The sequence below is a fragment of the Lithobates pipiens genome, unplaced genomic scaffold (genome assembly GCF_037356315.1).
Source record: "Lithobates pipiens isolate NorthernLeopardFrog02 unplaced genomic scaffold, aLitPip1_a1.2 Scaffold_13, whole genome shotgun sequence".
In the NCBI taxonomy this organism is placed as follows: Eukaryota; Metazoa; Chordata; class Amphibia; order Anura; family Ranidae; genus Lithobates; species Lithobates pipiens.
This window is the reverse complement of record NW_027507718.1, coordinates 154,261,454-154,333,542: the sequence shown is the minus strand read 5'-3', so window position 1 is coordinate 154,333,542 and position 72,089 is coordinate 154,261,454. Positions and strand designations below refer to the sequence as shown.

At 46.9% G+C, this 72,089-nt stretch overlaps 24 pseudogenes; 13 read left to right on the top strand and 11 right to left on the bottom strand.

The window, feature by feature from the left end:
* Positions 1-34,260: 34,260 nt before the first annotated feature.
* On the bottom strand, positions 34,261-34,379 carry LOC143978867 (5S ribosomal RNA; annotated as a pseudogene).
* Positions 34,380-41,200: 6,821 nt separating this feature from the next.
* LOC143979774 (5S ribosomal RNA) lies at positions 41,201-41,318 on the bottom strand (annotated as a pseudogene).
* A 109-nt stretch (positions 41,319-41,427) lies between these two features.
* On the bottom strand, positions 41,428-41,546 carry LOC143979646 (5S ribosomal RNA; annotated as a pseudogene).
* A 106-nt stretch (positions 41,547-41,652) lies between these two features.
* LOC143979518 (5S ribosomal RNA) lies at positions 41,653-41,771 on the bottom strand (annotated as a pseudogene).
* Positions 41,772-41,881: 110 nt separating this feature from the next.
* LOC143978401 (5S ribosomal RNA) lies at positions 41,882-42,000 on the bottom strand (annotated as a pseudogene).
* Positions 42,001-42,106: 106 nt separating this feature from the next.
* Positions 42,107-42,225, bottom strand: LOC143979719 (5S ribosomal RNA; annotated as a pseudogene).
* Positions 42,226-42,333: 108 nt separating this feature from the next.
* Positions 42,334-42,452, bottom strand: LOC143979781 (5S ribosomal RNA; annotated as a pseudogene).
* A 328-nt stretch (positions 42,453-42,780) lies between these two features.
* Positions 42,781-42,889, bottom strand: LOC143979621 (5S ribosomal RNA; annotated as a pseudogene).
* A 6,381-nt stretch (positions 42,890-49,270) lies between these two features.
* On the top strand, positions 49,271-49,389 carry LOC143979591 (5S ribosomal RNA; annotated as a pseudogene).
* Positions 49,390-49,723: 334 nt separating this feature from the next.
* Positions 49,724-49,842, top strand: LOC143979836 (5S ribosomal RNA; annotated as a pseudogene).
* Positions 49,843-49,949: 107 nt separating this feature from the next.
* LOC143979187 (5S ribosomal RNA) lies at positions 49,950-50,068 on the top strand (annotated as a pseudogene).
* A 97-nt stretch (positions 50,069-50,165) lies between these two features.
* LOC143979404 (5S ribosomal RNA) lies at positions 50,166-50,284 on the top strand (annotated as a pseudogene).
* Positions 50,285-50,386: 102 nt separating this feature from the next.
* On the top strand, positions 50,387-50,505 carry LOC143978375 (5S ribosomal RNA; annotated as a pseudogene).
* A 108-nt stretch (positions 50,506-50,613) lies between these two features.
* LOC143979500 (5S ribosomal RNA) lies at positions 50,614-50,732 on the top strand (annotated as a pseudogene).
* Positions 50,733-51,066: 334 nt separating this feature from the next.
* Positions 51,067-51,185, top strand: LOC143979313 (5S ribosomal RNA; annotated as a pseudogene).
* Positions 51,186-51,519: 334 nt separating this feature from the next.
* On the top strand, positions 51,520-51,638 carry LOC143979312 (5S ribosomal RNA; annotated as a pseudogene).
* Positions 51,639-51,972: 334 nt separating this feature from the next.
* Positions 51,973-52,096, top strand: LOC143979782 (5S ribosomal RNA; annotated as a pseudogene).
* A 325-nt stretch (positions 52,097-52,421) lies between these two features.
* On the top strand, positions 52,422-52,540 carry LOC143979493 (5S ribosomal RNA; annotated as a pseudogene).
* Positions 52,541-52,649: 109 nt separating this feature from the next.
* Positions 52,650-52,768, top strand: LOC143979864 (5S ribosomal RNA; annotated as a pseudogene).
* A 108-nt stretch (positions 52,769-52,876) lies between these two features.
* Positions 52,877-52,994, top strand: LOC143979851 (5S ribosomal RNA; annotated as a pseudogene).
* Positions 52,995-53,104: 110 nt separating this feature from the next.
* Positions 53,105-53,223, top strand: LOC143979508 (5S ribosomal RNA; annotated as a pseudogene).
* Positions 53,224-53,496: 273 nt separating this feature from the next.
* Positions 53,497-53,615, bottom strand: LOC143979755 (5S ribosomal RNA; annotated as a pseudogene).
* A 4,025-nt stretch (positions 53,616-57,640) lies between these two features.
* On the bottom strand, positions 57,641-57,759 carry LOC143978741 (5S ribosomal RNA; annotated as a pseudogene).
* A 7,650-nt stretch (positions 57,760-65,409) lies between these two features.
* Positions 65,410-65,528, bottom strand: LOC143979496 (5S ribosomal RNA; annotated as a pseudogene).
* Positions 65,529-72,089: the final 6,561 nt, after the last annotated feature.

The following is a 72,089-nucleotide window of genomic DNA, read 5'->3' as shown; positions in this document are numbered from 1 at the left end:
ATAGGTACCACAGATAGATGGGACTGATGGGCACTGATAGGTGGCACTGATAGGTGGCTCTGATAGGTGGCACTGCTGGGCACTGATGGGCGGCACTGATGGGCGGCACTGCTGGGCACTGATGGGCGGCACTGGGGTGCAGCACCTTTGAGGCAGATTTTGGGTGGCACTGTGGGTGGCACTGCTGGGTGGCACTGTGGGCACTGCTGGGTGGCACTGTGGGCACTGCTGGGTGGCACTGTGGGCACTGCTGGGTGGCACTGACAGGGGGCACTTACTTTATTTCAGGATGGCACTGCGGGTGGCAGGTGGGCACTGGCAGGGGGCAGGTGTCCGTTTAAATTGCTGGCCGTGATCGGGACTGATGTCCCGAACACGGCCGCCGGCGATCGGCTTTTTTTTTTTCTCCTCGCGCTGTCAGCGCGAGGAGGAATACTAGCCGATTACCGGCTCCGTTTTATCACATGATCAGCTGTCATTGGCTGACAGCTGATCACGTGATAAGGGGTCGGGATCGACCCCTTACACGGATCGGTGATCAGGCGAGTCTCACGGACTCGCCGATCACAGAGCGCGCCGCGCGCGCCCCTCAGGGGGCGCGCAGGCCGCTCGTAACCGGGACCACGTCAATAGACGTAGTCCCGGAAATGTGGGTCCGCGCTGTTGCCGTCATTTTGCAATAGCGCGGATCCCAAGTGGTTAAGGAGTGATGAATATAAACTAGCTTGTTTTTGATTGGATTACAGAGCTCAAGGTCTGGCAGAGGTAGTCAATTTTTTTTCCTATATTTTGTAGCCTGCCTATTTGGGTGGCATCCCGTTTGCTGGGACCTCAGTAAATTTCAATCTGTCTACGAGTCCGGATATTATAAAATAAAAAGATGGCAAAAATGTCAATATCCAAAAAGGAGGACTCCACTCAAATCCAATTGAGGTTTCGTCCAAAAAATACAGCACTGGACTCCATGGAGTGAGGGATTTCTTAAGTGTCAGTAGCTACTGTACATGTAGCCAATTTGATTTTAATTTTCAAACCTTGAGTGAAGGTATATTTATAAGGCTGACCATACATTATAAAAAAAAAATTCTGTCAATCAAACCGGAATCTACCTAATTGCTAAAATGTTTTCTCCCCAGAACCACAAGGATCCCCTTGGTCTGCAAGGTGTGCTTGAAGATTCAAACCACGCTTTCAACACACCTGAGAAGAGTTTGTATGAAGAATGCGGATGAGGCTGAGATCAAGCAACTTGTCGAGGAGGCCCGGTCGAAGATGCGACACGTGACCAGACGCCTTAGTATCGTCGCATACGAAGACCTGGAGCATCCAAGTGTTGTCAGGCCTTGTCGGTTTTGCGTAGGTTTTCTCAAGGCCAGGGGAAGCATCTTCCTTACGGAGTCAGGAAGACAGCGGTACGTATTAAACCAAGCTTTATTTAAAGAACGTTTAAAACTACATAGACTCATTCATGGCTCTATTAGCAGACCTGAAGAAGCACAGGAAATGGAGATAGTAGAGGAGCAGCCAAGGTAAAAAAAATATATATATATATACAGTAATGCATCTTCTCATTTCATATGCCTGATGTACAAACCTTTATTGTAGGTCCTCTTTCCCATCCCCTAGCACATCCACTCATCGGAGCTTAGAAGAGGCAGGACTCTACAAGCAACATTCCGTGGATTCTCCCTTGATCCGAGGATTTCAGAAGTATTTTGAGACATCGGGATCAAAGGAATTCATCAGACGGCAGGTAAAAATGTCAAACGTTACACACTGCAAGGTTAGTTAAAGCGGAGCTCCACCCTAAAGTGGAGCTTCCGCTCATTGGAACCCCCCCCCCCGGCGCCACAATTGGAACCTTTCAGGGGGGAGGGGGGTGCAGGTACCTGTACAGTACAGGTATCTGCACCCACTTCCGGCATAGATATCCACAGAATCTACGGATATTTGCGCCCCTTTCCGCAGGTCCCCTGCTGTCTGCTGGGAAACACATGGATCCCAGAGACAGCGGGACCATCCTTATTGCACAGCACGACTCGCACATGTGCAGTAGGGAACCGGGAAATGAAGCCGCAAGGCACCACTTCCTGATTCCTATACCCAAGATGGCAGCGGCAGCACCCGAGAGATGATCGAGAGATCGGCTTCGGGTGCCGACATCGCGGGCGCGCTGGGCGGGTAAGTGTCCTTATTTTAAAAGTCAGCAGCTGCAGTATTTGTAGCTGCTGGCTTTAAAAAAAACTAACAGCGGAACTGCCGCTTTGATCTAGATACTTTATTAAGACTACCAATTTTAGGTTTCTGATCTTAATCAATTTTAACCCCCATTTGTAATAACAAACATGTCATACTTACCTGCTCTGTGCAATGGTTTTGCACAGAGCAGTCTTGATGCACTTCTCAGGTTCCCCTGACGCTTGTGGCTCCCTCCTTCACCGACTGCCCATCATGGCAAGCTGCTTGCTGTGTGGACGCTCCTGCAGACTCCAAGCCAGCTGTGTGTGTCTATAGCTACAGCACATGGCTGGGCACCATCCCACTCCTCAGTGGCTGTGATTGACCGTAGCCTTACACATGTTGTTTACTTCAATGCAGAGAAAGCATTATGGTAAAAACAAAATTCAGCCTTTGGAAGCACTTTAAGATGTTTTTATTATCCATTTTTAGGTGAACTTTGTGACCAGGTACCTGTACTTTGTGGACAGCCAGGAGGTTTCGTTGAAGTGTCTTGACCAGCCAGAAAGGACCGTGGATTTCTTCAATTAGAAGCCTCCGGAGTCAGCCAATCCACTGCGATCAACCATCTGGATTTTGCTAAATATGCATGCAATCATTTTTTTTTCTCTTCCCCACAGAGATTGGGCTCAGGATCCAGAGGTAAGCCGAAGGATTCTGTCTCTTGCAAAACTTAATTTTCTTACCTTGATAGGTAGGCCAAATGATGGACTGGAGCTGGAAGACCAAGACCGGATGACCGTCCTGTATTACCTTGAAGCTCTACTCACACTGGAGCATCTTCAGCGACCAACCGTCATTCAAAACATGACTGTGAGTGTTTACATGAGTCAATAGTGTTTTACACCGAATGTAAGGAGTGACACTTGCAACAACATCTGTTTTGTTATCCTTCAACAGGTAAATGAATGGCTGCTGAAGACCCACAAGACCATCCACGTCGACGCAGAGGCTATGGATGCAACGATCATTGAGGTGGATGTCGGAAGTGCGGAAGCTCCTTCACAGATGGCTAAGGTGCTCTTGGAAGGATCTGAGGAAATGTGGTTCACCACCTATTTCCGAAAGATAAGACCTTCAACAAAGGGGATGCCTTCTTTGTCACCAGCGAGGGAGGGAAACGCTTGATATCTGATGACCTCACTCAGTTCCATAAGAGGCAAGTAAAATATAAAATTGGTCATACAGCTATGCCACAAATGTAAAATTACTCATCAGTGCTAACCAAAAACTTTTTTTCAGTTGTACAACCATAACAGACCAAAAACTAACAAAAATCTCTCCAGGCAAGAAAGGTTTTCGAGCAGTGTGGTTTATCCCACTGCAATGACGAAGTGAAGGATCTTGTGAAGGAATACTTCAGAAGATCAATGGAAGGTGAAGACGTCGAGCAAGATTGTGAAGGGTGCCGTGATGGTGAAGAGGATTCAGAGAGACTGGATGCCTTCTACTTCAGGGTAGGTTGTATATTGCTGATTGGAATCTAGAAAGTCGCCAAGTAAAAAATATTGATCGTGTTACTGTTGCCAACAAAAATGTCTACAGAGTAGATGAGCACTCATTCAATCCAGTGCTGTGCACATCTACAGCTCTTCTCCCCCCTCACTCACTCGGCTCATAGGCTTTGCCAAGGCACCAGAAGCCATTGGCTCCCACTGCTGTCCATCAAATCCAGAGATGGAGTGAGGGGCAGGGCAGAGTCCTGCTTTCTATAGACATCAGTGCTCAGGTGCAAGCCTGCATAAGTGCCCCCTTAGGAATCTGCTTCCCATGTGGGCACTGGACATATAAGGAGCCAGTAATGCCAGTGGGGTACCCAAGAAAAGGAGGTTCAGTTAGTAAAGTGGGAACTTTTTTTTTCTTATTTTTTGGTGTGTGTGTTTGTTTTTTGTGTGGGTTTTTTTTTGTTTTGTTTTTTGTTTTTTCTTCAATGTTACATTGATAAGCAAGTTAATGGCTAAACACCCATTTTGATTTCTAGAGACCCGAGGACGAGACAGGAAGCGGTGCCAGTTGAAGACAAGGAGATGGCCTTCAGAAGAGTACAAGATGCCTTTGCGGTGGGAACCGACGCAAATCCACCAGGTTTGAAGACATGCCGAATCTTTACAACGGCACACGAGGCGTACTGCTACAAGAGGTGGAGGCAACAGCAGTACGTGATGCGTGTCAATGAGGTCGTCGGTGAGTATTTTATAGTTTTCCTAGCATCTGTGAATTAAAGAGGAGTCCCACCCACTGTTGGGAGGTGGTCTTAAACTAAAGACTGGCCTTTTTTTTTTCGAGAGAGATAGATATCTATCTATCTATTTATAATCAAAAATAATGTTGGAAGTACATAATGTACTACCGTTCCGTTTGGGCTGTGGTGCATGACGTCAAGTCCTCTTGTGCAGTGAGCCCTTCTGCTGTCTTCTGGGACCTGCATGGCCTGCTAGTAGGCCCCACTGCCGGTTTCTTAGTTATAATGGTGGCATCTGCACCCAATTCCCATGGACTGATCGGCCTTGGGGGGGGGGGGCAAAATTGCAGGCTTTCTGGATAGGCACGTGCTCTTATTAAAAGTCAGCAGCTACAGTGTTTGTAGACGCTGAATAAAAAAAATGTCTGGAACTCTGCTTTTAAGCATATTCTATTCTTGCATTATATTGTAATACATGGTCTTCTGCTTTCAGGACGTTTCAAGAGGAATACCCCCACAGAAGAGCAGGTAACCTCTTTTTGTCAAACGCAGGGATGGACAACAAACCAACCACAGATGGAAGAGATCCTTGAAAGCTGGAAACCCAACATGAACAGGGGGAAGGCTAAAGAAGAAATGGACCTAGAAAGTCACATCGCCTTGCAAGACTGGAAGGGGCTTGCCATTATAGAAGACCGTGTTGGAAACACTGGGGAGACGGTCTTCACGACCTTACCATTCAAGAAAGGTGAGATGGTCTGTGACTACCATGGACCATTAATTCCGTGTGAAAGAGGAGAGGAGCTTATGAGTGCCATGGCAGAAGGTAAGATGGTGAGGTTGGCAAAACATGACTATCAGGCGATCACACGTGTTAATCTGATACCATTGATTCTGCACACTACACTTCTCCCCCTGCTGTCAATCACAGCCAGTAATAGAGCAGGGGTTTGGAGGATGTGCCTCCATAGCAAGCGGCCACAAAAGGAGGATTGGGTCTGCTCTGTGCAAAAACTTTACACAGAGCAGATAAGTATAATCTGTTGTGTTTTTGTCTTTTCTAAAAAAGTGCTCTATTGCAATCACTTTCAGGGGGTCAAATAAAACCAGTCAGTGTACCACTTGAGGGGGTTCAAGTTATTTCATTTATTTAACAGCATGTTTTATGGGTATAAAGATATTTTGATATACATGTGTCCATTTCTAGTTACTTATTTTGCTGATTGAGACATACCTTTATTTATTTTTGTCTTTTTATTAGCAGCATGGCACTTATTATTTCATTTATTTGGCAGGTGAGATGGGCTACCTCTTCTTTTTTGAGGACAAGAGGAACAATCGGAAGCTGTGCGTTGATGGCAAGAACATCCCGTGCCCCTGTCATCCCTCCCTACCAACAACATTTGGGAGGAAGATCAATCATTCCAAAAAGCACCCGAACCTGAAGCCAAGGCTGAATTACCGGAGCGATGGCACCACCCCCGTTCTTCTGTTTGTGGCCATAGAAGATCTTCCAGTTGGCACGGAGCTGAAATACGACTATGGGGCCACGAATCGCTCCTTCAGGGGGGAAGGGGCAGATGTTGCTTGGTTTAATACATAAGAACCCAGCTGATGCCTGCCTCTATGGTACCGGTAGCCGGATGACCTCTAGGGTAAGTCATTTTTCCCCTGCTCCTAAACTGCTCTTCATCTATTCTCCAAACATTCAATTTTTTTTTCTCCTCCATCAATCTTGCTCATTTCTGTCCTACCAAGTCTTTTCTTTACATCTTACCCTGCCTACTCATCATTTTTACTCTTCCTCTCTTTCTGTCTCCCTCATTTGTCTTTTTGCTTTGTGAATTAACCTGCATTTATAAAAAGCTCTCATTGTATCCCCCTTACTGCATCACTGGGAGCTGTGTCTAGGTGTCACAAGAAAAGGAACCTTAACAAGTTAACAATTAACAGTGGATATCTGCGTTAGTTCTATACAGCCATTGATGTGACTTGAGCTTACTGATCATCAGGTAAAGGTGCTTATTTTTGTTTCAGGAGCAACCTTTTTCACAAGCCATAATATGACCCAAGCAACAACATGGATGAGACAGACTTGTGGGTTTGGCTTTTTAAATGTTTAAAGCCTTGATTCTCATTGTTCTTTAAAAAACAAAACAAAGGGGTAAAATAAATGGGCGCAACTAGAACTCAATTTCTCTTGCTGGGACTTAGGCCAACCATACACCAAGTGAATTTATTTCCTGCAACCATGGGTTTGCCGGAAAGATGCTTGATTCTACCATCAGCAGCACAGACAGTGTTGATTCAGGAATCCCTCCTTCCATGGCCATAGTCTTCTCCCAGCGGGGGAAGCTGTTCCAATGGGAGAAAACGGTGATTATTGGAGGAGCAGAGAAGAAATGCTGAATGACTGTCAGCAGCTTTCCTCTCAGATCTGTGAGAGCATAGCCAGTGGCTCAGTTATCAGTGCAGAGATGGCGGGGGACAGCTGCAGCATTGGTTTGATGCTGCATCCACCTGGGTAAGTATGAAACTAAGGGAAAAAAAATCTCTTGATTATTGCAAAGTCTTAACGTGTATTAAATTGTATACTTACCTGCTCTATGAGATGAAATTGCATAGAGTGGCCCTTACCCTCCTCTTTTGTCAGTGCTCCTCTCTGCTCCTTTTTTCTCTTCACACCCCTAATCGCAAACTGATGCTGCACTGCCTACATCCACAGACACAGCGTGGCTTGGCCCTGCCTCATGCTTGCTCCACATAGGTTTAGACTGATGGCAGAAGCCATTGGCTTTTGCTTTAGCAAATCCTGCGAGAGGGGAGGGGGAGCTGCTACCAACTGGCACAGAGCTGGTCGAGTGGGGACTCTGGTAATTATAGAGTGAGGGGGCAACTGCTACCAAAACATGTGTACCTTAGTGCAGGGAATTTATTAAGGTAAACCATGGTTTTTAGGCTTTAGAACCAAAAACTGTTAGAAGTATTAAAATTGCCCCTTCTCTAGGAAGAGGGGTTATTCCATCTATGCATGACCAAGATGGCTTCAGTCCTCCCTTTTGCAGACAATGATTATAGATTTAAACTGACAGCTGTAAACATCTTATCATGTCCATAGCTGCAAACTCAATCAGTTATTGATTGGATAATTGCCTGTTATGTGCAGACTTTTTGCCCTGGGGTTAAAGGATACAGCCAACCCTGCTGTATGTAGCAAAAAAACAAGTGTTTCCTGTATACTATGTAAATATAACAGTACAAAAAGGAAATGTGATGGACAGGAGTCACAAAATGTTTTCCACCCTCTACAGAGGAAGGCACCAGAAGAAGACACAGGCACCAGAAGCAGACCCCCAAAGACCGCAACAGAAGCAGACCCCCCCAAAGGCACCAGAAGACCGCACCAGAAGCAGACCCCCCAAAGGCACCAGAAGACCACACCAGAAGCAGGCCCCCCAAAGGCACTAGAAGACCGCACCAGAAGCAGACCCCCCCAAAGGTACCAGAAGACCGCACCAGAAGCAGACCCCCAAAGACCGCACCAGAAGAAGACCCCCGAAGGCACCAGAAGACCGCACCAGAAGCAGACCCCCAAAGGCACCAGAAGACCGCACCAGAAGCAGACCCCCAAAGTCACCAGAAGACCGCACCAGAAGCAGACCCCCCAAAGGCACCAGAAGACCACACCAGAAGCAGACCCCCCAAAGGCACTAGAAGACCGCACCAGAAGCAGAACCCCCAAAGGTACCAGAAGACTGCACCAGAAGCAGACCCCCGCAAAGGCACCAGAAGACCGCACCAGAAGCTGACCCCCCCCAAAAGGCAACAGAAGACCGCACCAGAAGCAGACCCCCAAAGACCGCACCAGAAGAAGACCCCCAAAGGCACCAGAAGACGGCACCAGAAGCAGACCCCCCAAAGGCACCAGAAGCAGACCCCCCAAAGGCACCAGAAGACCGCACCAGAAGCAGACCCCCCTTAGGCACCAGAAGACCGCACAAGAAGCAGACCCCCCAAAGGCACCAGAAGACCGTACCAGAAGCAAACCCCCCTTAGGCACCAGAAGACCGCACCAGAAGCAGACCCCCAAAGGCACCAGAAGGCCGCAACAGAAGCAGACCCCCCTTAGGCACCAGAAGACCACACAAGAAGCAGACCCCCCAAAGGCACCAGAAGACCACACCAGAAGCAGACCCCCCCAAAGAAGGCACCAGAAGACCGCTCCAGAAGCAGACCCCCCAAAGGCACCAGAAGACCGCACCAGAAGCAGACCCCCCAAAGGCACCAGAAGACCGCACCAGAAGCAGACCCCCCAAAGAAGGCACCAGAAGACCGCTCCAGAAGCAGACCCCCAAAGGCACCAGAAGACCACACCAGAAGCAGACCCCCCAAAGGCACCAGAAGCAGAGCCCCCAAAGGCACTAGAAGACCGCACCAGAAGCAGACCCCCCCAAAGCTACCAGAAGACCGCACCAGAAGCAGACCCCCCCAAAGGCACCAGAAGCAGACCCCCAAAGGCACCAGAAGCAGACCCCCAAAGGCACCAGAAGAAGACCCCCCAAAGGCATTAGAAGACCGCACCAGAAGCATACCCCCCCAAAGGTACCAAAAGACCGCACCAGAAGCAGACCCCCCCAAAGGCACCAGAAGACCGCACCAGAAGCAGACCGCCAAAAGGCACCAGAAGCAGACCCCCAAAGACCGCACCAGAAGAAGACCCCCAAAGGCACCAGAAGACCGCACCAGAAGCAGACCCCCAAAGGCCCCAAAAGACTGTACCAGAAGAAGACACCCAAAGACCGCACCAGAAGCAGACCCCCAAAGGCACCAGAAGACCACACCAGAAGCAGACCCCCAAAGGCACCAGAAGCAGACCCCCGAAAGGCACCAGAAGACCGCAAAAGAAGCAGACCCCCCAAAGGCACCAGAAGAACGCACCAGAAGCAGACCCCCCAAAAGGCACCAGAAGACCGCACAAGAAGCAGACCCCCCAAAGGCACCAGAAGACCGCAAAAGAAGCAGACCCCCAAAGGCACTAGAAGACCGCACCAGAAGCAGACCCCCCCAAAGGTACCAGAAGACCGCACCAGAAGCAGACCCCCAAAGACCGCACCAGAAGAAGACCCCTAAATGCACCAGAAGACCACACCAGAAGCAAGCCCCCCAAAGGCACTAGAAGACTGCACCAGAAGCAGACCCCCCCAAAGGTACCAGAAGACCGCACCAGAAGCAGACCCCCAAAGACCGCACCAGAAGAAGACCCCCAAAGGCACCAGAAGACCACACCAGAAGCAGACTCCCAAAGGCACAAGAAGACCGCACCAGAAGCAGACCCCCCCAAAAGGCAACAGAAGACCGCACCAGAAGCAGACCCCCAAAGGCACCAGAAGACCACACCAGAAGCAGACCCCCCAAAGGCACCAGAAGCAGACCCCCCAAAGGCACCAGAAGCAGACCCCCAAAGGCACCAGAAGACCGCACCAGAAGCAGACCCCCAAAGGCCGCAACAGAAGCAGACCCCCCTTAGGCACCAGAAGACCGCACAAGAAGCAGACCCCCCAAAGGCACCAGAAGACCGCACCAGAAGCAGACCCCCCAAAGAAGGCACCAGAAGACCACTCCAGAAGCAGACCCCCAAAGGCACCAGAAGACCACACCAGAAGCAGACCCCCCAAAGGCACCAGAAGACCGCACCAGAAGCAGACCCCCCCCAAAGGCACCAGAAGACCGCACCAGAAGCAGACCCCCCCAAAGGCACCAGAAGCAGACCCCCAAAGGCACCAGAAGAAGACCCCCAAAGGCATTAGAAGACCGCACCAGAAGCAGACCCCCCAAAGGTACCAAAAGACCTCACCAGAAGCAGACCCCCCCAAAGGCACCAGAAGACCGCACCAGAAGCAGACCCCCAAAAGGCACCAGAAGCAGACCCCCAAAGACCACACCAGAAGAAGACCCCCAAAGGCACCAGAAGACCGCACCAGAAGCAGACCCCCAAAGGCCCCAAAAGACTGTACCAGAAGCAGACACCCAAAGACCGCACCAGAAGCAGACCCCCAAAGGCACCAGAAGACCATACCAGAAGCAGACCCCCAAAGGCACCAGAAGCAGACCCCCCCAAAGGCACCAGAAGACCGCAAAATAAGCAGACCCCCCAAAGGCACCAGAAGAACGCACCAGAAGCAGACCCCCCAAAAGGCACCAGAAGACCGCAAAAGAAGCAGACCCCCCAAAGGCACCAGAAGACCGCAAAAGAAGCAGACCCCCCAAAGGCACCAGAAGACCGCACCAGAAGCAGACCCCCAAAAGGCACCAGAAGACCACACCAGAAGCAGACCCCCAAAGGCACCAGAAGACCGCCCCAGAAGCAGACCCCCAAAGACTGCAACAGAAGCAGACCCCCCAAAGGCACCAGAAGACCACACCAGAAGCAGGCCCCCCCAAAGGCACTAGAAGACCACACCAGAAGCAGACTCCTCAAAAGGTACCAGAAGGCCGCACCAGAAGCAGACCCCCAAAGGCACCAGAAGACCGCACCAGAAGCAGACCCCCAAAGGCACCAGAAGACCGCACCAGAAGCAGACCCCCCAAAGGCACCAGAAGACCACACCAGAAGCAGACCCCCCAAAGGCACCAGAAGCAGACCCCCCAAAGGCACCAGAAGCAGACCCCCAAAGGCACCAGAAGACCACACCAGAAGCAGACCCCCAAAGGCCGCACCAGAAGCAGACCCCCCTTAGGCACCAGAAGACCGCACAAGAAGCAGACCCCCCAAAGGCACCAGAAGACCGCACCAGAAGCAGACCCCCCAAAGAAGGCACCAGAAGACCGCTCCAGAAGCAGACCCCCAAAGGCACCAGAAGACCGCACCAGAAGCAGACCCCCCAAAGGCACCAGAAGACCGCACCAGAAGCAGACCCCCCAAAGAAGGCACCAGAAGACCGCTCCAGAAGCAGACCCCCAAAGGCACCAGAAGACCGCACCAGAAGCAGACCCCCCAAAGGCACCAGAAGACCGCACCAGAAGCAGAGCCCCCAAAGGCAATAGAAGACCGCACCAGAAGCAGACCCCCCAAAGGCACCAGAAGACCGCACCAGAAGCAGACCCCCCCAAAGGCACCAGAAGACCGCACCAGAAGCAGACCCCCCCAAAGGCACCAGAAGCAGATCCCCAAAGGCACCAGAAGCAGACCCCCAAAGGCACCAGAAGAAGACCCCCCAAAGGCATTAGAAGACCGCACCAGAAGTAGACCCCCCCAAAAGGTACCAAAAGACCGCACCAGAAGCAGACCCCCCCAAAGGCACCAGAAGACCGCACCAGAAGCAGACCCCCGAAAGCCACCAGAAGCAGACCCCCAAATACCGCACCAGATGAAGACCCCCAAAGGCACCCGAAGACCGCACCAGAAGCAGACCCCCAAAGGCCCCAAAAGACTGTACCAGAAGCAAACACCCAAAGACCGCACCAGAAGCAGACCCCCAAAGGCACCAGAAGACCACACCAGAAGCAGACCCCCAAAGGCACCAAAAGCAGACCCCCCCAAAGGCACCAGAAGACCGCAAAAGAAGCAGACCCCCCAAAGGCACCAGAAGAACGCACCAGAAGCAGACCCCCCAAAAGGCTCCAGAAGACCGCAAAAGAAGCAGACCCCCCAAAGGCACCAGAAGACCGCAAAAGAAGCAGACCCCCCAAAGGCACCAGAAGAACGCACCAGAAGCAGACCCCCCAAAAGGCTCCAGAAGACCGCAAAAGAAGCAGACCCCCCAAAGGCACCAGAAGACCACAAAAGAAGCAGACCCCCCAAAGGCACCAGAAGACCGCACCAGAAGCAGACCCCCAAAAGGCACCAGAAGACCACACCAGAAACAGACCCCCAAAGGCACCAGAAGACCGCACCAGAAGCAGACCCCCAAAGACTGCAACAGAAGCAGACCCCCCAAAGGCACCAGAAGACCACACCAGAAGCAGGCCCCCCAAAGGCACTAGAAGACCACACCAGAAGCAGACTCCCCAAAAGGTACCAGAAGGCCGCACCAGAAGCAGACCGCACCAGAAGCAGACCCCCAAAGGCACCAGAAGACCGCACCAGAAACAGACCCCCAAAGGCACCAGAAGACTGCACCAGAAGCAGACCCCCCAAAGGCACCAGAAGACCACACCAGAAGCAGACCCCCCAAAGGCACTAGAAGACCGCACCAGAAGCAGACCCCCCCAAAGGTACCAGAAGACCGCACCAGAAGCAGACCCCCCAAAGGCACCAGAAGACCGCACCAGAAGCAGACCCCCAAAGACCGCACTAGAAGCAGACCCCAAAGGCACCAGAAGAACACACCAGAAGCAGACCCCCCAAAGGCACCAGAAGCAGACCCCCAAAGGCCGCACCAGAAGAAGACCCCCAAAGGCACCAGAAGACCACACCAGAAGCAGACTCCCAAAGACACCAGAAGACCGCACCAGAAGCAGATCCCCCAAAGGCACTAGAAGACCGCACCAGAAGCCGATCCCCCCAAAGGTACCAGAAGACCGCACCAGAAGCAGACCCCCCAAAGGCACCAGAAGATCGCACCAGAAGCAGACCCCCAAAGACAGCACTAGAAGCAGACCCCCAAAGGCACCAGAAGACCACACCAGAAGCAGACCCCCAAAGGCACCAGAAGCAGACCCCCAAAGGCCGCACCAGAAGAAGACCCCCAAAGGCACCAGAAGACCACACCAGAAGCAGACCCCCAAAGACACCAGAAGACCGCACCAGAAGCAGACCCCCAAAGACCGCATTAGAAGCAGACCCCCAAAGTCACCAGAAGACCATACCAGAAGCAGACCCCCCAAAGGCACCAGAAGCAGACCCCCCAAAGGCACCAGAAACAGACCCCCAAAGGCACCAGAAGACTGCACCAGAAGCAGACCCCCAAAGACTGCAACAGAAGCAGACCCCCCAAAGGCACCAGAAGATCGCACCAGAAGCAGACCCCCAAAGGCACCAGAAGACCGCACCAGAAGCAGACCCCCAAAGGCACCAGAAGACCCCACCAGAAGCAGACCCCCAAAGGCACCAGAAGACCGCACAAGAAGCAGACCCCCCAAAGGCACCAGAAGACCACACCAGAAGCAGACCCCCAAAGGCACCAGAAGCAGACCCCCCCCAAAAGCACCAGAAGACCGAAACAGAAGCAGACCCCAAAGAAGGCACCAGAAGACCGAAACAGAAACAGACCCCCAAAGGCACCAGAAGAGCACTCCAGAAGCAGACCCCCAAAGGCACCAGAAGACCACACCAGAAGCAGACCCCCAAAGGCACTAGAAGACCGCATCAGAAGCAGACCCCCCCAAAGGTACCAGAAGACCGCACCAGAAGCAGACCCCCCCAAAGGTACCAGAAGACCGCACCAGAAGCAGACCCCCCCCAAAGGCACCAGAAGACCGCACCAGAAGAAGACCCCCAAAGGCACCAGAAGACCGCACCAGAAGCAGACCCCCAAAGGCACCAGAAGCAGACCCGCAAAGACCGCACCAGAAGAAGACCCCCAAAGGCACCAGAAGACCGCACCAGAAGCAGACCCCCAAAGGCACCAGAAGACCACACCAGAAGCAGACCCCCAAAGGCACCAGAAGCAGACCCCCAAAGAACGCACCAGAAGAAGATCCCCAAAGGCACCAGAAGCAGACCCCCAAAGGCACCAGAAGACCGTACCAGAAGCAGACCCCCCAAAGGCACCAGAAGCAGACTCCCCAAAGGCACCAGAAGCAGACCCCCAAAGGCACCAGAAGAGCGCACCAGAAGCAGACCCCCAAAGACCGCAACAGAAGCAGACCCCCCAAAGGCACCAGAAGACCGCACCAGAAGCAGACCCCCCAAAGGCACCAGAAGACCGCACCAGAAGCAGACCCCCCAAAGGCACCAGAAGACCGCACCAGAAGCAGACCCCCCAAAAGGCACCAGAAGACAGCACCAGAAGCAGACCTCCCAAAAGGCACCAGAAGACCGCACCAGAAGCAGACCCCCCAAAAGGCACAAGAAGACCGCACCAGAAGCAGACCCCCAAAGGCACCAGAAAACCGCACCAGAAGCAGACCCCCAAAGACTGCAACAGAAGCAGAACCCCCTAAGGCACCAGAAGACCACACCAGAAGCAGACCCCCCCAAAGGCACCAGAAGACCACAACAGAAGCAGACCCCCCAAAGGCACCAGAAGACCACACCATAAGCAGACCACCAAAGGCACCAGAAGCAGACCCCCAAAGAATGCACCAGAAGAAGACCCCCAAAGGCACCAGAAGCAGACCCCCAAAGGCACCAGAAGACCGTACCAGAAGCAGACCCCCAAAGACCGCACCAGAAGCAGACCCCCAAAGGCACCAGAAGACCACACCAGAAGCAGACCCCCCAAAGGCACCAGAAGCAGACCCCCCAAAGGCACCAGAAGCAGACCCCAAAGGCACCAGAAGAGCGCACCAGAAGCAGACCCCCAAAGACCGCAACAGAAGCAGAGCCCCCAAAGGCACCAGAAGACGGCACCAGAAGCAGACCCCCCAAAAGGCACCAGAAGACCGCACCAGAAGCAGACCCCCCAAAAGGCACCAGAAGACCGCACCAGAAGCAGACCTCCCAAAAGGCACCAGAAGACCGCACCAGAAGCAGACCTCCCAAAGGGCACCAGAAGACCGCACCAGAAGCAGACCCCCCAAAAGGCACCAGAAGACCGCACCAGAAGCAGACCCCCAAAGGCACCAGAAGATCGCACCAGAAGCAGACCCCCAAAGACTGCAACAGAAGCAGACCCCCCAAAGGCACCAGAAGACCACACCAGAAGCAGACCCCCCCAAAGGCACCAGAAGACCACAACAGAAGCAGAGCCCCCAAAGGCACCAGAAGACCACACCAGAAGCAGACCACCAAAGGCACCAGAAGCAGACCCCCAAAGAACGCACCAGAAGAAGACCCCCAAAGGCACCAGAAGCAGACCCCCAAAGGCACCAGAAGACCGTACCAGAATCAGACCCCCAAAGACCGCACCAGAAGCAGACCCCCCAAAGGCACCAGAAGACCACACCAGAAGCAGACCCCCCAAAGGCACCAGAAGCAGACCCCCCAAAGGCACCAGAAGCAGACCCCAAAGGCACCAGAAGAGCGCACCAGAAGCAGACCCCCAAAGACCGCACCAGAAGCAGACCCCCCAAAGGCACCAGAAGACCGCACCAGAAGCAGACCCCCCAAAAGGCACCAGAAGACCGCACCAGAAGCAGACCCCCCCAAAAGGCACCAGAAGCAGACCTCCCAAAAGGCACCAGAAGACCGCACCAGAAGCAGACCCCCCAAAAGACACCAGAATACCGCACCAGAAGCAGACCCCCAAAGGCACCAGAAGACTGCAACAGAAGCAGACCCCCCAAAGGCACCAGAAGACCACACCAGAAGCAGACCCCCCAAAGGCACCAGAAGACCACAACAGAAGCAGACCCCCCAAAGGCACCAGAAAATCGCACCAGAAGCAGACCACCAAAGGCACCAGAAGACCGTACCAGAAGCAGACCCCCCCAAAGGCACTAGAAGACCGCACCAGAAGCAGACCCCCCCCAAAGGCACCAGAAGCAGACCCCCAAAGGCACCAGAAGCAGACCCCCAAAGACTGCACCAGAAGAAGACCCCCAAAGGCACCAGAAGACTGCACTAGAAGCAGACCCCCAAAGGCACCAGAAGACCACACCAGAAGCGGACCCCCCAAATGCACCAGAAGCAGACCCCCTAAGGCACCAGAAGCAGACCCCTAAAGGCACCAGAAGCAGACCCCCAAAGACCGCAACAGAAGCAGGACCCCCCAAAGGCACCAGAAGACCGCACAAGAAGCAGACCCCCCAAAAGCACCAGAAGACCGCACAAGAAGCAGACCCCCCAAAGCACCAGAAGACCGCACCAGAAGCAGACCCCCCAAAAGGCACCAAAAATTTGGTCTTACTGGACCTAGAGTTGCCACCTCATCCCTTTAATCCCAAACACACATGAATTACACAGGTTCTGAAACCAATTTAATGCAGATAAGGCACCAAGTGAGTTTAATTACCACCTGAATCAGCCACAGAACCCATGAAATTCACATGTGTTTGGCTTTAAAGGGATGAGAGGGCAACTCTAAGCCCTTGTACACACGGTCGGAGATTCCGACAACGAAATCCGTCAGATTTTGTCCGACGGATTTTGTCCGAAACTGTTGTATACACACAGTTCACACAGGTTCTTTACCACGTGATCAGCTGTGTCCAATCACAACAAATGTTAGATGACATGCTAGTAAATTTTTGGCAGACAACGGTCTGTTGTCAGATTTTTGCATCGTATGTACACAAGCTTGTTGCACAAAAGTCCAAAGTACAAACACGCATGAGCGGAATCAATGCTCACCAAACACGACATTGGCAGAAGGTGCCCAAAGGGTGGCGCTCAAGAGCTGAAATTCCACATAGTACATCACTGCATTCGTGTTTGTTGGCCGACAATTGTGTACAATCTTGTATGCAGGACAAGTTTACGGCACGCGCCTTTCGGACAAAAGTCTGACGTTTTGTTGGCCAACAGTCCGATCATGTGTACGAGGCTTAAGGCTTGGTAGACAGATGTGGCTCGCAGCAGGGGTCCAGTTATAGTCCATTCACACAGGGGCAACATGACTTTGAGCGAGACTTTGGGAGGCAACTTGGACACAACGTGAGTATGAATCACAGCACGACTTGAGGCAACTTATAAGGCAACTTGAAGTTGCTTCCAGGACAGGGGACTTTACCAGTGGTCAATCACATTATAATCAGCTCTGTGGGAGGGAGGGGTTTGCCTATTTTTACTTCCTGGAAAGTTGCTTCAGTTAAGACAGGGGATCAGACTTGGAGGCAACTTCTAAAATGAAATCAATGGGTACAAGTTGCCTAGAAGTCAGATTGAAGTAGAGTTGCCACCTGTCCGAGATTCACCCGGACAGTACGGGTTTTGAAACATGTGCCTGGGTCTCTGACCACCTCAGACCCGGGCACATTTTTCCTTTTAGACCCGTCAGTGGCTCCCTTCCTGCGTGGCCCTGTCTCCTCAATTTCGGGGTCCGCAGCAGCGTAGCGCTTATTAATTTCTGCTCCTGTTTAGCTGTCTGAGACTCTGAGTACAGAACGCGAGTCGGGAGGCAGAGGCAGAGCCTCCATGGTGCTCTCCTCCAATCCCCTGGCTGGCTGCAGAAGGGACAAGGAGGTGGGCGGAGCCTCCATGGTGCTCTCCTCCAATCCTCTGGCTGGCTGTAGAAGGGACAAGGGGGTGGGCGGAGCCTCCCCATTCCCTGCTGCTCTGGAATGTGTGCAGAGATCGCGCTGGACTGCAGCCAAGCTTGTAAGGTACGTTTTTTCATTGTCAGGTTTTCAAAGTACTCTCACCTCTCCTCCCCCTTTCCCCCACCATACACTATACATACACCCCTCCCCCCACCATACACCCCCCTCCCCCACCATACATTATACATACACCCCCCTCCCCCACCATACATTATACATACAACCCCTCCCCCCACCGTACACTATACATACACCCCTCCCCCACCATACACCCCCCTCCCCCCACCATACACTATATGAAAGACATTTTGTGCTCTACAAACTATTATTACCTTGTCTCTTCCCATAGTTATCTAGTTTATAAAACCCTACTAGGCACACTGATATAAAGTTACTTATGAAAACACACACATTGCTGCTAGTAAAACACCATCTTATTTATTTCCCAAGAAATTAGGAAAGCTAACATAAAGTATTAAAAAGACATTACAATATCACAAAGCTTACAATCAGAACATATAATACAAGAATATGAAAGATACTTATCACACGGTGCTCTGTGAGGCTTTGCTGCATCGGCTAGTCTCAGACCAGGAGAGGGTCTTCACCATGAGGCTTAGGTCGGAGCCATCACCCAGGGTAGGCCGAAATCACCACAAGGCAGTGAGCCTTGTGGTGAGCCTTTTCATTCAAACATACACACCCACTCGTAGCCACCCCCATTTGCCTTCCATCCAATAGATTTCGCCAAGAGGTATTCCTTCACATGTATGCCCATTCTTCAGGAAGCATGCTGTATTGTCCACTATTGATCAGTGTCTCTAACGATGAGCCATCCAGCTCGCTCTTACTCCCTTTGAAGCCTGCAATCACACACATCACAGCAGGTGGGTCTGAGTCCAGCTATTGTTCTTCTGATTACAAAGCTTTCATGTGCTTCATTCAACTGAGGCTAAGTGGCTACCTCAACCATGAACAAATACCATAAGTATTATATGAATTCAATCCAACATAAGCCGCTTTGCGCCTGAAAGGCGCATACCACCATTCTTCAAACACGGCTCCTATTGAACAGACCATACCCGTCTTAACGCGTGTCGCTCCCCAACCTGTGTCCGAACCAGTACCTGTGGCACAGTCCTTAGCTTGTGTAACGTGGTTGTTTTCAACGAGCGCTCCAGAGACATCTCCCATGGAACAGTACACAATTGTCTTCTTTCAACATGTGCAGAAACAGGTCCTATGGAGCAGTCCATAATTGTTTTACCATGTGATGCTTCCCAACACGTGCCGCTTTGCCACTGAGTGACACATCACCACCATTCTTCAGCGACAGCTTCCATGTCACCATTCTGTAACTTCAGGACGGCAGTACAGGCAAGGGGTGTCCCTTCATTCACCATTCACCAGCATCCGTTCAGAGCAATATTTCATCCAGCTCCCAACTACCGAGTTCCGATGAGGGCCTTACTAGCCTACACTACACATAGGTCACACTCTACCACAGAAATAAATCAACTTATTACCCTAATATATACATACATATGTGTCCCCTCCAATTGTGCACCCTGCTCCCAACCTCCTATAATCTCTTACTGGGAATATGGGTCGAGATTCGGCACACTTGCTCGCAGCGTTGTTGCAGGGCTTTGACTTGGCAGCAAAGTCTCCAACTTGTGCACAGAGAGCCTACCGTCAAGTCGTCCCTCAACTTGCATAGACAAATGGGAGACCCTTCTAGATAAATATCGCTTAACTACACATATAAATTGACAACAATGACCAAACCCACACAATTCCACCCCTGTGCCTGGATTTGAGAGATCATGCCCATGGTATACCATGCACCTCTACCTATGGTTAGGCTCAAGGAACCCTCTAGTTCCATGACTAACACTACACCGGTATTCTTTAGGACAAAGAAACAAACTCACCTATGTCCTAAAAAATACCCGGGTGCCTCCTTCCCAGCAATGATCTCTCCATCCAGAACACAGAGAGAAATAACTTCCCAACATTATTCGTTCATCCCCGCGTATTGACCTGGCATACAAAGGACATCATGGTCATGCTTCCGACAAAGGGAAATATCCACCTGCCTCCAGCTTTCATCTTCTCTGATCACATGTGTGATATAGCCTCAAATGCAACAAGATAGAATCCCCAGTCAGTGAGCCCATTGATGCCACCAAATATACAGACCAAGTCTGCACTTCTGTATATGGGAAGATACAGCATAACACCTTTCACAATCCAACTTAGTACAGCCCATACAGGCATTCGACCACTACTTTGGATTAGTGTAAGCAACGTGTTTTGGCAAAATCTTACTGAGCGGTGATGCTAACTCATCAGGCCACTGCCCCTCATACAGAGACGGTACAATCAGCTTGATGTTGGCTGATATTTCCACCTGCCACAGAGTGCGCGCCAGAGCCAATGACAGGTTTCTGTCCTCTCTACCAACCTCTCAACATGGTTGACAAAATCCGGAGCCATTCTAACCTGGGTGTTTCTGTGACTCCATCGAATGTTATCAAGGATGCCACCAATCTCCCGGGGTAACAAAGTCACGCTCCTTCTCTGAAGCTATGTCTGTGAGTTTGTTCCTCAGGAGGCCGATGTCCACTCCATTCACAACACCCATCCCAGCTATTATTCCCCTCAAATATAGTGCTGAATACATCCCTCCTCTTTCGGGTTACTCCTCAGAAATAAGCATCCTGCATGGACTTCATCGCATCTCTGGGAGTAAGTCACTGGTACCATGACCGCACTTGATTCAGTGTATACTCAGCACATATAGGGTGATAGGTTTTTATCAACCACATTGAGATGTTGCAGCGCCATGTGGTGAAGTCATACGGTACCCTGGTAGCCAGCGTTTGTTCCCTTTATTTTGACGGAGCATGCTTCGGTGTGTATTCACTGGCATTACCTGTGCAGGTTTCAATCTCTCAGGTGAGACACCGATCAGGCTTATCTTCCTCATGTCTAGTTCTGGTGTCCCGCATGTCCAGTAACCGAAAGCTTCTCTCTAGGACCTCTAGGATTGAGACACCACCCCTACGAAGAAGTTTTCACCCCATTGTTGTGTCACCTGGCACCCTTTAGTCTGGCCAACAGCTACCTTATTATGCATAAGTGCCAGCCTGCCTCCTGGGTACCTGCACCATATTAACTCCGTTACATCAATACATGTCATGTGTTAAAACCTTCCTTTTTTCAATTCCTCCTTCCAACAAAAAAAAAACACATATTTTACATTTTCATGTTCTGATGAATTGGATGTGTCATATTCCTTCCCCAACCTCCAACCCATTGCACATGTATAATAACATGTTTGCATTCATCAGGAGAAACTTCAGCAAAAATATTTCACAAGCTCTGTTGTTTCAGATTCAGCACTCGCACCACATTGTCCATAAGAAAAAAAACAAGTATTAATCTGAATCTTTCAAGTTTTTTCTTTTTCCCTCTCCTGATGTTTATCAGAACAAATTTGCGGTGATCATCTGTCATCCATGTTCCAGAAGCCTCTCCAATTCTCGCTCCACCAGGATTCTGGAAGTGAAAAACAAGAGCAGTATCAAATTCTTATCCACAATATCTGCTCGCTTACCATGTTTACTTATAGTTCCCTTCTTGGAACCCAGGGCCTTGGCTTGGCTTCAGCAACTTGACCAAACTATCCCAACAACCATGACCTCTTTAGGCTGAACCCACTGTAAAATGGATCCCCATGGTATGATCAAAAATGTTTAAAACTGAACATCAGTGTTGCTTCTCAAAAACTTCAAATTTTACAAGCTACAAAGACAATGCATCTATCTGTATCTTTACGATGTATGCACTACCCCCTTTCAGGTGACTGGTTCTAACTGAGGGCATTGTCAATTACCCCCCTTTCAGGTGGATTAAACCTACTATTTTTTCCACCTGATCAAAAATAAAATAGACGACTAAACCAATATCAAACAAAAAATTTTGAGGAAAAAAAGAAATAATAATAAAAAAAAATAAAAAATCTGGCCATGATCACACAAACAACATGACAAGACAACCACCATAAAACAATGACAAATACTAAACTTTTTTTAGTTGACAACATCCATGGACTTTTCTCCTGAGAAGAGTGCTCATTCCAATCTGAAATACAATTAGTTAATGGGGAAAACAAAACAAAGCATATGTATCTCATCACAACATTTTAGCTTCATTTGTAACTCTTTAGTACTATTAATTTTTCATTGTTTGCAAACAATTACTAACTAATGAGCTCATGGTACCATGTGATAATCGATTATGCATTTACAATAACCTAACCCCTGTTCTGCTATATTTTCCCACTGTTGTTCTCACTTTGACAGACCTGCAAACAAACACAAATGTTAGTATCTAAAGCCGTTTAACTTCTTCCATGGTCTCTGGAAAAGGAACACAAAGACAGTGATTACACACAATTATCATGACAATTGACTTTTTAAGTCCCCAAAGCCTTTCCCATTAATGCAATATAGTTGCCATATTACTCAGAAAAAATGGCAATGCAATTTGCGTCCAACTACATACAAGCCAGAATGGTAGATTAACCCAGGGGGCAAATATTGGAATGTTCATCCAGTCTTGTTGCTGGCTGTGCTTAGGGTGTGAACTGTCCTTTCTTCTCTCTCCTTCAGAACTGTGTAATCTGTCCTGGCTGCTATCTTTCATATCAGGCCTTTGAGTTACGCTGTCCCTGTCCTGGGTGGGGGTTTTTTCATTGTAGGTACCTGTACTTCTGGGGTTTCCTGTTCCATGCTAGCAATTTTAAGGGCCTTATGAAATTTATGTCTATGCCTATTCCATTTACAATGTCTGAACTTTCTCTGCCTTCCTGTACCTCTGCTTATTACGGATACATCTGCCTTTGACCCATACTCCCTTTTCCTGGACTCTTGACAGAAGTCTCGGAGGATATTGGCAAAATTTTGGTAGGATCTAGCATTCCTCAGAGCCATTCTAGTGGGATAGCATACATAACACTTATTGGCCATTGAGTATATGAAACTTGCATCGTCCACCAATAAGTCAGGACAGTTGAACACTTTCATATACAATGCAAGATACTCACTGCAGAACAAAATTAGGTCATCTCCTCTCCTAAATTTCATTCGTTGCAAATCACTCATACCATTATCACGGCTGTCCACAATACGCTGCAACTCTTTCCTCAGCACCTCTGCATCTGCTACGTTATCATTAACTTTTGCCGATAACTGACCTACCAAAGGTCCTGGTAGCCATGCTTTCAGAAGAGAGCATGCATCCTCATTACTCAAATGGAATTTAACTACTAGAGCTTCAAATTTATTGGACAGACTCATTGGTGATTCCAGGGCATTAAATTCACCCAAAATCTGGCACAAAGTAAGTCTCTCTTGGATTGTAATCAAACTCTCATTCTGCCTTGAAGCTATAGGTGCCATAGCAGACCGTGTTTCATCACGGCCCTTCTCCTCATTGATTGTGCAGATATCGGACAATTGGCATGTTCCTTTGTGCTCATTGAGCGATACCATAACTTTCTCTGTAGTAAGAAGCTTGGAGCGTACATTTGCTAATTCTCTTTCTAAAGACATAACCAACTCTTCCATCTCTGACAACTTCATTCGCAATGACTCTAAAAGTTTGCTCTTCATATCACAGTCCATGCTGTAGCTGTGGAGCTGTTCTTGTAGCTCGCTGTTTCTCTCTGACAAATCTCCTGCTTTTGCCCGCAATTCATCCATCTCATCACTGGAGGCTGTTGTAATCTTTAGGTTTTCACTGACTTTCGCTATGTCCTCACCCAGATGCCTCCTCTCTACTTCCCACTTCCCCCCCATTTGCTCAGATATAACTTTAATTCTGAGCAAAACTGCAATTTCATTAGCCAACTTTTCTTTCCTAATGTTTGCCCGATAATCTGCTATTATGCTGCTGACACTGAGATAATAGAACCTTATACTGGCTTTCAAGAGTTTCATCTGCACATGAATGATAACTGGCAGAGGCATACTTTTTAACATATGTATACACAAGTTCCATTTCACAACCATACAATCCACACAATACACACTTCTATTTGTACTAACGTACCAACATTGCATTGAGTACTAAACCAAACTCAATTATCATTAGCTCTTACAACTCACAAAAAACAAATCACTCTTCTAGCATTCAATATTCTTAATTCGTTACCACTTTTACCTGATATCATTCAAAACGATTCAATTTTTGCCTATCCATAGTAAAGACTCACCACATTTACTGTGGCATTATCAGCTGCCTTATACCTGAGCACTTCTGTCCTGTAAGTTCTATGCAGCTTTTAGGATTGCCACATGTTATCTGAGGTGCCATATGAAAGACATTTTGTGCTCTACAAACTATTATTACCTTGTCTCTTCCCATAGTTATCTAGTTTATAAAACCCTACTAGGCACACTGATATAAAGTTACCTATGAAAACACACACATTGCTGCTAGTAAAACACCATCTTATTTATTTCCCAAGAAATTAGGAAAGCTAACATAAAGTATTAAAAAGACATTACAATATCACAAAGCTTACAATCAGAACATATAATACAAGAATATGAAAGATACTTATCACACGGTCCTCCGTGAGGCTTACCTGCATCGGCTAGTCTCAGACCAAGAGAGGGCCTTCACCATGAGGTTTAGGCCGGAGCCATCACCCAGGGTAGGCCGAAATCATCACAAGGCAGGGTCTTGCAGCAAACAGAGAGCATTGTCTGTGTGTGAGCCTTTTCATTCAAACATACACACCCACTCGTAGCCACCCCCATTTGCCTTCCATCCAATAGATTTCGCCAAGAGGTATTCCTTCACATGTATGCCCATTCTTCAGGAAGCATGCTGTATTGTCCACTATTGATCAGTGTCTCTAACGATGAGCCATCCAGCTCGCTCTTACTCCCTTTGAAGCCTGCAATCACACACATCACAGCAGGTGGGTCTGAGTCCAGCTATTGTTCTTCTGATTACAAAGCTTTCATGTGCTTCATTCAACTGAGGCTAAGTGGCTACCTCAACCATGAACAAATACCAAAAGTATTATATGAATTCAATCCAACACTATACATACACCTCCCTCCCCACCATACACCCCCTCCCCCCACCATACACTATACATACACCCCTCCCCCCACCATACACCCCCTCCCCCCACCATACACTATACATACACCCCTCCCCCACCATACACCCCCCTCCCCCCACCATACATTATACATACACCCCCCTCCCCCACCATGCACCCCCCTCCCCCACCATACATTATACATACACCCCCCTCCCACACCATACACCCCCCTCCCCCCACCATACACTATACATACACCCCCCTCCCCCACCATACACCCCCCTCCATACATTATACATACACCCCCCCTCCCCCCACCATACATTATACATACCCCCCTCCCCCCACCATACACTATACATACACCCCTCCCCCCACCATACACTATACATACACCCCTCCCCCCACCATACACTATACATACACCCCTCCCCCACCATACACCCCCCTCCCACCACCATACATTATACATACTCCCCCCACCATACACCCCCCTCCCCCCATACATTATATATACACCCCCTCCCCCACCATACACCCCCCTCCCCCCCACCATACACTATACATACACCCCACCATACACTATACATACACCCCCCTCCCCCCACCATACATTATACATACACCCCCCTCCCCCACCATACACCCCCCTCCCCCACCATACATTATACATACACCCCTCCCCCACCATACACCCCCTCCCCCCACCATACATTATACATACACCCCCCTCCCCCACCATACACCCCCCTCCCCCCACCATACACTATACATACACCTCTCCCCCACCATACACTATACATACACCCCTCCCCCACCATACACCCCCCTTTCCCCACCATACATTATTATTATTATACAGGTTTTATATAGCGCCAACAGTTTGCTCAGCGCTTTACAACATGAGGGCACATTTACATTACAATTTGGTACAAGAGGAATCAGAGGGCCCTGCTCGCTAGAGTTTACAATATAAAAATATACATACACCACCTCCCCCACCATACACCCCCCCACCATACATTATACATACACCCCCCTCCCCACACTATACACACACCCCTCTTTCCTACTGACACCGTCCTCCTGCCCTACTGACACCGTCCTGCTCTACTGACACTGTCCTCCTGCTCTACTGACACCGTCCTCCTGCTCTACTGACACCGTCCTCTGGTCTACTGACACCATATTCTGCCCTACTGACACCGTTTACTGCTCTACTGACACCGTCCTCTGCCCTACTGACACCGTCCTCTGCTCTACTGACACTGTCCTCTGCCCTACTGACACCGTCCTCTGCCCTACTGACACCGTCCTCTGCCCTACTGACACCGTCCTCTGCCCTACTGACACCGTCCTCTGCTCTACTGACACTGTCCTCTGCTCTACTGACACCGTCCTCTGCCCTACTGACACCGTCTTCTGCCCTACTGACACCGTCCACTGCCCTACTGACACCGTCCTCTGCCCTACTGACACCGTCCACTGCCCTACTGACACCGTTTACTGCCCTACTGACACCGTTTACTGCCCTACTGACACCGTTTACTGCTCTACTGACACCGTCCACTGCTCTACTGACACCGTCCTCTGCTCTACTGACACCATTTACTGCTCTACTGACACCATTTACTGCTCTACTGACACTATTTACTTCTCTACTGACACCATCCACTGCTCTACTGACACCGTTCTTTGCTCTACTGACACCATTTACTGCTCCACTGACACCATTTACTGCTCTACTGACACCGTCCACTGCTCTACTGACACCATTTACTGCCCTACTGACACCGTCCACTGCTCTACTGACACCATTTACTGCCTTACTGACATTGTCTCCTGCCTGCCCTACTGACACTGTCCACTGCCCTACTGACATTGTCCACTGCTCTACTGACACAATTTACTGCTCTATTGACACCGTCCACTGCTCTATTGACACCGTCCACTGCTCTACTGACACCATCTACTGACACTGTCTACTGCCTGCCCTACTGACACCGTCCGCTGCTCTACTGACACCATTTACTGCCCTACTGACACTGTCTACTGCCTGCCCTACTGACACTGTCCGCTGCTCTACTGACACCATTTACTGCTCTATTGACACCGTCCACTGCTCTACTGACAACATTTACTGCCCTACTGACACTGTCTACTGCCTGCCCTACTGACACTGTCTACTGCCTGCCCTACTGACACTGTCCGCTGCTCTACTGACACCGTCCGCTGCTCTACTGACACCGTCCACTGCTCTACTGACACCATTTACTGCCCTACTGACACTGTCTACTGCCTGCCCTATTGACACTGTCTGCTGCTCTACTGACACCATTTACTGCTCTACTGACACCGTCCACTGCTCTACTGACACCGTCCACTGCCCCTACTGACACCATCCACTGCTCTACTGACACTGTCTACTGCCTGCCCTACTGACACTGTCTACTGCCTACCCTACTAACACTGTCTACTGCCTGCCCTACTGACACTGTCCACTGCCCTATTGACACCGTCCACTGCCCTACTGACACCGTCCACTGCCCTACTGACACCGTCCACTGCCCTACTGACACCGTCCTCTGCTCTACTGGCTGACAGTGTCCACTTTTAAGGTAGGCTATTTTCACTGACATTTCTTTTATTAATCGAATCATATTTTATGGGTACACTAAATGCTTTTGTTTTATTTAATCATGCCCCTTTAAGTCCCCCCACTTTTAATGCAATTTGGCTATAGCAACTGTTCACTGTAGCACACTTCATTACTACTCTTTTTGGGTAACCCAAGGTATTTTACAAAAATTGCCATGCGCCCTGAAAATGTTCGGGTTTGGCTTGAAGAAAAGGTGGCAACCCTAGATTGAAGTAGTACAGGAACCTTGACCAATGCATTTGGGACATAACCTCTCCGTACTTTTACCCTTGGCTTTACCCTTTCCCTTCACCTTTCATATATTTCTTATTACCTTTTACTCTATATAACTCCCCCTCTATCCCAATAATCAGGCCACACAGGAGTTTTGGAGTATAAATGGCCATAGCAGCCTTTATTAACAACTCTTCAAACCAATAACTTAAATAACTTTATTGAATATATATATATAACCACTGTTTAGTAACGGCAATTTGAAAGAACTCCCAGTCAGTTGGTCTTTGACGGTACCACGTTCCACCTTTTAAACATAACATTCTCCACCATTACACTGTGGGACCACATTTACCATACCAGGCCTCCAGCCGTTTATCAGCCCAGAGACAACCACCTTTCCCGCAGTGCCACCAAATCCCGTATTCCAGCCTACCCTTCCGCTGGGATACACCAAAAGGGGGCCCATATCCCTATGAGCTCCCCCCCACATTTCCATCATCTGTTTTCTTTTGCCCCATAAAAGACACCACCGCTACAGCTGCTATGACGACCCTCATCACCGAAACCTGCAAGAAAAAGCAAAACACAGACAACAAGAATGACAACAAACACATAAATACCAACAAATCCCCACAAAAACAAAAATTGGGCGGGTGGGTGGGCAACTCTCTGTACGCTCTGACCCACGTTGCCTTCTAAGCTCCTCCCCTTCCTTTTATAGTGCTCCGCCCCTTTCCCTCTCCACTCCACCCCCCAAACCTCTATTCCTTTTTTAACCCCCTACGCTCTTCCCCTAGCATCTGTCATGCCCGGCCCTCCACCCAGCTTTCAGCTTAATTCTGGGCCTCTCTTTTCTGAAGTCGAAGCGACTTCAGTAGTGTACATTAAGACAGCTCTCATTCACTTACATTGATTTAATCATGTTGCGCGACTTAAGGCAACTTGGGATGACTTCAAGTCGGATCCAAAGTTGCTCCTGTGTGAATGGACTGTTAGCCCTTGTACACACGATCTGAAATTCCGACGGAATGTGTCCGATCGGAGCGTTTTGTCGGATATTCCGACTGTGTGTAGTCTGCATAGGACTGTTTCCGTCGGAATATCTGTCGGACCAAATTTTCCAACTTGCCGGAAATATTTTCCGACAAAATGCTCCGATCGGACATACTCCGATCATGTGTAGAGAATTCCGATCGGACAAAGTGCCACGCATGCTCAGATCAAATTCCTACATCAAAGCTATTGGCTACTATCCTGAACGTAGTCCCGTCGTAACGAAATAAGGTCATCACGTTCTGAACGATCGGATTTTCCAACAACTTCGTCCGACCGTGTGTATACAACAGTTTCGGACAAAATCCGATGGATTTTGTTGTCGGAATCTCCGACCGTGTGTACAAGGGCTTAGAGTTGCCCTCTCATCCCTTTAAAGCCAAACACATGTGAATTTCACGGGTTCTGTGGCTGATTCAGGTGGTAATTAAACTCACTTGGTGCCTTATCTGCATTAAATTGGTTTCAGAACCTGTGTAATTCATATGTGTTTGGGTTTAAAGAGATGAGGTGGCAACTCTAGGTCCAGTGAGGCCAAATTTTTACCTGAATTCTGCCCTGAAATGGAGCCAAAGACACACAGGACCCCTGTGCAAGCCGCTCCACAGCCACCGGAGATACGTGAACAGGCTCCATAGTAGAGTTGCCACCTCATCCCTTTAAACCTGAACACATATGAATTACATCTTGAGGCTAATTTCACGCAGATAAGGCACCAAGTGAGTTTAATTATCACCTTAATCAGCCACAGAAACTGTGCAATTAATATGTGTTCGGTTTTAAAGGGATGAGGTGGCAACCCTCATAGAGAGCCGGTCACAATCTCCTGATATGCAAATTGGCAGTGGGGAAACCCGTTTCCAGTTCACACTAGTGTGAACCCAGTTCTATAGCTGTAAAGGGTGGGCCAACTCAATATTGAACCCTACAGACTAAGACTGGGATGCCATTAAAGTTCATGTGCGTGTAAAGGCAGGTGTCCCAATACTTTTGACAATATAGTATTTATATTATAAGACCTAGAAACAAATCTGGCAGAACATTGTGCTGGGTTATAGGGTCAACCTTAGCAACAGCAACACCAGTAATGAATCAGATACTCACTCAGTGATTCAGGGATGTGTTGGAGAAGGTGGATCCTCACATTCAGTTTGTCTAAGGGTACAATGGCTACCTGACATCAAGAAGGTAAGACAATGTTAGATTTGGATCGCAAACGGTATTTTCATGTACTATGGCTCACGCCTTTCAATAAAGTCTGCTTACCCTCCATCCAGCCACCACCATGGAACCAAACCAAGCTTTGTATATTATATCAAGTTATACCATTGCTGCGTATAGTAAAAGTTCAAAGCTTTGGCTTGCAACCTTGTCCCTGTATCACCCTCTCCACTAGGGATGAGCTCAGGCGCGTTCGCATGGTCCACCTGCAGAGCCCGCCAGGAAGTTGGCGCAGCGCTGTGCTAATGACAGCCAGTGAGACATTGCCTGATCTCTGCAGCTGCGCATCGGGGCAATGTCTCACTGCCTGTGATTAGTGCAGCACTGCGCCGACTTCCTGGCAGGCTCTGCACGTGGACCATGCGAACACGCCTGAGCTCATCCCTAGTGGAGAGGGTGATACAGGGACAAGGTTGCAAGCCAAAGCTTAGCTCATCCTTACTCTCCACATTGCGTACTCATTTGTAATTTATGGCCACAAAGTGGCATTCAGAGCTTCCAATCCCATTCAGATTTCAATAACTATCTCTGAAACAGTTGATTTTCCTCTACTGATTACTCATCGATGAAAACCTAAATGAACAGCTTCAGCTCTGGAAGATTTTATCCCTTTCCTGACCAGAGCAATAAAATCTGCGATTTTTATTGTGACTGTGACATTACGGCGGACACAATTTTGACACTACTTTGGGACCACTGCCATTTATACAGTGATCAGTGCTATAAAATGCACTGATTACTGTGTAAATAAGACTGTCAGGGAAGGGGTTAACCACTAGGGGGGCAATGAATGGGTTAAGTGTGTCCTTGGGAGTGATTCTAAATGTGCGGGGGGCTACTACTCACATGACAGCAATCACTGCTCCTGATGACAGAGAAATGCCTTGTTTACACTTCCCCATTCTACCACTCCGTGACACGATCGCCGACAGACCGGTGGACATCACGTTTGCCAGTTCCGCGGGCACGGTCATGCTGTGCGCGCTAGCCCAGCCTGTACAGTTAAAGGGTATGTGCAGGTACACCCAATTGCCCACTGCTGCCATTGTGCCGACGTATATCGGCTAGTAGTTAATGATGAAACTTTTACATTGCTACAGTCTAATGTACAATACTACGGTGCTACTTGCTAGTTTTGCCAAATGCTGTGTGTAACTAAATTATCTTCAGGCCTCCTTGACCCATGTGTATTAGGATGTGTTACATATACACGTTAATGTATGCGATGTTTACCCCCCTTCATGAACAGGCAATTTTTTTAGCGATATGGCACTGCGTTACTTTAACCCTTTCATCCCGAAGCCTATTTCTGACATTTGTTGCTTACATGTTAAAATCTGTTTTTTTTTAATGCTAGAAAATTACGTGGTACCCCCCAAACATTAATATACATATATATATATATATATATATATATATATATATATATATAATTTTTTAGTAGAGACCTTAGCAAATAAATTGGTGATCGTTGAAATTGTTTTGTTTTTGTCTCATGATGTTTGCGCAGTGCTCTTTCAAACACATTTTTTTGGGGGGGAAAATACACTTTTATGAAAAAAAAACCCGATAAAGTTAGCCCAATTTTTTTCTATAATGTGTAATATGATGTTATGCCAAGTAAATAGATACCTAACATGTCATGCTTGTGAACATTACTGGAATGGCGACAAACTAAGGTACCTAATAAATCTCCATAGGCAACGCTTTTAAAAATAATGTAAAGGTTACCAGGTTAGAGTTACAGAGGAGATCTAGTGCTAGTATTATTGCACTTACTCTGACGATTGTGGCAATACCTCACGTGTGATTTGAACACCATTTATATATGCGGCGTGACTTACCTATGCGTTTTCTTTGCTGCGCAAGCATGCGAAGATGGGAGGGGGTGCTTTAAAAAAAAAAATCTTATTTTTTTTCTGTTTTCTTTTTTTTTGCATTGTCCCTTTAAAAAAAAAAATTCTGATCACTTTTTTTTGCTGTCACAAGGAATATAAATATCCCTTGTGACAGTAATAGGCATGTGACCAGTACTCTTTATGGAGGGATCAGGGGTCTAAAAGACCCTCCTTTTGCACTTACAAGTATTCAGAAAGCCAAAATCAGCGATTCTGAATACTGTTATTTTTTTTTTTATAAATCGGTGCCATTGGGATTTCACACCGGAGACCCGATCCAAACCAAATCTGGCTTTGTTCAGGTCTCAGCCTAGGCGGCGGACATGCCGACTGGTGGTTTAGGTCTACCAGTGGGACAGGAAGAGCGGCGGGAGTTGGACGTCCCCTCTCGAACGGCTTTTAGCCGCCTTTGGTTGTTATCACTAAAAAGCCAAACGCCCATTCTAAAAAAAAAAAAGTAACCCCTTCATGCCACAAACGCAATTTTTTTTTTCCTTTTATTTCCCCACAAATAAAACTTTCTCGTGGTACTTAATTACCTCTGCGTTTTTTTTTGTTTGTTTGTTTTTTTATTCATTTTTTTTTGTAATATAAACAAAAAAAAGACTGACCATTTTGGGGGGAAAAAAATCAACATTTCTGCTTTAAAACATATCCAATAAAAAAAATGGAAAAAAAAAATGTCTTCAGTGATTTAGGCCAATATGTATTCTGCTACATATTTTTGGTAAAAAAATAAATAAGTAAATGGTGGATAATTCGGACACTAAGTGCCACTTTTTTTGGGGACCAGTGGAATTAACCGCTTCCAGTCTACCTATGTAAACAAGGCAGATTGCCAATCTGTGAGGGAAAGATAGCGTTCTTGTATTTCTGATCTCTTTCTTTCCCCAGTCACAGCAACCCCCCCCCCCCAGTTGCAAAGCACCCCTTAGGGAACAAGTTTAACCCTTTTATCGCCCCTGATGTTAATCCCTTCCCCTCCACTGTCACTAGTACAGTGACAGTGCATATTTTTAGCACTGATCACTGGACTGGTGTCACTGGTCTCCAAAAAATGTCAATAGTGTCTGATCTGTCTGCCACAATGTTTCAGTCCCGCTAAAAATCACAGATCGCCACCATTACTAGTTAAAAAAAATCTATAAAAATTCCATAAAAATATTCCTTAGTTTGTAGAAGCTATAACTTTTGCTCAAACCAATCAATATACGTTTTATTGGGATTTTTCTTACCAAAAATATGTAGAAGACGACATATTGGCCTAAACTGATGAGGAAATTAGATTTCTTACATTTTTTTTGGATATGTTTTATAGCAGAAAGTAAAAAAAAATATTGTTGTTTTTTTAATTTTTTCAAAACTTTCGGTCTTTTTTTGTTTATAGCGCAAAAAATAAAAACCGCAGAGGTGATCAAATACCACCAAAACAAAAAGCGAAAGTGAACCTTGCGGGGCTGAAGTGGTCAATGGTGAGCAGTGCTAAAAATATGCACTGTAACTGTACTAATGACACTGACTGGGAAGGGGTTAACATCAAGGGGCGATCAAAGGGTTAAATGTGTTCCTAGGGCAGTGATGGTGAACCTTGGCACTCCAGATGTTTTGGAAGTACATTTCCCCATGATGCTCAACTACACTGTAGAGTGCATGAGCATCATGGGAAATGTAGTTCCAAAACATCTTGGGTGCCAAGGTTTGCCATCACTGGTCTAGGGAGTGCTTACTGTGTGGGGGAGGTGCTTGTACTGTGGGAAGGCAGAGATCCATGTTCCTGTTTTGAGAAACACAGGATCACTGTCTCCCCTCCTCACAGAACGGCACACTGCCTGGTTTACATAGGTAGATCACCTTTCTGTCTCTCTTGGGAACGATCGGATCTCATCTGCTGGACCCACGGATTGCCTCCCTCTGTGTCCAATTACAGTGGAAATGGGGTTGTTGAGGGCACCTACAGGTACGTGATTCTGTGCAGAGGAGCCACTTTGCCGCTGTATATATCGTACACAATCATGTGTACCCTGCTTGGCATCTGAGATCAGACAAGATCAGGCGCATTCAGGGTGATGTAGCCGTAGGCGATCTTGCTGGCCACTCTCAACCCTCTTGACAAACGCAAAGATGGTCACCTCGGCAAACAAGCAGAAACATAATATTCCCAGGCGGTCTCCAATCCAGGTACTAACCAGGCCCGACCCTGCTTAGAAACCGAGATCAGACAAGATCGGGCGCACTGAGGTTGATGTGGCCATAAGCGATCTTGCTGGTCACTCTCAACCCTCTTGACAAATGCCAAGATGGTCACCTCGGCAAACAAGCAGAAAAATAAAACAGGTCGTCGAGGCCAACAACATATTAAAAAAGCCTACGGCACCTGGTATTCCCAAGCGGTCTCCTATCCAGGTACTAACCAGGCCCGACCCTGCTTAGTATCCGAGATCAGACGAGATTGGGTGCATTCAGGGTGATGTGGCTGTAAGCAATCTTTCTGGCCACTCTCAACCCTCTTGACAAACGGCAAGATGGTCAGCTCGGCAAACAAGCAGAAAAATAAAACAGGTCGTCGACGCCAACAACATATTAAAAAAAAGCCTACAGCACCTGGTATTCCCAGGCGGTCCTCCATATAGGTACTAACCAGGCCCGACCCTGCTTAGCATCCAAGCTCAGGCGCATTCAAAGTGATAGGCGATCCTGATTGCCACACTCAACCCTCTTGACAAAAGCCAAAATGGTCACCTCTGCAAACAAGCAGAAAATAAAACAGGTCATCGACGCCAACAACATATGAAAAAAAAGCCTACGGCACCTGGTATTCCTGACTGCTGTACTCTACGGTCCAGCAGCTGGGGCAGGAAAATTTGCCTGCTACAATCAGACTTGGCTGTACTGTTAGCAGAGTGCCTGCAAGCACTTGGCTGTGACACACCTAATTCTAGACCTTAATTCCTCTCAGCGCAGGTTTCAGAGAGGACTGAAGGTCTAGTGTGGTTGGAGATCCCAGCTGAGGAGGAGCAAGGAGAGGTCCGCTTTGTTCTTTGGTGTGGGTCTTTGAGGTACGCTAGCCAACGAGCTACATGGCAGGTCAACATACTGTATGTCTGGTCGAGCATGTGGTGCCCAAGCAGCTGATTTTTTGGCCACGTGAGATACGCTTGAGACATATGTTGCAAATAGCAGCAGTGTGATCTGATGCACTTGTCTCAAAAAAGGCCCACACCAAAGAACTTTTAGAATAACGCGCAGAGGCAGCGAACTGCACAGGCAGTGTGCTGCCCCTAAGCTGGCCCCCGGAGGACATCCTGCCTCGTTGAAGATGTGCATCTTCCTCCTCCTCTCTCCTACCAGGCACCCACGTGGAGTCAGTGCCCTCATCATCCCCTACCTCTTCATCGCTGGAGCAAACCTGGCAGTATGCTACAGCTTGTGGAACATGACTGCTAGATTGCTGTCCTTCTTGAGCATCCCCTCTCTTTGCGCTCACGCTACTGCCTTCCTCTAGCTGAGTATCATCATCAGAGCCTACAAAACACTGGGCATCCTCCTGAAGCATGTACCCAACACTGTGCTCAAACAGTTCAGGGGACTCCTCAGGAGGACGTGGTGGGTCTAGGGAAGGAGTCACTGATGATGACATTGAGATGAGGGAAGAGGATGCGTTGGCAGCTGCTTTGCTAGTACCGCAAATAGACTTAGCTTGAAAAATCTATGTTTAAATCGTTGAGTAAATCGTAAATTTATCAGCTAAGTTAACTCTGAGATTATGATAAATTTCACAGTTCCATTACGTGGTCTTTTTCCACTGGTATAGACATAATGTAATTAAAAGTAATTGCTATCAGTAAATGTTAAAATTGTAAGACGGTTCACGGTTATGTGGAATTGATATGGATTTAAAAGCGGTACATTAATTTTCTGAAGCATATGGGAGAAAGACGGCTTATGCCGCGTACACACGATCAAACAAGCGGGTGGAAAAGTCCGGCAAACTCAAGTCCGCCGGACAATCCCCCCGTGTGTAGCCTCCGGCATACTTTTTTGCCCCGAAAGTACGGCGGACTTAGAATGCCATGTTGCACTCCAATCTTTCCGCCGGACTCGCATTTCGGCGGACAATCCGGCCGTGTGTATGCCAGTCCGCCGTACTTTTGAAATGAACGGACTTTTCCCGCCCGGAGAAAAGTCCGGTCATTTTGAGCGGGTCTCCAAGGCGGGGCCCACGAAGGAGACGCCGCCGGCCCCGCCACCTGGTATGGACTTAAAGGGGAACCCCAACGTCGAAAAAAATCGGCGTGGGGGTCCCCCCCAAGTCCACAACAGACCCTTGTCCGAGCACGCTATCCGGCCGGCCAGAAAGGGAGGGGTGAGCGAGCGCCCCCCTTCCTGAGCCGTACCAGGCCGCGTGCCCTCAACATGGGGGGTGCCTTGGGGAAGGGGGGGCCGTGCGGCCCCCCCACCCCAAAGCACCTTGTCCCCATGTTGATGAGGACAAGAGCCTCTTCCCGACAGCCCTGGCCGTTGGTTGTCGGGGTCTGCGGGCGGGGAATGACAGGGAACGGGTACGCGGCGACTTATATAGGGACAAGGGGCGGGGTCTTCGGTGGATGTCACATGGGTTCATGTCACATGGGTTGATGTCACATGGCGACAGTCCCAGCATCCTCCGGGACTGTGACATCGTAAGCCCCTTGTCCCTATATAAGTCGCCGCGTGCCCGTCCCCTGTCATTGTGAGCGGAGGACTCGGCGAGGCAACATCTGAAGAAGAGAAGAACAGCAGAACGGAAGGCGGCGGCGACAGAAGACCGGGCCACCGCCTGTAAAAGAGCTATAAGAAGGCGCGGTGGCCCGGCAGAAGAACCGAAGAGGGGGACAAGACGGAGTCGGAAGAAGAGGCTGGCGGCGAGAAAAAAAAGCCGGACTCCTCCGCTAGCAAAAGAGCTACAAGAAGATAGCGGAGGAGTCCGGCGAGAAGACCCCCGAAGATGGAAGACCCCCGGAGCTGTGCAATAAAGTATTTTATCTCGTGTGTTGTGTTTTTTTTGTACTTTTATTTTAAAGGTGAATGGGTAGGGGTACATTATACCCCATACTCATTCACATAGGGTGGGGGGGGCGGTATTCGGGGGCCCCCTTATTAAAGGGGGCTCCCGGATTCCGATAAGCCCCCTGCCCGCAGACCCCGACAACCAACGGCCAGGGTTGTTGGGAAGAGGCCCTTGTCCTCATCAACATGGGGACAAGGTGCTTTGGGGTGGGGGGGGGCGCGTGGCCCCCCCTTCCCCAAGGCACCCCCCATGTTGAGGGCACGCGGCCTGGTACGGCTCAGGAGGGGGGCGCTCGCTCGCCCCCCCTTTCCTGGCCGGCCGGGTAGCGTGCTCGGACAAGGGTCTGTTGTGGACTTGGGGGGGGACCCCCACGCCGATTTTTTTCGGCGTTGGGGTTCCCCTTTAAGTCCATACCAGGAGGTGGGGCCAGCGACGTCTCCTTCGCGGGCCCCGCCTACCTGGAGACGCGCTCGAAATGAGCGGACTTTCCTCCGCGTGTGTGGACGAGTCCGTTAATTTCAAAAGTAGGGCGGATAGTACGGCGGACTTAGTACGCCGTATTAGTCCGCTGAAAAAGTGCCGTGTGTGGGCAAGTAGCCCGTTCGGAAAGTCCGACGGACAGTCTGGCGGGAAGTAAGACTAAGACTTAGTGGCAGACTAAGTACGTCGGACAGACGGCTACGTGTGTACGCGGCTTTACACTGCTTTTCTCACATTTTGCTGCGGTAAAAAGAAATGCTTTGTCACTGTGTTTTAACTGTAAGGTGGAGAAAAAGAAGTAATACAGAAAATAGAGTCAAACAGTGGAAACGTTTATTTGCTTATGTCATGACAGCTGATACTGGTTGAGCAATAAAACTGTTTTATTAAGATGTAAGACTAGTTTTATTCTCTACATATATGCTTTTCAGAGAGTTGTATAATATAGTCGACCAATAGGACATTTAAATGGCTTAATATTGCAGGGAGGAAGTATCGCTGTTCAACGGTAAGAGATTGAAAGCTTAGCTTGAAAATGGCCGAGAAATAGTTGCGTTAGTCTAAATTTAAAGGATATGCCGGTACCAATGAGAAAGCTTTTATTAGACTAGTCGATCTTTGCATTACACAATCCTATTATTATTATTATTATTAAGATCATAGTGCAGAGAGATACTCAGTTAATGTCAGAGATACTCGGTTAATGTCAGAAAAGCAATAAAACTGTTTACATCGTTAGCGAGCGATAGTTACATTACTCTTAGTATGTGCAGCATGTCTGGTAGCAAATGGATGGTTTTGTGAACATTTTGCATTGCGGTAGAACTCATCGAAGTGAATAGATTTAACCGGATTTTGAGATAGTACTCTCTATTTCTAATAAGAAATAAAGCAAAATAAGTCAGGATGGTGTGTCAGGACTGTCACATACTCAATGTTGATTGTTGAATGTTGATGTGGAGAATTACAAATATGCAAAATAGAGCAAAAGATTACATGGTTTATTTTGATGTATGATAGTTTTATTGCATGCTTGATGTGGACGATTAAAATGGTGTAGTGAGTATAATCTATATTTAGCATAAGAATGAAAAGGCATAACATGGCAATGAGACAAACTCCATTAGAGATGTGAGCTAGATGAAATGATAAAATGTCTCTGTATAGCCCAGATTGTCTTCTGTTATCACTTAGCCTACCCTCAAAATTTACTAGCCTCTCTATATACACCAGCATGCTTACACTAGCCGATCTTCTGCATACAATAGCCTGTCTTCGATATACACTAGCCTATGTTCTGAATACACTAGCCCATCTTCTGTCTTCTGTATGCCCTAGCCTGTCTTCTGTATACATTAGTCTATCTGTATAAACTAGCATCTCTGTATACCCCAAACTGTCTTCTGTAAACACTTGTCTCTCTTTATAGCCACTTGTCTCTTTTTATAAACACTAGCTTCTCTGTATACACTAACCAGGCTTCTATATGCAATAGCTTCACTCTATGCACTAGTCTCTCTGTATAATCTAGCCTCTCTGTATACCCTAGATAGTGTTCTGCATACACTAGCCTCTCCGTAGAAGCCAGCCTTTATTCTGTATTCACTAGCCTTTCTTCTGTATGCTGTAGTCTTCTATATATACCAGCTTCTCTGTACACCCTTGCATCTCTGTAAACACTGTGTAAACTAGCCAGTCTTATGTATACACTCGCCGACTGTATACACTAGACTCTCTGAATACACTAAACCCTCTGTATACCACAGCCTGTCTTCTGTATACACTAGACTGTAAAAACTAGCTAGAATACACCAGCCTGTCTTCTGTACCCACTAGACTCTCTGTATACACTACCCAGTCTTCTGTATACACTGTCAGCTTGGATGTATACCCAAGCCTGTCTTCTGTATACACTAGTCTCTCTATATGCACTGTCCTATCTGTATACACTCGACTCTCTCTATACACTAACCTCTCTATATACACTAACATCTTTGTATATACTAGCCTCTCTTTAAACTAGCCTCTCTGTGTACCCCAGCCTCACTGTTTACTCTAGCATCTCTGTATACTCAAGCCTATCTGCATACACGAGTCTGTATTCTGTATTCACTAGCCTTTCTTTTGTTTGCTGTAGTCTTCTATATATACCAGCTTCTCTGTACACCCTAGCACTGTAACAGTGCATGCACGTCAGTGGCGGCGTGTTCCCCGGGAACACTGCTCGTCACCGCAGACGACGCAGCTGGACTTTAGTGATTACTGGAAAGCCCTTTCAATCGATTGGGTAAAATCAGACAATCACCCGGGTTGAGGATTATCATGACTACGTTCTTTTACTTCCTGTATACTACTTTTTATGTGCTTCAAATTGCATTGTCAGCCAATCAGGATTAGACAAGACATTTTTAGATATCACCAATCACACAGCATTGACATTTAGTGCGTCATACATTAAGCAGACTTTTTTTTGGGGAATTCTGATAAAAGGTCTCCAGACATACAGACATATATTTATATAAATGACCTTAAGAATTCATCTATACTAAACCACATAGCTTCATTTCACCTTATGAATATTTCCTACTTCCTATAAATTCTAACAGCTAGCTCTAACCACAAATGCATCCTGTTTCTTGCAGACTTCAGAAGTAACTTGCAAAGCATGGTGTTTCACTAAACTTCAGTAAATATCTGTTCAAGCAGAGTCTAAATGTAATAAGACGAGTTTAAACTTAAAGGGTGACTCTCCCTACCCTTACATTGTTGGCATCGACGACCTGTTTTATTTTTCTGCTTCTGTTTTGTTTATTGCTTGCTCTTAATCCCTGTACTCTATACACTATTAAAGTTCGTGTGTGTTCATGTGCCACACTCTGATCATTAATCAATTAGTTAAGTATCCTGATAATTTTTTATTACATTTAGAGGTTTGTAAGATGCAACAGATTGGGTCCGGCACAGATATCATGTTTTTCAGGATCAATTCTAGTTGGTGCTCGGTCATGGTTTTTGATCTGTTGTCTGTTGTTGCTCCAGTTGGCAGGACAACCCAGGGATGGTCCTCTTTTGCCCTTTAAGGGGGCCCCGCTCACATCATCACTTTTCATCAAATACTGCCGCACACTTTTGGTTAATTTGGGGCTCAACCCCAAGTCCTACTCAGGTCACTCCTTTAGGATCGGGGCAGCCTCTGCAGCTTCACGTCAGGGGGTCCCAGTGCATATCAATAAGAGATTGGGTAGGTGGAGGTCTTAATGCTATGCCAGGTACATCCCGGAGCCGGTAACAGAGATGTCCCAAGCATTTCTTCATTCGACTGATTGATTGGTTCAGGTTGAATAAACTTTGTATTTTCATCTCCCTGTCTGTGGTACTTTTTGCCCCCTTTTAGACATACTGACCACGTGACCACAGCACACCTTCAGGTCACTTTCTTTCAGTAGCTGTCATTCCCATTTCATCATTGTTATAAGAGTCTCTGAGGACAAGTGGGGAGGCGGAACGTAGGCCCGCCGTCATTTGTGGGAGGAGCCTCGCCGTTATAAGACGGCCTCGGTTCCTCCCTGCCCTGTCGGATGTTTCTGGAGGTTGTCCCACCCTCCTGTTCCCCCTTTTTCTTTTTATCCCCTTTTCTTTTTTAGTACTACTTGGGAATGCCCTTTTAGGCATACTGACCATGTGACCACGGCACAACTTCAGGTCACTTTCTTTCAGTATCTGTCATTCCCATTTCATCATTGTTATAAAAGTCTCCGAGCACAAATAAAAAAAAAGCCTACGTCACTTGGTATTCCCAGGCAGTCTCCCATCCAGGTACTAACTGGCCTGATCCTGCTTAGCATCCAAGATCAGACGAGATTGGGTGCATTCAGGGTGATGTGGCCATATGCCATTTTGCTGGCCACTCTCAACCCTCTTGACAAACGCCAAGATGGTCACCTCTGCAAACAAGCAAAAAAATAAATAAACAGGTAGTCGACGTCAACATATTAAAAAAGATGCCTGCGGCACCTAGTTTTCCCAGGCGACCTCCCTTCCAGGTACTAACCAGGCCCGACCCTGCTTAGCATCTGAGATCAGACGAGATTGGGAGCATTCAGGGTGATGTGGCCGTAGGTGAACTTGCTGGCCACTCTAACCCCTCTTGACAAACGCCAAGATGGTCACCTCAGCAAACAAGCAGAAAAAAAAAACAGGTCGTCGTTGCCAACAACATATTAAAAAAGCCTACGGCACATGGTATTCCCAGTCGGTCTCCCATCCAGGTACTAAGCATGCCCAACTCTGCTTAGCATCCGAGATCAGATGAGATCAGGCATATTCCGGGTGATGGGGCTGTAGGCGATCTTGCTGGCAACTCTCAACCCCCTTGACAAACGCCAATATGGTCACCTCGGCAAACAAGCAGAAAAATAAATAAACAGGTCGTCGACGCCAATAACATATTAAAAAAAGCCTACGGCACCTGGTATTCCCAGGTGGTCTCCCATCCAGGTACTAACCAAGCCCAACCCTGCTTAGCATCTGAGATCAGACGAGATTGGGAGCATTCAGGGTGATGTTGCCGTAGGTGAGCTTGCTGGCCACTCTAAACACTCTTGACAAACGGCAAGATGGTCACCTCAGCAAACAAGCAGAAAAATAAAACATGTCGTCGTTGCCAACAACATATTAAAAAAGCCAACGGCACCTGGTATTCCCAGTCGGTCTCCCATCCAGGTACTAACCAGGCCTGACCCTGCTTAGCATTCAAGATCAAACAAAATCTGGTGCTTTCAGGATGATGTAGCCATAGGCAATCTTGTTGGCCACACTCATCCCTCTTGACAAACGCCAAGATGGTCACCTCGACAAACAAGCAGAAAAATATAACAGGTCGTCGAAGTCAACAACATATTATAAAAAAGCCTACGGCACCTGGTATTCCCAGGCGGTCTCCTATCCAGGTACTAAGCATGCCCAACTCTGCTTAGCATCCGAGATCAGACGAGATCAGGCATATTCCGGGTGATGGGGCTGTAGGCGATCTTGCTGGCAACTCTCAACCCCTCTTGACAAACGCCAAGATGGTCACCTCTGCAAACAAGCAGAAAAATAAAACAGGTCGTCGACGCCAAAAACCTATAAAAAAAAAAAGCCTACGGCACCTGGGGTTCCCAGGCCGTGTCCCATCCAGGTACTAACCAGGCCCGACCCTGCTTAGCATACGAGATTGGGCGCATTCAGGGTGATGTGGCCAAAGGCAATCTTGCTGGCCACTCTCAACCCTCTTGACAAACGCCAAGATGGTCACCTCTGCAAACAAGCAGAAAAACAGAACAGGTTGTCGACGCCAACAACATACTAAAAAAAAACCTACGGCACCTGGTATTCCCAGGCGGTCTCCCATCCAGGTACTAACCAGGCGCGACTCTGCTTAGCATCCAAGATCAGGCGCATTCAGGGTGATGTGGCCGTAGGTGATCATGCTGTCCACTCTCAACCCTATTGACAAACGCCAAGATGGTCACCTCGGCAAACAAGCAGAAAAATAAAACAGGTCGTCGACGTCAACAACATATTAAAAAAAAAGCCGGGAGGGTGTGGCTTGCCTAGAGAGAGGATGGCTGCTTAAGCTTTTTTCTCCGTCTTACCTCAGCCTAAAAAAGATTGATCACCAAGGATTTTACCTGAAAAACACTGTCACATCATGGGGACCTCCTCACGCGGACCCTCTGCATCTAGATCCCGCTCACCAAGGGACCTGGGATCCCGTAATACCCAGACAATACCGGATCTCTTCAGGAACCAGGAGGCCGACATGGTGGCCTGTTCTCCCACCACTAACAACATCGGGATTACCCTGACGCTGACTGATCCACAGCACACCATGGCAGACAGTCCATCTCCCCATCACCAACAACTAAATATCCACGACCTGAGGACTGTCGCGGCCGATATAAAGAGCACTCTGACCGCAGCCATCTCGGACCTCTGCCACGAGATACAAGTAATCACAGGGAGAGTAAACTCCATGGAGCTAATGGCGGCGCAACAACAGCATGAATTGCAGATGGCTCAAGGCAAATTCGACACACACACCTGGCAGCTCAGAGACCTCCAGCGCCATGTCGAAGATATCGACAATAGGGGATGAAGACACAATCTGAGGATGAGAGGCCTCCCGGAGTCGATCGAGCCTGAGCAAATCCTCCCAGCGGTCACATCCCTATTCAACCAGCTGCTAGTCCGACCCTCCGGTACACCTATAGCTATGGAGCGGATACATAGAGCCCTTAGGGCTAAGGGCAAAGATTCTGATCCCCCACGGGATGTCACCTGTTATGTTAACGACTATACCCTCAAAGAAGAGGTTCTTAAAAAAACTAGGAGCGATCCGAACCTGACATTTGAAGGCCATTCGATCCAAATATATCAGGATCTTTTGGCGATCACACTGAAATATCAAAGAGACTTGCGCCCATTACTTGACGTGCTGAGTCAGAGAGACATCCGCTATCGCTGGAAGTTTCTGTTCGCTCTGCAAGCCTCTTACCAGGGCCGCACTGCCATCTTAAAAGTGCCAGAAGATCTAGAAACCTTCTGCAAAATGCTGGACCTGCCACTGGTTGAAGTACCTAATTGGTATGCTGATTTTCAGGTCCACATTTCACCCAACACCCACAGCACTGAAGATCTCATGGAAACTCAACTGTCCAGATCTCGCAGACATAGGTCGCCATCCACCTTCAGACCACTTGGGGGACACTGACCCTGCCACCCGCCGACGAGCCTGACTTCGGCCCCGCTACCTCACAGAGCACGCAGGGACCGCTAGACCTGTCGCCTCACGAGAGCTCCGGGACACCCATGTGACGGTGGATTAGCCTACATGCTTCATACCCTGCCTAGTGCCGCTCTCCTTTCCTCTGCCGTGCATATGGACCATTCCCTTACTCACCTGCCTTGAAAGACTACAGACACTTACACTAGCTTCAATATCCCCGACTCCGGTTACCACCATGATTTCTACCTGGAGCAGTCCTGGGCCTCCAACCCGTCAGACGAGAGAGCATTCAACACACACACTCAACTAGACTCCATTCCTGCTTGGATCCCATATAGTTGTAGCTTTTTACTCTCTAACTGAACATTACCACGGCCGAATGAGCGCCCAGAAGGACCCGAGACACCTATCGGTAAAGTATAAATCGAACGGAGCACTTGGTATATTTTAGTGACTGATCCGATCTTGTGCCCTGCTGCGACATTTATATTGGCACTTACCTCTATGACTTATATGAACTATTCTTCATATTGCAGACCTCATATCATCATAGAGGAGCTAGTAATTCTATATACTTTAGTAAACATCATACTACCCTGAAAGCAGGGGCCGTTCCCTACCTTACAATATTGCAGGCATTGGGTGGTCAATTTATCAAGTGATACCCCCTTACTAGCCTTATCCCTGATCCAGGAGCCATGATTTATATGATTTTTAGGCCCACCCAAACCTACCCCCCAGTACCCCCCTCCTACAAACCGCCTGGGAATACCAGGTGCCATAGGCTATTTTTTTAATATGTTGTTGACGTCGACGACCTGTTTTATTTTTTTGCTTGATTGCAGAGGTGACCATCTTGGCGTTTGTAAAGAGGGTTGAGAGTGGCCAGCAAGATTGCCTACGGCCACATCACCCTAAAAGCGCCCGATCTCGTCCGATCTCGGATGCTAAGCAGGGTTGGGCCTGGTTAGTAGTGATGGACGAACTTCAGACGGGACGTTTTGCGAGCGCGGACCGCGAATGCGGCCGATAGTTCACGAACCGTAACGTTCGCGACGGGCCCCATTGACTTCAATGGGAGGCGAACTTTGCAAACCTACAGGTCAAATTTGCAGCCACAAAATAATTACTAGCTATGCAAACATAGTCCCACCACATGGCCAATGACATAACACATGTATGAGGTGAATCTGGGATCGACAACTACAAGCATTCATTTTTTTATGTGTGAAATTGTGACAATTCAGGACTGTGGAGCGCATGAAGGCAATGGAGGAGAGGGAAGGTCAGGGTAGGCAAAGAAGAGGGTGCAGGAGATGATCACCAGCAGCGTGACATAAAGCAATGACACCTGTACCATGATAGAGTGATCTGACACCAGCACCGTGATAGAGAGCACTGACATCAGCAGCGTGATAGAGAGCACTGACATCAGCAGTGTGATAGAGTGATCTGACACCAGCACCGTGATAGAGAGCACTGACATCAGCAGCGTGACATACAGCAATGACACCTGCACCGTGATAGAGTGATCTGACACCAGCACCGTGATAGAGAGCACTGACATCAGCAGCGTGACATAAAGCACTGACACCAGCACCGTGATATACAGCACTGACACCAGCACCGTGATATACAGCACTGACACCTGCACCGTAAGCAGCTCCAGGAGTAAGTCAGCATAGCACAGGGATGGTGGGAGCCCCTCATAATGAGCATAGCACAGGGATGGTGGGAGCCCCTCATAATGAGCATAGCACAGGGATGGTGGGAGCCCCTCATAATATGCACAGCAGAGGTACAGCCCCAGGAGTAAGTCAGCATAGCACAGGGATGGTGGGAGCCCTTCATAATAAGCAGCCCCAGGAGGAAGTCAGCACAGCACAGGGATGGTGGGAGCCCTTCATAATAAGCAGCCCCAGGAGGAAGTCAGCACAGCACAGGGATGGTGGGAGCCCCTCATGAGCAGCCCCAGGAGGAAGTCAGCATAGCACAGGGATGGTGGGAGCACCTCATAATGTGCATAGCACAGGTATGGTGGGAGCCCCTCATAATGAGCATAGCACAGGGATGGTGGGAGCCCCTCATAATATGCACAGCAGAGGTACAGCCCCAGGAGGAAGTCAGCATAGCACAGGGATGGTGGGAGCCCCTCATAATATGCACAGCAGTGGTACAGCCCCAGGAGTAAGTCAGCATAGCACAGGGATGGTGGGAGTCCCTCATAATAAGCAGCCCCAGCAGGAAGTCAGCACAGCACAGGGATTGTGGGAGCCCCTCATAATGAGCATAGCAAATGGATGGTGGGAGCCCCTCATAATAAGCAGCCCCAGGAGGAAGTCAGCACAGCACAGGGATGGTGGGAGCCCCTCATAATGAGCATCCCCAGGAGGAAGTCAGCATAGCACAGGGATGGTGGGAGCCCCTCATAGTGAGCATAGCACAGGGATGGTGGGTGCCCCTCATAATGAGCATAGCACAGGGATGGTGGGAGCCCCTCATAATATGCACAGCAGAGGTACAGCCCCAGGAGGAAGTCAGCACAGCACAGGGATGGTGGGAGCCCCTTATAATATGCACAGCAGAGGTACAGCCCCAGGAGGAAGTCAGCATAGCACAGGGATGCTGGGAGCCCCTCATAATAAGCAGCCCCAGGAGGAAGTCAGCACAGGGATGGTGGGAGCCCCTCATAATGAGCAGCCCCAGGAGGAAGTCAGCATAGCACAGGGATGGTGGGAGCCCCTCATAATGAGCATAGCACAGGGATGGTGGGAGCCCCTGATAATGAGCATAGCACAGGGATGGTGGGAGCCCCTCAAAATATGCACAACAGAGGTACAGCCCCAGGAGGAAGTCAGCACAGGGATGGTGGGAGCTGCACATAATAAGCAGCCCCAGGAGGAAGTCAGCATAGCACAGGGATTGTGGGAGCCTCTCATAATATGCACAGCAGAGGTACAGCCCCAGGAGGAAGTCAGCACAGCACAGGGATGGTGAACTTTACAAACCTACAGGTCATATTTGCAGCCACAAAATAATTACTAGCTGTGCACACATAGTCCCACCATATGGCCAATGACATAACACATGTATGAGGTGAATCTGGGATCGACAACTACAAGCATTCTTTTTTTTTATATGTGAAATTCTGACAATTCAGGACTCTTGAGACAATGGAGGCGAGGGAAGGTCAGGGTAGGCAAAGAAGAGGGTGCAGGAGATGATCACCAGCACCGTGATATACAGCACTGACACCTGCACCGTGATAGAGTGATCTGACACCAGCACCGTGACATAACACATGTATGAGGTGAATCTGGGATCGACAACTACAAGCATTCTTTTTTATATGTGAAATTCTGACAATTCAGGACTCTTGAGACAATGGAGGCGAGGGAAGGTCAGGGTAGGCAAAGAAGAGGGCGCAGGAGATGATCACCAGCACCGTGATATACAGCACTGACACCAGCACCGAGATAGAGAGCACTAACAGCAGCACTGATACCAGCAACTTGCTGCTGGGCCCCAAAAATATGACACCGCTCAACCTGTTCAAACAGGAGGGTACGGGCATATAGTACGGTGTGCTTTTTAGGTTGTGATTAGCAGACTGTACCTCACTCAACCCTATATACTGTAGTACACTATACCTTACCAGTCCTTATAAGGACCTTTGTGGAACTAGTAGGTTGTGATTAGCAGACTGTACCTCAGTCCCTATACTGATAAAGGACTGATGCAGAATTGGGCAGCAGTCAGCAGTAGGGCACCTCAACCCTATATATTGTGGACCTATACCAGTCCTTAAGGATTAGCAGACTGTACCTCACTCAACCCTATATACTGTAGTACGCTATACCTTACCAGTCCTTAGAAGGACCTTTGTGAAAATAGTAGGTTGTGATTAGCAGACTGTACCTCAGTCCCTATACTCATAAAGGACTGCTGCAGAATAGGGAAGCAGTCAGCAGTAGTGCACCTCAACCCTATATATTGTGGACCTATACCAGTCCTTAAGGATTAGCAGACTGTACCTCACTCAACCCTATATACTATAGTACTCTATACCTTACCAGTCCTTAGAAGGACCTTTGTGCAAATAGTAGGTTGTGATTAGCAGACCGTACCTCAGTCCCTATACTCATATAGGACTACTGCAGCAGAAGGGCAGCAGTCAAGTATAATATTCTTTCTATATTTGGAAGAAAGAATATTATACGTGTACAAGCCTATTACCATACCAGTCCTGAAAAGAAGGTCCTTTGTGGACCTAATAGTAACAGCTACTGATTAAACTGACTGTCCCTCACTGCCACACACAGCTTCCTGCCTGTCCCTATTTAAACTGACAAAACACAGGCTCCTGCAATAATAACTTGAATAGCACTCAAAACTATATCCTGTACTACTTTACCATACCAGTCCTGAAAAGGACTTTTGTGGACCTAATAGTAGCAGCTAATGATTAAACTGACTGTCCCTGCTGCACACAGCGTCCTGTCCCTCTCTCAGCCCTGACAAAAGACAATCTGCAGCAACAATGACTTGAATAGCAGTGCCTCAAACCTATATCCTGAACTACACCTATACCATACCAGTCCTTAAAAGAACTTTTGTGGACCTAATAGCTAGCAATTTGGGTCACTGCAGTCTCTCCCTGCTCCACACAGCAACCTCTCCCTATAGTGACAGAAGAAAGAATGTAAAATGGCCGCCAGATCGGGTCTATTTATAAGTTAGGGGGAATGTCCAAGTGTCCATGTGCTGTAATGTCTCAATTGGCTGTCCTGTACCCCATGATGGATGTGTCATCATAGGTCAAAGTTCTTTTACACAGTAAACACGTAAGTCCGCCGGGTGAACAGCGGCAATAGTCGGCCGAACGGGCGGACCGCGAACAGCCGAAATTCGCCGCGAAACGTCAACCTTGATGGGAGACCGCTTGAGAATAACAGGTGCCGTAGGCTTTTTGTTTAATATGTTGTTGGCATCAACGACCTGTTTTATTTTTCTGCTTGTTTACCGAGGTGACCATCTTGGCGTTTGTCAAGAGGGTTTAGGGTGATCAGCAAGTTTGCCTAAGGTCACATCACCCTGAATGCGCCCAATCTCGTATGATCTCGGATGCTAAGCAGGGTCGGGCCTTGTTAGTACCTGAATGGGTGCCCGCCTGGGAATACCAGATGCCGTAGGCTTTTTTTTAATATGTTGTTGACGTCGACAACCTGTTTTATTTTTCTGCTTGTTTGCCGAGGTGACCATCTTGGCGTTTGTCAAGAGGGTTGAGAGTTGCCAGCAAGATGGCCTACAGCTGCATCACTCTGAATGCGCCCGATCTCGTCTGATCTCAATGCTAAGCAGGGTCAGGACTGGTTAGTACCTGGATGGGAGACTGCCTGGAAATACCAGGTGCCGTAGGCTTTTTTTTAATATGTTGTTGGCATCGACGACCTGTTTAATTTTTCTGCTTGTTTGCCGAGGTGACCATCTTGGCATTTGTCAAGAGGGTTGAGAGTGGCCAACAAAATCCCCTATGGCCACATCACTCTGAATGTGTCCGATCTCATCTGATCTCGGATGCTAAGCAGGGTCAGGTCTGGTTAGTACCTGGGTGGGAGACCACCTCGGAAAACTAGGTTCCATAGATTTTTTTTAATATGTTGTTGGCATCGACGACATGTCTTGTTTTTCTGCTTGTTTGCAGAGGTGACCATCTTTGCATTTGTCAAGAGGGTTGAGAGTGGCCAGGAAGAATACCTATGGCCACCTCACTCTGAATGCGCCTGATCTTGTCTGATCTCGGATGCTAAGCAGGGTCGGGCCTGGTTAGTACTTTTATGGGAGACTGCCTGGGAATACCAGGTGCCGTAGGCTTGTTGTTGGCATCGACGACCCGTTTTATTTTTCTGCTTGTTTGCCGGGGTGACCATCTTGGCGTTTGTCAAGAGGGTTGAGAGTGGCCAGCAAGATCCCCTACGGCCACATCACCCTGAATGTGCCGATCTCATCTGATCTCGATTGCTAAGCAGGGTCAGGTCCTGGTTAGTACCTGGATGGGTGACCGCCTGGGAATACCAGGTGCCGTAGGCTTTTTTTTAATATGTTGTTGGCATCGACGACCTGTTTTATTTTCTGCTTGTTTGCCGAGGTGACCATCTTGGCGTTTGTCAAGAGGGTTTGGTCAGCAACTTTGCCTACGGCTATATCACCCTGAATGCGCTCAACCTCGTCTGATCTCGGATGCTAAGCAGGGTAGGGTCTGGTTAGTACCTGGATGGGACACCGCCTGGGAATACCAGGTGCCGTAGGCTTTTTTTTAATATGTTGTTGACGTCGACGACCTGTTTTATTTTGTTGCTTATTTGCAGAGGTGACCATCTTGGCGTTTGTCAAGAGGGTTGAGAGTGGCCAGCAAGATTGCCTACAGCCGCATCAACCTAAAAGCACCCGATCTCGTCCGATCTTGGATGCTAAGCAGTGCTGTGCCTGGTTAGTACCTTGATGGGAGACCACTTGGGAATACCAGGTGCCGTAAGCTTTTTTTAAATATGTTGTTGGCGTCAACGACCTGTTTTATTTTTCTGCTTGTTTACCAAGGTGACCATCTTAGTGTTTGTCAAGAGGGTTTAGAATGGCAAGCAAGTTTGCCTAAGGCCAATTCACCCTGAATGCGCCCGATCTCGTCTGATCTCGGATGCTAAGCAGGGTCAGGCCTTGTTAGTACGTGAATGGGTGATCGCCTGGATTACCAGGTACTGTAGGCTTTTTTTTAATATGTTGTTGACGTAGACAACCTGTTTTATTTTGTTGCTTATTTGCAGAGGTGACCATCTTGGCGTTTGTCAAGAGGGTTGAGAGTGGCCAGCAAGATTGCCTACAGCCACATCAACCTAAAAGCACCCGATCTCGTCCGATCTTGGATGCTAAGCAGTGCTGTGCCTGGTTAGTACCTTGATGGGAGACCACTTGGGAATACCAGGTGCCGTAAGCTTTTTTTAAATATGTTGTTGGCGTTAACGACCTGTTTTATTTTTCTGCTTGTTTACCAAGGTGACCATCTTAGTGTTTGTCAAGAGGGTTTAGAATGGCAAGCAAGTTTGCCTAAGGCCAATTCACCCTGAATGCGCCCGATCTCGTCTGATCTCGGATGCTAAGCAGGGTCAGGCCTTGTTAGTACGTGAATGGGTGATCGCCTGGATTACCAGGTACTGTAGGCTTTTTTTTAATATGTTGTTGACGTCGACAACCTGTTTTATTTTGTTGCTTATTTGCAGAGGTGACCATCTTGGCGTTTGTCAAGAGGGTTGAGAGTGGCCAGCAAGATTGCCTACAGCCACATCAACCTAAAAGCACCCGATCTCGTCCGATCTTGGATGCTAAGCAGTGCTGTGCCTGGTTAGTACCTTGATGGGAGACCACTTGGGAATACCAGGTGCCGTAAGCTTTTTTTAAATATGTTGTTGGCGTCACCGACCTGTTTTATTTTTCTGCTTGTTTACCAAGGTGACCATCTTGGTGTTTGTCAAGAGGGTTTAGAATGGCAAGCAAGTTTGCCTAAGGCCAATTCACCCTGAATGCGCCCGATCTCGTCTGATCTCGGATGCTAAGCAGGGTCAGGCCTTGTTAGTACGTGAATGGGTGATCGCCTGGATTACCAGGTACTGTAGGCTTTTTTTTAATATGTTGTTGACGTCGACAACCTGTTTTATTTTTCTGCTTGTTTGCCGAGGTGACCATCTTGGCATTTGTCAAGAGGGTTGAGAGTGGTCAGCAAGAGTGCCTACAGCCAGATCACCCTGAATGCACCCAATCTTATCTGATCTTGAATGCTAAGCAGGGTCAGGCCTTGTTAGTACCTGGATGGGATGGGAGACCGCTTGGGAATACCAGGTGCCGTAGGCTTTTTTTTTTAATATGTTGTTGGCGTCGACGACCTGTTATATTTTTATACTTGTTTGCTGAGGTGACCATCTTGGCGTTTGTCAAGAGGGTTGAGAGTGGCCAGCAAGATCGCCTACGGCCACATCACTCTAAATGTGCAAAATCTTGTCTGATTTCAGATGCTAAGCAGGGTCTGGCCTGGATAGGACACCACCTGGAAATTCCTGGTGCCGTAGACTTTTTTTTTTATATGTTGGTGGCGTCGACGACCTGTTACTTTTTTGCTTGTTTGCGGAGGTAACCATCTTGGCATTTGTCAAGAGGGTTGAGAGTAGCCAGCAAGATCCCCTATGGCCACATCACCCTGAATGCGCCTGATACCATCTGATCTCAGATGCTAAGCAGGGTCGGGCCTCGTTAGTACCTCGATGGGAGACTGCCTGGTAATACCAGGTGCCGTAGGCTTTTTTTTAATATGTTGTTGGCATCGACTACTTGTTTTATTTTTCTGCTTGTTTGCTGAGGTAACCATCTTGGCAATTTGTCAAGAGGGTTGAGAGTGGCCAGCAAGATCCCCTACGGCCACATCACCCTGAATGTTCCCAATCTCATCTGATCTGGGATACATAGCAGGGTCGGGCCTGGTTAGTACCTGAATTGGAGTCCGCCCGGGAATAGCAGGTGCTGTAGGCTTTTTTTTAATATGTTGTTGGCGTCGACAACCTGTTTTATTTTTCTGCTTGTTTGCCGAGGTCACCATCTTGGAGTTTGTCAAGAGGGTTGAGAGTGGCCATCAAGATAGCCTACGGCCACATCACCCTGAATGCGCAGATCTCATCTGATCTTGATTGCTAAGCAGGGTCGGAACTGGTTAGTACCTGTATGGGAGGCCGCCTGGGAAGACCAGGTGCCATAGGCTTTGTTTTTAATATTTCTTTGGCGTCGACAACCTGTTTTATTTTTTTGCTTGTTTGCCTAGGTGACCATCTTGGCGTTTGTCAAGAGGGTTGAGAGTGGCCCGGCAAGATCGCCTACAGCCACATCACCTTGATTGCGCCTGATATCGTCTGATCTCGGATGCTAAGCAAGGTTGGGCCTGGTTAGTATATGGATGGGAGAGCTCCTGGGAACACCAGGTGCCGTAGGCTTTTTTTAATATGTCGACGACCTGTTTTATTTTGCTGCTTGTTTGCCAAGGTGATCATCTTGGCGTTTGTCAGGAGGATTGAGAGTGGCCAGCAAGATTGCCTACTGCCACATAACCCTGAATGCGCCCGATCTTATCTGATCTTGGATGCTAAGCAGGATGCTAGGCGATCTTGCTGGCCACTCTAAACCCTCTTGACAAACGTCAAGATGGTCACCTCGGCAAAAAAGCAGAAAAATTAAACAGGTCGTCGACGGCAACAACATATTAAAAAAGCCTATGGCACCAGGTATTCCTAGGCGGTCTCCCATCCAGGTACTAACCAGGACCGACCCTGCTTATCATTCTAGATCAGACAAGATCAGGCACATTCAGGGTGATGTGGCCTTAGGCATTCTTGCTGGCCAATCTCAACCCTCTTGACAAATGCCAAGATGGTCACCTCTGCAAACAAGCAGAAAAACAAAACATGTCATCGACGCCAACAACATATTAAAAAAAAGCCTACGGCACCTGGTATTCAGCTTGCTCCATGATGGTGGCTTGCATGTGGATTTTGTGAACATAAGTGGATTTTTGAACTAAAGTGGAGAGTTAATAACGAGGAGTTGAAAACAGGAGTTAAGACAGGAGTCTTTAACCTCTATCCCACCTCCATTTTAAAGATCCCACTGCAAGGGGCAACCAGACAGCTCTCCAGAAACGTCAGGCTGACAGCAAGCCAGATTCCCCGGAACCAGAGTGTTTAACGGGGACCACCGCAGCCAGGTAAGCTCGCACCTCCACTCCCCCCCCCCAGTGATTGTTCCAGTGACCATGTCCGACCACCTACGGGGGTCAGGAAGGAATTTTTGCCCCACTGGCAAGTTTGGCTGATACTGCCAAGGGTTTTTTTCACCTTCCTCTGGAACAATCAGGAACAACCGTAGGTTAGCATACCCCTACCTCCGGTCTCCATTCCATTTTTCCTGCTATCCTAGGACAACTACTCCAGATCACAGCCAGACTTATTTTCTGAGCGGAGACCTTCACCTCAAGTAAAGGTAGCCGGAATATCCAGCAACCCAATACAACAACTCCTTCCGCATCCATATAGGTATCCCCTGATCAACTTGCGCGCTAATAGCCTCAAGCACGGCGGCAAGTCTGATACCTAGCCCCTCCTCAGGATCAATACCCTGATCAGGATCATCATCTTAGTACCATCAACTGCATCCACAAACCATGCGCCACTTCAAATACTCAGCTGAAGTTCTGCACAGACAGGAACATCAACACCACATTGCCATCTTCCATACAAAAAATACTTCGAAGAGAACAACTATTAAAAACTGGACGACAAGCAGCTCCCAAGCACAGGAAGACATCTAGTCGACCACTACAATTAGATTAACACCAGGTTTGCAGTTAGACTGGAAGTACACGACTTCATCATCGAGAACAATGTAGACTGCCTCTTCATCACCGAAAGCAGGTTAACCTCTGACTGCAACACCATCCTCACCGAATTGGTGCTGGAAAACTACAGGATCCTAACCGAAAACCGGATAGGGAAAAAAGGAGGAGGCCTAGCAGTGATCTTTAAAGGTCACCTGGATCTCACTAAACCATCATCTCAGAACCCAGTGCCTTTTATGGAAACCCTGATGCTACATCTTCAACCAACACCCCATGACTCATGACACCACTCATATTCTACTGTGCTACAGACCACCGGGACCAAAGTCCAATCTTCTTTCACCCCTCACAGAATCCTTCGCAATACACACCCTAAATTTCAAAAATTTCCTGGCACTCTGAGATTTCAACCTTTGGGCAAACGAGCCCAAAGACCCCATCGCGACTGCCTGCATCAATCAACTAAAAGAACTGGGTCTCCAGCAACTGATAAAGACTCCCACGCATGGGTCAGGACACACCCTGGACCTCATTTTCAAACAGAACATTGACGTCAACATACTCAACAACATAACATTGCCATGGACGGATCACCACGCCATCAAATTCAAAATCGCTACCAACATCACCAACGAAAAACGGAATCCTGTAACAACAACGCACTGGACCAGATTGCATAAAAAACTGTACTCTGAATCCTTCAAATCCACTCTGTCAAACAAGATAACTACAATAACCTTAAACCCCTCTTCGGAGGAAACACTCAACTCCCTGAACAGGGCATTGCTGCAATCAGCAGACTTGGTAGCACCAAAACACAGGGCTCTCATCAGGAAGAAAAACTCTGAATGGTTTAATAGCTCCCTCGCCGTACTAAAGCAAGAACGCCGAAGAGCGGAAAGAACATGGAGAAGAAATACCACTGAGGAAAACCATTTTAACTACAAAGGTCTCACAGAGAATTATCGGAAAGCAATCTTCAAAGCCAAAAAGGACCACTTCTCATATACAATCTCAACGGCCGCAAACAAACCACGGGAACTGTTTAAATTGGTTAATCAATCAATGAATCCGGTGTGCCTAGAACCCCCAGAAAGTGAATTCCAGGATTACTGTGACAAACTGTCGGATTTTTTCATTGATAAAGTCAAAACCATCTGGGAAACAATCTGTCAGAAGAAAACATCCAACCTCACCCAGCAAATACATAAAGAGGATGTCTGCACCAACATACCACAACCGCCAAAATTTTCACTATCCCCAATTACCGTAGACACCGCAAAAAACATCATTAATAAACTGCGTGACAGTACCTCACCTATTGACATCATCCCCACAAAACTACTGAAAGAATGCTCCGACATCGTGGCTCCAACCATAACCCACCTTATAAACCGATCATTCCACAAAGGGATTGTTCCCAGCATCCTCAAACAAGGCATTGTCAAACCTTTGCTCAAGAAACCAAACCTGGACCCTCAGGATCCAAACAACCGTAGGCCAATTACAAGCCTCAACACCATTTCTAAGATCATGGAGAAAGCTGTAGTACATCAGCTACAACTCCACCTGGATACTCACAAACTCCTGGACCCGCTGCAATCAGGCTTCCGTCCGGGTCATGGAACAGAAACAGCTCTCCTCAAGATTTCGGACGACGCCCTTGAAGCAGCAGAAGACGGAGAGCCGCGTCGCCTCGTACTGCTAGACCTAAGTGCAGCGTTTGATACAGTAGATCACAATACTCTACTTGTCCGCCTCACAGAAGTAGCCGGAGTCCAAGACATAGATCTCCAATGGTTTGCGTCCTTCCTAGGAAATCGGTCACAGACAGTGAAACTAGGAAAATTCCTCTCCGAAACTCAGGCAGTCACCTGCGGAGTCCCTCAAGGCTCTCCTTTGTCACCCGTTCTCTTCAACATTTACATTCGCCCACTCCTTCAAATCATCAGATGCTCAGATCTGACGCAACTTTATTTCCGGATCAATGGAAAAAAAGATCACCAACAACAACTTGAAAACTGCCTCAAATCAATAGAGGACTGGATGACCACTAACTCCCTCCAGCTGAACGAATCAAAGACAGAGCTTCTTATCTTACAACCAAATCATAAGCCCGAAACCAAAACCTCCTGGTCTCCATCAACCGTCTTTGGGCAGACTATCTACCCAAAGACCAAAGCAAAGAGTTTCGGGGTTATTTTAGACGCACAAATGTCAATGGATGCGCAAATAGGAGCAGTAGTCAGTGGATCTCACCATCTGCTGCGCATGCTTCGCAGACTCATCCCTTTTATCCCAAAGAATGACAAAGCAGAAGTAGTTGAAAGAATCATTAATTCACGACTGGACTACGCAAATTCGCTTTACATAGGATTACCACAATATTAACTTGCGCGATTACAACTGATCCAAAACACGGTGGCAAGGCTGATAACAGGAAAAAAACCCTGAGAATCCATCCTTCGCTGAGGAGCTTACATTGGCTAACCGTAAAAAAACAGATCACGTTCAAGACCCTTTGCCTCACCCACAAATGCGTGCATAGAGAAGCCCCGCAATACCTAATGGAGAAAATAAATCATTACACACCAAACCGCAGTCTTAAATCCAAGGGGGATCGGAGATTCGCTGTCCAAGGGCCTCGGCTATGGAATGCTCTACCAATCAACATCCGCCTGGAAGAAAATCACCTGGCTTTTAGGAAAAAACTCAAGACCTTGCTCTTTTAGCAGATGATTAAAACTCGCCACAGCGCCTAGAGGCGATTCAGTTCGCATTGTGTACTATACAAGTATTTCATTCATTTGTTCATTCCCAGGCGGTCTCCCATCCAGGTACTAACCAGGCCTGACCATGCTTAGCATTCAAGATCAGACAAGATCGGGTGCATTCAGGGTGATGTGGCCATAGGCGATCTTGCTGGCCACTCTCAACCCTCTTGACAAACGCGATGGTCACCTCGGCAAACAAGCAGAGAAAAAAAACAGGTCGTTGTCACCAACAACATATTAAGAAAAAGCCTACGGCACCTGGTATTCCCAGGCGGTCTCCCATCCAGGTACTATCCAGGCTCGACCCTGCTTAATATCCGTGATCAGACGAGATTGGGCGCATTCGGGGTGATGTGGCCATAGGCGATCCACCAACAGCCTCTCCTCAGCACTGCCTCTCCATCTTCCACCCAACTCCCCTGCTGGTATGGCCCATGTCTATTTATGGGGTTGTCTCAGTCCTTTGCCAACCCACTTCTGGGGACCCCATAAACATTCATGTCAGCCCTTCCTAACCCCTACCTTCTAGTTCTAGAAGATTCTTCAACCTTCTAGACACCATGGGGAGGCACCAGAGAGCTGCCAAGAGGAGTCATCCAGCCCTGGCCTCTAGTAACCCAGACCCAATTTAATGATTCAGGTTATTCCTGGCCAGAAATATGCTTTTTTTCTACTCTCACACTAGAGGGTGCTATACTCTCCTCCCTCTTAAAAGCAGCCATGTCCCCATCATCTAGAAAAACAAAAATTGGTCCTGCACCCAGGAGCAAGGGCATCCCATAAGCAAAAATGGGAAGGGGAAAAAGGCAATACACCTGGAAAAGGGCTTTGTACAAATAAATATGTGGTATCAAAAAAAGATGATTTATATATTTTCTTTCACAAACAGAAACCATATACATAATGTGTACATCCTGACTACAGGTCCCTGTAGCTAGAAAGATCTGTCAATGTCAACATATGTACATTAGGGATAAGCTTCGTGTGTATTCGGCTCGAACATCGGCTGTTCGCCCGTTTGGCAAAGCCAGAACTCTGTGGGCCGTTCGTGCCAAATTCGTGTGGCGCTCACGGCCCACAATGCACTGCGCCATCGCAGTGCATTGCTGGCTCATGATTGGCCAAGCATGCACTGCTTGGCCAATCACAGCGCCGGCAACGAGGAGAGCCATGATTGGCCACAGGCAAGATGCATGTGGCCAATCATAGCTCAGGCTGTGTAGTACACGCCCCACACTATATAAGGCTGCCAGCGCGGCGGCCTTGTGTAGTGTGTTGGTGTCTACAAGGCGATGGCAAGATAAGGTCGGCAACCTTACCCTTGTACCGTGGATCAAGGAGAGTGGCCAGCCAGTAATGGTCCCTCTCCTTGATCCGTTCCGTGCTCATATTTCGTTTTATGTTGCAACCATCGAATCTCATTGCTATTCCGACATTCTGCCTTAATGAGGATATTACTTTGCAACTATCCCTTGATCCCTTTTGTGTATTCACTTTATCTCGACCTATATATACTGCCTCAATATTTTCCTAATTTGTTTTGCTATACTTATTATTATTATATTATAGAGATTACTATCTCTAAATCATTGTAAACCTAACCATAGTTATAATGTCTACAGATAATTTTACGTTAAAGCAAAATTCACACAAAACCATCTTTTTAAAACCTTTACACATTAAGAGTAATGCAACCATCTCTCGCTACCTCTATGCAATAGGATTCTCTTTCCAGTGGAAATGGAAAACAGTCAGTGTAAGCCGTCTTCGTGCGTAACAGAATTAATGGAACGATTTATACGTTGGAATTTTCAAGCTACGTCAACTTACTCTTAAATAATGTATACCCTTTAGCTGCTTAGCTCACACTTTGCTGTATGTAGCCGCGTTAACTGTATTAATGGTTACATGTAAATAACCAATGGGGATTGACATTTCATGTCTATCTCACATCTCTAATGCAATTTGTCTCTTTGCCATGTCATACTTTGCCAGTTATTATACTTTCCCATCCTTAAAGACACGTAAGGATCCTGAAAAACGATAGAAACCTAGTCACGTCGTTGCTGATATTTCATGATTACAGCAATCATCTCATCTAATTGCTATTCCGACATTCTGCCTTGGTATTACTTTGCAACGCTCTATTGATCAATGTAAAGGTAAGCTAGATATTTTGTGTATTTCCACTTAAACTCGACTTGTATATACTGTCTCAATATTATCCGTTCTAATTTTGCTAAATTAGATTGTAGAGTTTGCTATGTCTAAATCCAGGTTACCTACTCACCTTTATTACGTATACTGCTAATTTTAGGATAATACAAAACCATCTTATTGCTTCTTTACACGCTGCACATATTAAGAGTAATGCAATGCTACCGTGAATTTAATTGCTCTTCTCACATTTAGCTGGTATCTGCTATAGGAAACAGAATTTGTACTACAACGATCACTCATCTAATATCAGTCCACTCAGTGCTACCAGGATAACTTTTACATTTAGAGTAATGAAATTATTTCTCAGTCATTTTGAAGCTACTGCAACTAATGCTTCCGATCTCTTTTCAACTGCAATACTTAATCTCTGCTATTGCAGAATATTTAGATGCTTAGCTCACACTTTGCTGTACGTAGCCGTGTTAACAGTATTAATACCTGTAAGTAACCAATGGGGATTGACATTTCATCTCTAATTCATATTCACATTTCTTTTTTTTTTTTTTTACATATTCACATTTCTAATGCAGTTTGTCTTTTTGCCATGTCATCCTCTGCCAGTTATTATCCTTTCTCATCCTTATGCTATATTTGGGGTATATTCACTACATGATTAAAGACACGTAATTAACCTGATTGATAAAAACCTACACACGTCGTTGCTGTTTTTTTGTGTATTTCCACTTAAACCCGACCTGTATATTCTGTCTCAATATTAATCTGAGTTATTTTGCTATATTTAATATTAGAATAAACAGATTACTATCTCTAAATCCTGGTAAACCAACTCACACAAAACCATCTTATTTCTACCTTACACACCGCAGCACATATTAAGATATTAACATTTAGCCGGTATCTCTGCAATAGTAAACGAAATGTGTAGATCACTCATCTAATATCGTCTTCTCAGTGCTACCAGAACAACTTTTAAATTTAGAGTAATGCAACGATTTCTCAGTTTTATGAAGCTACTGCAACTAACGCTTTGGATCTCTTTCCTGTTAAATTACGCTCTGGAATATTAAGCCATGTAAATTGTCCTATTGGTCTGCTAACAATGCTATGTATAATAATACAAATCTTTCAAAAGCAATATCGTCTCACTGCAATACTTACACTCTGCATAATAAATATGAATATAATGCGAATAATGCTAATAATAAAGTCATCTAAAACTCGGCTATAAGCAGAGAATAAAACAATCTTACATCAAAATAAACCATGTACTGCCAAACCAATAACGGCCAATTACTTAACGTCTATCAGTCAATGACTTAACAAAATAAACTTAGCACTCTTTTGCTCTATTTTGTATATTTGTAGTTCTCCACATTAACTGTCACATTGATATCACCACTGACAACACACCACTTTTTAACAGCACCAAAATATGAAAAAAGCACTGTAACTCTTTACATGTTTCAGAAGTAGTTGCATTAGCAAAAAATAAAGTCCTGTCTTCTTTACACGCTAGCCTTTCTGTATACATTAATCTCTCTGTGTACACCAGCCACTCTATATAGACTAGCCTCTCTGTCTTCTGTATAAACGTGCCCGTAATCTATATACACTAGCCTGCCTTCTTTTTACAATAGTCTCGGTGTCCCAGCCTCTCTGCATACACTAGCCTCACTGAATTCCCCAGACTGTCTTCTGTATACACAAGCCTATCTGTAAAAAATAGCCTGCCTTTTGTACGCATTAGCTTCTCTGTGTAAACTAGCCGGTCTTCTGCATACTCTAGCCTCTCTGTATAACACAGTCTCTCTCTGGATTCCATAGTCTCCATCTCTGCATACCTTCCTCTGTATAATCTAGCCTATCTGTATATACTAGCCTGTCTTTTGTACAAATTAGCCTCTCTGTAGCCGGTCTTCTGTATACACGAGCCTCACTGTCTACTCTTGGTTGTCTTTTGTATACACTAGCATCTCTTTATACATTATCTCTCTGTATACCCAAGCCTCTCTGTATACACTAGTCCGCCTGTATACACTAGCAAGTCTGCATACACTAGCCTCTCTTTGTAACCCAACCTCTCTCTCTGTATACCTTAGCCTCCATCTCTGCATACCCAGGACGTTCTTCTCTATAATCTAGCCTATCTGTATACACTAGCCGGTCTTCTGTAGACATTAGCCTCTCTGTATAAACTAGCTGGTCTACTGTATACACTAGTCCGTCTGCATACACTAGCAAGTCTGCATACACTAGCCTCTCTATGTAACCCAGCCTCTCTCTCTGTATACCCTAGCCTCCATCTCTGCATACCCAGGTCGTTCTTCTCTATAATCTAGCCTATTTGTATACACTAGCCTGTCTTTTGTACACATTAACCTCTCTGTATAAAATAGCCGGTCCTCTGTATACACTAGTCCATCTGTATACACTAGCAAGTATGCGTACTCTAGCCTCTCTCTCTGTATACCTTAGCCTCCATCTCTGCATACTCAGGACGTTCTTCTGTATAATCTAGCCTATCTGTATACACTAGCCTGTCTTTTGTACACATTAGCCTCTCTGTATAAACTAACCGGTCTTCTGTATACTCTAGTCCGCCTGTATACACTAGCAAGTATGCATACTCTAGCCTCTCTCTCTGTATACCCTAGCCTCCATCTCTGCATACCCAGGACGTTCTTCTGTATAATCTAGCCTATTTGTATACACTAGCCTGTCTTTTGTACACATTAGCCTCCCTGTATAAACTAGCCGGTCCTTTGTATACACTAGTCCATCTGTTTACACTAGCAAGTCTGTGTAACCAAGCCTCTCTCTCTGCATACCCTAGCCTCCATCTCTTGCATAACCAGGACCTTCTTTTGTATAATCTAGCCTATCTGTATACACTAGCCTGTCTTTTGTACACATTAGCCTCTCTGTATAAACTAGCCGGTCTACTGTATACACTAGTCCATCTGTATACACTAGCAAGTCTGCATACTCCTGCCTCTCTGTGTAACCCAGCCTCTCTCTCTCTGTATACTCTAGCCTCCATCTCTGCATACCCAGGACGTTCTTCTGTATAATCTAGCTTATCTGTATAAACTAGCCTGTCTTTTGTACACATTAGCCTCTCTGTATAAACTAGCCAGTCCTCTGTATACACAAGTCCGTCTGTATACACTAGCAAGTCTGTGTAACCAAGCCTCTCTCTCTGCATACCCTAGCCTCCATCTCTTGCATAACCAGGACCTTCTTCTGTATAATCTAGCCTATCTGTATACACTAGCCTGTCTTTTGTACACATTAGCCTCTCTGTATAAACTAGCCGGTCTACTGTATACACTAGTCCATCTGTATACACTAGCAAGTCTGCATACTCCTGCCTCTCTGTGTAACCCAGCCTCTCTCTCTCTGTATACCCTAGCCTCCATCTCTGCATACCCAGGACGTTCTTCTGTATAATCTAGCTTATCTGTATAAACTAGCCTGTCTTTTGTACACATTAGCCTCTCTGTATAAACTAGCTGGTCTTCTGTATACACTAGTCCGTCTGTATACACTAGCAAGTCTGCATACTCTAGCCTCTCTGTGTAACACAGTCTCTCTCTCTGTATACCCTAGCCTCCACCTCTGCATACCCAGGACGTTCTTCTGTATAATCTAGCCTATCTATATACACTAGCCTGTGTATACCCTTGGATGTCTTTTGTATACACTAGCTGCTCTTTATACATTAGCTCTCTGTATACCCAAGCCTCTCTGTATACACTAGTCCGTCTGTATACACTAGCAAGTCTGCATACACCAGTGTAACCCAGCCTCTCTCTCTGTATACCCTAGCCTCCATCTCTGCATACCCAAGATGTTCTTCTCTATAATCTAGCCTATTTGTATACACTAGCCTGTCTTTTGCACATATTAGCCTCTCTATATAAACTAGCCGGTCTTCTGTATACACTAGTCCGTCTGTATACACTAGCAAGTATGCATACTCTAGCCTCTCTCTCTGTATACCCTAGCCTCCATCTCTGCATACCCAGGACATTCTTCTGTATAATCTAGCCTATCTGTATACACTAGTGTATACAGGCGGACTAGTGTATACAGAGGACCGGCTAGTTGATACAGACAGGCTAATGTGTACAAAAGACAGGCTAATGTATACAGATAGGCTAGATTATACAGAAGAACGTCCTGGGTATGCAGAGCGCTCAGCTTCAAGGGATGGCCAACGTGAGTAATATGAGGGACACTCCTCACCCCCGCCCCCACCTACCAGATCTGACTTTCATCCCCTTGCCCTCTCTGCCCCGGTCATCTGGTGGCAGTTTTATGCACTCCCTGGCCCCCACCCATTCATAATCCTTACCGACCTTTCCTTCCGCTGCTCACAGGAACACATTGGATGACTTGTCTAATTAATTAACTTGTACAAGACACCGCTATCCTCCTGTCTGACACCGGTCCCCCTTGGAGGCTTTACCCCTCACTGTTTAGGTGGTCCCTGCCTCCCCCTGGATGCTCCACATATACTCAGACGCCATTGTCGGAGGGGCACCATTTGACAGGACACGGGGCTGTCATGCCGGTGGCATCTCCCATTGGAGGAAGGGATGATGGCCCCAACCCCTTGGCAGCAGGTTCTTTCATGTACAGACCAAGGCGGCTCATCTTCCCTTCTGGAGTATTGACCTTAGAGGGGGGAGTTGCACTTTGGGGGGTCTGAGTGATACCTAGTGCGCTGTACTGGAAGGGCTTGACATTCCCGCATATGTGTCCCCTCCCCCTGGTTGCGGCCCTCGTCCCCCCCCCCCTCTGGCCCCCACCTACTCTTTGCCGACATTGCCTTCTGCAGCTTTCGGGGACCCTGGATGACATATTTATTGAGCCTATTGGTACGAGACACAGTGTGACTCTGGACCCCCCTGGAGGATTTACCCCTTACTGTTTGGGCAGTCTGGATGCTCTACACAGCCCCCGATGGCGATGCAGGAGAGACACTAATTGGCGGGCCCCAGGACTGCTGCTCGGGTGAAGTCTCCTGTTGGATGGAGGGATGGTGGCCCCAGCCCCTTGCCTGCCAGATTTTCCATGCACCGACCAGGGCTGCTCCTCTTTCATCTTGATGTGGTGACCATGGAGGGGAGGAGTTGAAATGTATGGGGTCCGGGTGGTTGCTGGTGGGAGTGCGCTAAAGGACTTGACATTTCCGCATGTTTGTCCCCTCTCCCCTGTCTCCCCCCTCCCTTCCCACCCTTCCCTTCCCTCCTTTCCCTCCCCCTTTCCCCCCTTCCACCCCCCCTTTTCCCCCCTTGCCGTACACTGCTAGGCCTCCGAGATCAGATGAGATTGTGCGCTTTCAGGGTGATGTGGCCATAGGTGTTCTATTTACACACTCTCAACCCTCTTGACAAATGCCAAGATGGTCATCTTGGGAAACTAGTGAAAAAAAACAGGTCAACGCCAACAACATAGACCCTGGCGGACCCAGACCCTGCTTAGCCTCTGAGATCGGGCACTTTCAGGGTGATGTGACCTTAGGCGAACGCTTCGGGACATACTCAAAACTCTTGACTGATGCTAAAATGGTCATCTTGGGAAACAAGCGAAAGAAAAACAGGTCAAAGCCAACAATATAAAAAGATTCCTACAGCACCTGTAATTAGGTACTATCCAGGCTGGACCCTGCTTAGCCTCTGAGATCAGATGAGATCGGGCGCTTTCAGGGTATGTGGCCGTAGGAGATTTCTTTGGGCTCTCTCAGCCCTCTTGACAAATGCCAAGATGATCACCTTGGGAAACAAGCGGAAAAAAAAACCCATATCAATGCCAACAACATAAAAAGAAGCCTACGGCACCTGGTATTCCCAGTTGGTCTCCCATCCAGTTACTAATCAGGCCCGACAATGCTTAGCCTCTGAGATCAGACAAGATCAGGCACTTTCAAGGTGATGGGGCCATAGGCGATCTCTTTGGGCACTCTCAACCATCTTGACAAACGCCAACATGGTCATCTTGGGAAAAAAGCGAAAAAAAACAAGTCATTGCCAACATTGGAGGCTAAGCAGGGTTGGGCAATCAGTTTCCTTGCCTGAAATAGGCATCTCAGAACTGCCATCTGGCTGCTTCCCGGGTTTCCAACTCCTTCAACTAATCCCAGAAGACAATATTCCACCATCCTGGTGGAGGTTCCAAACACCCGATCAATGGTTCCTGTCACCTCCGTCCAGTAGCGGATCAACTTCGGGCATCTCCAAAACATGTGCATCATGTCTCCCCCCATGTTCCCGCACCGGGGGCAACTTGCGTCCGGCCAAATTGAAAAAGTTTACGAGGAGCATAATAGGTTCTATATAATAAGAACAGATGTGACATCCTCTGTGAGGAGAGCCACAATTCACCACAGGTAGGATTCCTGTGGCCAATTATAGCTCAGGGGGGTTTAGTACACACCCCACACTATATGAGGCTGCCAGCGCGGCGGCCTTGTATAGTGTGTTGCGGTGGTCAGGGAAAGAGGACGATAGGCAGGGACAGTGTCTTTACTGCTTGGGAACCTAGCACTGTTACAGTGGGTGTTATGTGCCTCCTGCACAGTACACACCTGAAGCTACCCTTTATTACTGGTGTTCAATTTCTGCAATACATGCATCTGCAGTGGGTGTTGTGTGCCTCCTGCACAGTATACACCTTATTGCTGGTGTTCTGTTTCTGTAATACAGAAACCTAGCACTGTTACAGTGCTAGGGTGTACAGAGAAGCTGGTATATATAGAAGACTACAGCATACAGAAGAAAGGCTAGTGAATACAGAATACAGACTCGTGTATGTAGATAGGCTTGAGTATACAGAGATGCTAGAGTAAACAGTGAGGCTGGGGTACACAGAGAGGCTAGTTTAAAGAGAGGCTAGTATATACAAAGATGTTAGTGTATATAGAGAGGTTAGTGTATAGAGAGAGTCGAGTGTATACAGAAAGGACAGTGCATATAGAGAAGCTAGTGTATACAGAATACAGGCTTGGGTATACATCAAAGCTGACAGTGTATACAGAAGACTGGGTAGTGTATACAGAGAGTCTAGTGGGTACAGAAGACAGGCTGTGGTATACAGAGGGTTTAGTGTATTCAGAGAGTCTAGTGTATACAGTCGGCGAGTGTATACATAAGACTGGCTAGTTTACACAGTGTTTACAGAGATGCAAGGGTGTACAGAGAAGCTAGTATATATAGAAGACTACAGCATACAGAAATAAGTCAGGATGGTGTGTCAGGACTGTCACATACTTAATGTGACAGTTGATGTGGAGAATTACAAATATGCAAAATAGAGCAAAAGAGTACATGGTTTATTTTGATGTAAGGCTAGTGAATACAGAATACAGACTCGTGTATGCAGATAGGCTTGAGTATACAGAGATGCTAGAGTAAACAGTGAGGCTGGGGTACACAGAGAGGCTAGTTTAAAGAGAGGCTAGTATATACAAAGATGTTAGTGTATATAGAGAGGTTAGTGTATAGAGAGAGTCGAGTGTATACAGATAGGACAGTGCATATAGAGAGACTAGTGTATACAGAAGACAGGCTTGGGTATACATCCAAGCTGACAGTGTATACAGAAGACTGGGTAGTGTATACAGAGAGTCTAGTGGGTACAGAAGACAGGCTGGTGTATTCTAGCTAGTTTTTACAGTCTAGTGTATACAGAAGACCGGCTGTGGTATACAGAGGGTTTAGTGTATTCAGAGAGTCTAGTGTATACAGTTGGCGAGTGTATACATAAGACTGGCTAGTTTACACAGTGTTTACAGAGATGCAAGGGTGTACAGTGAAGCTAGTATATATAGAAGATTACAGCATACAGAAGAAAGGCTAGTGAATACAGAATAAAGGTTGGCTTCTACGGAGAGGCTAGTGTATGCAGAACACTATCTAGGGTATACAGAGAGGCTAGATTATACAGAGAGACTAGTGCATAGAGTGAAGCTATTGCATATAGAAGCCTGGTTAGTGTATACAGAGAAGCTAGTGTGTACAGAAGAAAGGCTAGACAGGCTATAAAGAGAGACAAGTGTTTACAGAAGACAGTTTGGGGTATACAGAGATGTTAGTTTATACAGATAGACTAATGTATACAGAAGACAGGCTAGGGCATACAGAAGACAGAAGACGGGCAGTGTATTCAGAACATAGGCTAGTGTATATCGAAGACAGGCTATTGTATGCAGAAGACCGGCTAGTGTAAGCATGCTGGTGTATATAGAGAGGCTAGTAAATTTTGAGGGTAGGCTAAGTGATAACAGAAGACAATCTGGGCTATACAGAGACATTTTATCATTTCATCTAGCTCACATCTCTAATGGAGTTTGTCTCATTGCCATGTTATGCCTTTTCATTCTTATGCTAAATATAGATTATACTCACTACACGATTTTAATCATCCACATCAAGCATGCAATAAAACTATCATACATCAAAATAAACCATGTATTCTAATTGCTCTATTTTGCATATTTGTAATTCTCCACATCAACTGTCACATTAAGTATGTGACAGTCCTGACACACCATCCTGAGTACTATCTCAAAATCCAGTTAAATCTATTCACTTCGATGAGTTCTACCGCTAATTGTACGGTAATGCAAAATGTTCACAAAACCATCCATTTGCTAACAGACATGCTGCACATACTAAGAGTAATGTAACTATCGCTCGCTAACGATGTAAACATGTTTTATTGCTTTTCTGACATTAACCGAGTATCTCTGACATTAACTGAGTATCTCTCTGCACTATGATCTTAATAATAATAATAATAGGATTGTGTAATGCAAAGATCAACTAGTCTAAAATAAGCTTTTCATTGGTACCGGCATATCCTTTAAATTTAGACTAACGCAACTATTTCTCTGCCATTTTCAAGCTAAGCTTTCAATCTCTTACCTTTGAACAGCGATACTTCCTCCCTGCAATATTAAGCCATTTAAATGTCCTATTGATCGACTATATTATACAGCTCTCTGAAAAGCATATATGTAGAGAATAAAACTAGTCTTACATCTTAATAAAACAGTTTTATTGCTCAACCAGTATCAGCTGTCATGACATAACCAAATAAAAGTTTCCACTGCTTGATTCTATTTTCTGTATTACTTCTTTTTCCTTACCTTAACTGTCACAGTTAAAACACAGTGACAAAACATTTCTTTTTACCGAAGCAAAATGTGAGAAAAGCAGTGTAAGCCGTCTTTCTGCCATATGCTTCAGAAAATTAATGTACCGCTTTTAAATCCATATCAATTCCACATAACCATAAACCGTCTTACAATTTTAACATTTACTGATAGCAATTACTGATATTACATTTTGACTATACCAGTGGAAAAGGACCGTGTAATGGAACTGTGAAATTAATCATAATCTCAGAGTTAACTTAGCTGATAAATTTACGATTTACTCGGCGATTTACTCAACGATTTAAACTTAGATTTTTTCAATCTAAGTCTTTTAATCTTAAATTACTGTTGTTCTGTATTTTAGCCGTGCTCACATTTCGTTTTATGTTGCAACCATCGAATCTCATTGCTATTCCGACATTCTGCCTTAATTAGGATATTACTTTGCAACTATCCCTTGATCCCTTTTTGTGTATTTACCTTATCTCGACCTATATATACTGCCTCAATATTTTCCTAATTGGTTTTGCTATTCTTATTATTATTATATTATCTCTAAATCATTGTAAACCTAACCATAGTTATAATGTCTACAGCTAATTTTACGTTAAAGTAAAATTCACACAAAACCATCTTTTTAAAACCTTTACACATTAAGAGTAATGCAACCATCTCTCGCTACCTCTATGCAATAGGATTCTCTTTCCAGTGGAAATGGAAAACAGTCAGTGTAAGCCGTCTTCGTACGTAACAAAATTAATGGAACGATTTACACGTTGGAATTTTCAAGCTACGTTAATTTACTCTTAAATAATGTATACCCTTTAGCTGCTTAGCTCACACTTTGCTGTAGGTAGCCGAGTTAACTGTTTTAATGGTTACATGTAAATAACCAATGGGGATTGACATTTCATGTCTATCTCACATCTCTAATGCAATTTGTCTCTTTGCCATGTCATACTTTGCCATTTATTATACTTTCTCATCCTTAAAGACACGTAAGGATCCTGAAAAACGATAGAAACCTAGTCACGTCGTTGCTGATATTTCATGATTACAGCAATCATCTCATCTAATTGCTATTCCGACATTCTGCCTTGGTATTACTTTGCAACGCTCTATTGAACAATGTAAAGGTAAGCTAGATATTTTGTGTATTTCCACTTAAACTCGACTTGTATATACTGTCTCAATATTATCCGTTCTAATTTTGCTAAATTAGATTGTAGAGTTTGCTATGTCTAAATCCAGGTTACACACTCACCTTTATTACGTATACTGCTAATTTTAGGATAATACAAAACCATCTTATTGCTTCTTTACACGCTGCACATATTAAGAGTAATGCAATGCTACCGTGAACAGTTTAATTGCTCTTCTCACATTTAGCTGGTATCTCTCTGCTATAGGAAACTGAATTTGTACTACAACGATCACTCATCTGATATCCGTCCACTCAGTGCTACCGGGATAACTTTTACATTTAGAGTAATGAAATGATTTCTCAGTCATTTTGAAGCTACTGCAACTAACGCTTCCGATCTCTTTTCAACTGCAATACTTAATCTCTGCTATTTCAGAATATTTAGCTGCTTAGCTCACACTTTGCTGTACGTAGCCGTGTTAACAGTATTAATACCTGTAAGTAACCAATGGGGATTGACATTTCATCTCTAATTCATATTCACATTTCTAATGCAGTTTGTCTTTTTGCCATGTCATCCTATGCCAGTTATTATCCTTTATCATCCTTATGCTATATTTGGGGTATATTCACGACATGATTAAAGACACGTAATGAACCTGATTGATAAAAACCTACACACATCGTTGCTGTTATTTTGTGTATTTCCACTTAAACCCGACCTGTATATACTGTCTCAATATTAATCTGAGTTATTTTGCTATATTTATTATTAGAATAAACAGATTACTATCTCTAAATCCTGGTAAACCAACTCACACAAAACCATCTTATTTCTACCTTACACGCAGCACATATTAAGAAATTAACATTTAGCCGGGATCTCTCTGCAATAGTAAACTAAATGTGTAGATCACTCATCTAATATCGTCTTCTCAGTGCTACCGGAACAACTTTTAAATTTAGAGTAATGCAATGATTTCTCAGTTTTATGAAGCTACTGCAACTAATGCTTTGGATCTCTTTCCTGTTAAATTACGCTCTGCAATATTAAGCCATGTAAATTGTCCTATTGGTCTGCTAACAATGCTATGTATAATAATACAAATCTTTCAAAAGAAATATCGTCTCACTGCAATACTTACACTCTAAATAATAAATATGAATAATGCGAAGAATGCTAATAAGTCGTCTAAAACTCGGCTATAAGTAGAGAATAAAACTATCTTACATCAAAATAAACCATGTACTGCCAAACCAATAATGGCCAATTACTTAACGTCTATCAGTCAATGACTTAACAAAATAAACTTCGCACTCTTTTGCTATATTTTGTATATTTGTAGTTCTCCACATTAACTGTCACATTGATATCACCACTGACAACACACCACTTTTAACAGCACCAAAATATGAAAAAAGCACTGTAACTCTTTACATGTTTCAGAAGTAGTTGCATTAGCAAAAAATAAAGTCCTGTCTTCTTTACACGCTAGCCTTTCTGTATACATTAAAGTGGTGTTGCCACCAAAAAATTAAAACTGCTTAAAATTCGTAAAAAAAAAAAAAAAAAAATAATTGGCAAAAAAAAATTTTTTTACTCACCTCTAAATACCGGTTGCTAGGGGGTCCCTCGTAATCTGCCTTCCTCATTGCCCGGGCTGGTGACATCACTTCCCCTCACGCCGCACATTCACCTGGGACCTGTCATGTGTCCCAGGTGACTGTACGGCGTATCACGGCGCCCTGCGGAGCGGGGAGCGAGGGGGGGGCTTCGTTCCCCCGCATCGCTGGACCCTGGGGCAGGTAAGTGTCCGATTATTAAAAGCCAGCAGCTGCAGTATTTGTAGCTGCTGACTTTAAATTTTTTTTTTTTAGGGGGTACCCCACTTTAATCTCTCTGTGTACACCAGCCACTCTATGTAGACTAGCCTCTCTGTCTTCTGTATACACATGCCCGTAATCTATATACACTAGCCTGCCTTCTTTTTACAATAGTCTCGGTGTCCCAGCCTCTCTGCATACACTAGCCTTACTGAATTCCCCAGACTGTCTTCTGTATACACAAGCCTATCTGTAAAAAAATAGCCTGCCTTTTGCACTCATTAGCCTCTCTGTATAAACTAGCCGGTCTTGTGCATACTCTAGCCTCTCTGTGTAACACAGTCTCTCTCTGGATTCCCTAGCCTCCATCTCTGCATACCCAT